The sequence below is a fragment of the Nymphaea colorata genome, chromosome 3, assembly GCF_008831285.2.
Source record: "Nymphaea colorata isolate Beijing-Zhang1983 chromosome 3, ASM883128v2, whole genome shotgun sequence".
Classification (NCBI taxonomy): domain Eukaryota; kingdom Viridiplantae; phylum Streptophyta; class Magnoliopsida; order Nymphaeales; family Nymphaeaceae; genus Nymphaea; species Nymphaea colorata.
Window position 1 is genome coordinate 15,874,107 of NC_045140.1, and position 72,089 is coordinate 15,946,195.

A 72,089-nucleotide genomic window follows, 5' to 3' on the forward strand; every position below is an offset into this window, starting at 1 on the left:
AAGCAAAGTCCGCTTACCACCCGAATCGGATTTATATTTAAATAAATAAAGTAAGCAAAGTCCATACATATTGAAAGTCTGTTGTTAACATATTGGTTTGGATTTGGATTGAGATTTAGCATAGGGTTCACATTACGAATGGAATTCAGATATGGTATGTACGTATATATATGAAAACCTTTTTTTTCCATTGCACTTGAATTAGAGCCTATTTTTAATTTAAATTATAAACCAAATATCTGAATCCCGTAAATGAGGTTGGGGAATAAGATTTGTTGACATCGCTACCAATAATTAGTTTGTTCGTTTTAACAAGGAGAGAATTCAATACCAAATAAATGCCCGTTCGTATCCAACTCATTTTGGCCACCCACCAAAATCGATCTATTATATGACAGATGGGATGCTTTAAGGTGATTCTTTTGTTTCCTTTGAGCTCTGAACTTTCTTTTCTGCATTCATCACCATGCTTCCTGTTGTTCTTGACTGTCTATCTTGTCTGGGGTTTTGGAATTTTGTGGTTCACACTTCAAGCTTAGCTGTGAACTCAGCGACTAGTAGGTCCGTCTAATTGCCTAGTTGTCGTAGGTGCTGGTGAACAGATTAATCTCAAGGTATCAGTTGGTTCGGCCCATCACCAGTGATAGGGACTAGTTTTTGACCAACTAGTTTCCAAAGTGCATTTTCTTGTAAAAGATATGTTTAGAACCATGAACCATCAGACATAAAAATTTAGGAAGTTTCTTCTTTTCCTTATAGTTTCCCTTTAGCCTACCCCCGAGGCTCCAACCCTTTCTTTAGTGCCCTATCAATATTATTTTAGTGAACCATCTTAGACTTGACTCAGATCAACTACCCCTGACGAGTCTTTTGAGGGCCTTGACCAACCTGACCAACCTGAGTTCGACTTCTGATCTTGATAACTAAGGTTCAAAATAGGATGGTCCCCTGGCCATCCAAAGCTTAGTCAAGCTATTGAAAGTATTATTAGTTTTTTTTTTCAAAGCAAATTTTATAATGTTTTTAATAAAGAAACCTTTATAATTAAAAAAAAAATATTTCATAACAATTTATTCATGTGGTCTTGCGCGTTGTCTTGAGTTCCTAATGTAATCGATATGTTGCTTTTTGCTTGCAGGGAAGCATTGTTGGACCCTCTACTATCTAAGTATTCAGTTGTCATTGTTGATGAAGCTCATGAGAGGACAGTCCACACAGATGTGGTATTAGGCATTTTGAAAGGTGTTCAAAAATCAAGGTCACAGCAAGTCATGAACAAGGACAATGTCAAGAAAATCGATAATATAGACTCCAATGAAGACACATCAATTGGAAGTGGAAGTGGTTGGAAGGGCCAAGCATCTCCCTCAGGTTGCCCTTTAAAGTTGATTGTCATGTCTGCTAGTCTTGATGCAAGGGGATTCTCTGAGTGCCTTGGTGGTGCAAAAGCTGTCCATATCCAAGGACGGAAATACCCTGTGGACATCCTGTATACTTACACTCCTCAGCAGGACTACATAGATGCAGCCTTGATTACCCTATTTCAGGTACTTATGGATTGAAATTTATTTGTACTTATTTTTTTATTTCTTTTGTTTGAAATTCAAGGAATTTTTTTTTGAAGGCGTTTATAGTACAACCTCTTATGAAGTCTTCTTCCATAACTAAATTCTGTTTCCTGTCTGCGGCAAAACAAAGTGGTATCAGTATAATATACACAAAAAGTATTCTTTCCAATGGACAAGTCTTACCTCCCGTTGAAGTAAATTACATTCACATTTGGGTCCATTTTTACAGAGAAGCGGTTTTCCATTTGTATGGTTCAGCTTCAAATTTTCCTCTAATGGGATTCCAGCCATCAATTTTGTTTCTTCAGGAAATGGACACAAACTGAAGACTGCAAGAGAAGCAAAAACAAATTTTAGTTGAAAATCGTCTTGCTACTTTCTTGCAAATGCTTTTGTTGATATTTTGTGGGTGTAAGAAGTTGGCATAATGGGTTTATACTCCCTGAGTTTCTAATTGGGAAGTGTGAACCACAAAATTTTTCAACAACGAAATGGTGTTTTTCTAAGAATTTGATGTCTGTAGTGCAAAAGGTGCACGGTAAGTTGGCAACATGCTTCATAAAGCTGAGCCTTTCTTGAAGCCTTCGTATACGTTATTTCTTCCTGCTTATGTGATTACACCCTTTTCTTTACTCAAAACTCAAAAGGCAGCTTTCTGTGCCTGCATAAACTAAGGGATGGGATCCAGTAATGTGAGACTTGTCGTTTTGAAGGCTGACATAGTAAGCATATTTCAGCAACAAGAGATTTTTTTTTTTTTTTGGTTTTGGTAGTAATTCTTTTATATGTTGTGCAGTATGGTTGTGTCCTGTGTCTTTCGACATTTTCTCCTTTTGAAAACTAGGTTTTGATAAAATTGGGTTTTTCTTTTTCTCAAACTCATTTTTTAATGTCACCTGAAAACTATAAGAACTCCACTTTGAAAAGAGTGCTAATCGAAACACGTTGTTAGGGGTGGGCAGATTTCTTTTAGGTGTATTGTTGCCATCAAAGTACTCTCGTCTCATTTGAGTAGAAACAATCACTTTAAAAGGGAGCGATAAGATCATGCACAACCAAACAAAAGAGAGAGAGAGAGAGAGAGAGAGAGAGAGAGAGAGAGAGAGAGAGAGCAACATGAGTTTGAGATTACCTTCATCCAGATTGGATAGTACACCTGACCTGCACTTGATGACATCTTCACCACCATCAGCATGAGCAGCACTTGATCACAACTTCACCACCACCAGCACTACCACTCTTGCTCTATCCACTGCATCAATTGCAGGGAAGCGTCTTCTAAAAACATGAGCAATGGTTACAGGGGCATTATAAAAGTTTGTAGTCATTATAAAAATATATAAAAAATCATGTAAAACAAAAACAATTGCTATCATGTTTAGAAAAAATAATGCAAAAAATAAACTCAAGATAATGGTAGCTTTAAACAGGCTGAAATAATTGCCAAAAGGTCTATGAAAGACAAAAATTTTACAAGTTGAAACCATACTTCCAAAATTTTCAAAAATTGTAAAATGTGTTAAGCTCATTAAATCCTATTATTTTACTTGTAAAATGTTAGAGTTTACAAAAACTTGTGAAAGTTGTAAATTTTGTAAATTAAAAACAATTTGCAATGTATGAGCTTTGTAAACTAGAAAAACTGATGATGAACTTGAAGGTCGCCTTACCAAAATTGTTCATCTGAATGATGAAACAAATGTCGAAGAACTCATCAAAGTGTTCATAATGATCCTCATGAGACAACCCATCAAATGATGGTAACATTTGAATCAAATGGGGTTCAACCTCAAAGTTGTATGTTGCAATCTTAGGTCTTCTGATTGCAGAAATTTGTTGCAGGATGCATGAACAAAATATTCTATGACAGGATGGATCTAGGGTCCTGGATTTTGTGTGAATCTCAACGTCACATTGTTCCCATTATTAGCAACACCTTCTTCACTTTAAATTGGAAGGCCTTTTGAGTGTCCTTGTCTTATCAGGACACTTTTTGCTTCCGATTCAAATTGATGAAGAATCGTTCCTAAAGTTTTTTGCCATAGCGTACATTACGAATACCCTTGGTGAATGAACCAGTTCCTACTTATGGCTTCTAGCCTAGCCTACCTCCTGTGAAAGGACAAGCCATAGTCCTAAGTCCTAACTCAGCGGGTTCACAACAAAATAACTTTTGCTAGGCATGAACAGTGCAAACAATACTACAAACAAAAAATGCACCAAAAGCAAGCAAACAAGAAATAAACAGAGTAAATATTTTCACCCTTGGCCACCCTGCACTTTCATGAGGTACATACAATTCATGACAAGTTCTGTAATGCAAAAAAATTACAAAGATACAGACGTCCAAATATCCACCATTAATATGAAATAAAAGATAATTCTCCTAAAGAAAACAATAGAATAAAAAAACCAACAGAAAATTAAAAATCAAGGAATTTGATTTAGAAAACAGGGAAAACATAATTCTGTTTTCACAGAGAAGAAACATGGATTTTGCCAGAAATTCAATCTCTCTCTTTCTGCAACTCCAAAATTTCCGAACTTTTTGGCACACTTCCCAGAAGTATTTAGAAAGTTACTGACCAAAAATGAGCCCAGAGTGCTAACTTCAACCTTCTAAACTGTGTTCAAAAAGCCTCTATTCTGTTACATCGACAAGCTTTCTTTGTTTTTGATAGTTTGAAATCAACATGTTAAAATGGGGATTCTTCTGAAAATATTTTACTTAAGTAGCCTTTGGTCTTTCTTTTAAACACATAAGATATGCCCAAACCAAAAATTAGAAATTTTCAACCAGATTCAATATTTTTAAATGAATTTAAATTTCAAACAACCTTCTGTTGAAGAATAAAACATGTAGGTTGGAAACCAGAGCTTTTCTTTTCTGTTTTTTATGGCTAGAAAGATGCACAAGGTACTCTAAAACATGCAAGCACTCAGGAACAACAAAAAACATACAAATAAACTTTAACAAAATGAAAGCTCAAAAAATTTAAAACAGAACTAGCACTTACCTGTCCACTCGCCCATTTTCATGCAATCACCATAACAACTTAAGAAAAGTGAGCCTAGAAACGTAATGCATATGAATCTACATGTAACTGACTATATTCAAAACCTATATGTAACTAACTAACTAATCTAACCTTAGAAAGCAATAAAAATATCAATAAAGTCATTCTAATACTTGGAAGTCCAAATACAACAAGCTTCATATATGATCAAAACAGCTTTAAAAAAAAATCAGATCCAAACAACTTCACAACAATCAATATTGAGGCATCAACAAATTCAAAACCCTATAGACAGGGACCAGACAACTTCATATATGGTCTGAGATTCTGAATGTTTCCACAAAAAAAAAAGATTGAACACTTCACCTTCCAACAACATGATCTTCTACAACACTTACGATCAGACCCACAATAGATCTCCCTCTCCACACACACAATCAGACACACTTTTGATTTCTATTCCACCACGAATGCTCTGATCCCCATCTGATTTTTCCAACAGCAATGCATCAGATATGTGCCCATATACACGATGTCCACAAGTTTTAGATTTACCTGGGCAATCAAGAGAAAGAGGCATTGCTGCATTGCGGTTGCAACTGATCAGATCCAAGATCACCAGATCTCCTAGATTATCGGTAGATTTTGGTGATTAACACATCCAGGAAGGAGACTACGACAATTAAGAAAACACCCACAATCGAGATATGTTAGATCACATCTGGAGATGGTGTCAGATGGCCTTCGATTCAAGCTACAGTTGATTCCATGTTGACAATGAAGGAGGAGAATCAGAAAAAATGTCCTTTATTAACTCTAAGACTATTAGTTCATTCTAATCTGGTTCCACATCAAGAAGTAGCATACTCCTCGTCCAGCTTGAGGCACGAACCATGTGCCTCATATGCAATCAAATTAAAATTTGAATAACTTAAAAAACAGTCACTTTAAAATAGAACTTTGGGGATGAAAAAAATAAAAATGGATGAGAACCAACATAATTTAGAGACAAAGCAATTCAACTTCTAGACATTCGATAGAAAAATCATACAAAAAAAGCCATCACCTTATAACAATCAAAGCCACTGCAGATACGAAACCCAAGCACGAATTCAGTGAACGAACGCATACACACTCAAAAGGGGTAAAAGGAAACCTTAGGAGAGTGTGGTTTTCAGCAACATTCAACTAACATTTTATGTCATTCATGGAAAAGCTCTCAACATAATAACATAATAGAGGAAGACTATGAACATAACATTGGATGAAAGTTGTGAAACAAATGAGAAATACACGACAAACAAAGGAAATCAAATACAAATCAGCCAAGCGAATCATCGATTTGTGGGTTCACGGAAGGAACTTAACAGAGCACAAAAGGCTATACTGCAACTACAGAGAATCGAGCAAAATGATGCATCCGCAGGAAAAATTTTACTCTGATGAGACGAAAGAAAAAGGTTCAAGAGAAAAAATGGCAAACAACATGAATAAGATGGAAATGTGAGAGAGAAAAAGAGAGTAGTTCATTTAATGGGCAGTGGTTTGGGTATGAAGGAAAGAAGGAAGAAACAAACGATACCTCAAAACCAGACCCTCCGATGGCTGCCAAGGAGGGGAGTAGGCGGCGAAGGGGTTCATTTGAGAAGGTTTAGGGCTGCCGATCAGCCGATCTTCGACGGCCTTTGCCGGCTGCGAGCGATTCAAAATTAGGTTCGTCGGATTCGCAAACCCAAGGAACCTGAGAAAAGGGTCGCCGAAGCCGGAAAAGCTCGTTGCATTCAACCGGCTCTACCTCTGCTTGAAACCACAAGCCCCACCCACGACAACGACCAGTGCGGGCTCTCTCTCTCTCTCTCCCTCTCTCTGCATTATCTCCCTCTCCCACACTATCGGCTTTCAAGAAAGAGATCTTCTGCTCTCCCTTTCCCGCAGCATTGGCTTTCAAGAAAGAGGCCTTCTGCGCTCTCTCTCCCGCGGCATTGGCTTTCAATAAAGCGGTCTTCTGCTCTCTCTCTCCCGCGGCAATGGCTTTACCCGCGAAACATTCAAGATGGCCGTTAAACTTCGAAGTCGGTAAATAAAATAAAAGGATAACATTACAGCTGTCCGTCTAAAAAAGGGAACTTCCTAAGTAGCGGAACGGAAAGGCGGTTAAGTCCAAACTAGCCTGCTCTAAAGAATATAAAAATGGAACCGAAATAACTCGCTTTCCATCCATTGGCACAAAGATCAAAGTGCATCTTGCAAGTGTCCTAATTAACAACAAAATATACTCGCACATACCACCATCTTCAATCTCATTGATAAATTAAGACGGCCACATTAAAAAATGAAGGACTCTGGTCGTGTATCGTCCCCATGTACTTGGAAGAAAAAAGATTGAAGTTTCTCAATTTATGAGGACAAAAAGAATTCACTTATTTTTTTTTAGATTTCGTATGTGCGGTGCGCCTCTTGTAAGCTGCAAATTAAAGTATCAAAATAAGCTTAGCAAAGGAAGCCTCTTGGAGCTGCACTATGAATCTTTGCCTCTTAAATGCCGTTTGAGTGTGTCAATAAAGATCAGCTGGGAGCAATTTCTTATTATCGCCAATGATGCCAACAAATCTAATTTAGATCTGATCTCCAGGCAACCAAGCGGCTTCAAATACATCATATATGGGAGACAAGAAAACAAATTGAAATTCGAATAAGAAATCTGATCAAATTCAGATTGGATTAGGGTTCAAATTCATATTTAAATAATGCCTGGCTGGATTCAAACTTGGATACACATCAAATTTAGTTTTAGATAAATATCATATATTGATGTCAACTGGATTGGGCAAATCTCCCCATTTCCCATGTAAGTGAAAATCCTCAAAGTGGTAAGCAAGTTTTGCCTATTTGGCTCTTGATATTAGCATAAAGAAAATGACATTCTTATTGTCATTTGTTTATAACTTAACAAAGACTACATTTAAACTTAGATGACTATGATGAAGTAGAAGCTCTTTCAAGATACCATCATTCAAACTGGAGAGTTCTTTTAGTCCCATCATCTCTTGAAATTATGGCCAAAAGTTAGCCCCTTACATGATACTTCCTTTTTATCTTTTCTTTAATTTGACAAGTTAACTTCAGTATATCAGTAGTAAGATTGTGCCAAGGGATTCACTGTTTTTATCGGGCGATTGAAGGAGACGTTCAAACTGAATCGCACGACGGATGGTTCATGGACAACTGAGATGTACGTTTCTTGTCGCAAAGGGTACTCGACGAGGGTCCGAACTCGGAAGCAGAATTCGGTTAGCATTTTGCATTTGAGGTTGGATTGTAAATCAGTGTTTCTATCGTCTCATCAAAAACTTTGGGTTGGAGAACGGAGAAGGTACTCCGTCTGATCAGGTTTTTATGCAATTAGATTGAAAGAATCATGATTTTGGGATTACTTGGGTGTAAAGATTTGTGTTCTTCTTGTTCGGAATCGTTCCGATTAGGCTAGGGTTTAGGTATTGCCAGGAAGATGGGCGGCCAGGGTCAGAGGCTTAACGTCGTTCCGAATGCTCGGGGTCATGAAGGCCCGCCTAATCGGTGCCATGAGGGGCCACGCCCTACTCAAAATGAAGAGCGACGCCCTGACCGTTCAGGTCCGGCAGATCCTGAAGAAGATCGTCTCGGCCAAGGAGTCGATGGGCGACATCGTGAAGACATCCGCTTTCGACCTCACGGAGGCCAAGTATGTCGCCGGCGATAATGTCAAGCACGTCGTCCTCGAGAACGTCCGATCTGCGACGCTGAAGGTTCGTTCCCGTCAGGAGAACGTCGCCGGCGTCAAGCTCCCGCGGTTCGAGTATTTCAGCGACGGTGAGACCAAGAATGATCTGACCGGGCTAGCGAGGAGCGGGCAGCAGATCCAGCTCTGCCGCGCAGCCTACATCAAGGCCATCGAGGTCGTATCGAGCTCGCTTCTCTGCAGACGTCGTTCCTGACGCTCGATGAGGCGATAAAAACGACGAATCGGAGGGTCAACGCTCCCGAGAACGTGGTGAAGCCGAGGCTCGGGAACACAATCAATTACATCAAGGGTGAGCTCGATGAGCTAGAGGGGGAGGATTTCTTTCGGCTTAAGAAGATTCAGGGGTACAAGAAGAGGGAAATCGAGCGGCAAATGCTAGAGGCCAAGCAGTGCGCGGAGGAGCAGGAGGCGGAGAAGATTTCTCTCAAGAAGGGGATCTCAATCAATGCCGCGCACCATCTGCTGGCAGTGGAGAAGGATGAAGACATTATCTTCTAAGAGGTTCTGTTTGATCCTGTGCTATATTTCTTTCCAGGATATTGTTTTCGAGTAATGTTGGAATCAGTAGCTTTCCTGGGCTGGAAACGAGGCCTTCCTTTTTCTACTTGAAGGGTGTTCATTTTGGTTCTTCCAGCACGTGATGAAAATAAATTAAACTTTGAGTTAGCATAATGTAGCATATGAGAGATTTCGATGTGTTGTATTAGAGCGTATCTTATGGAATAAGCTATAGTTTTGAAGATGATATCTTGCCCGATGCAAAATCTTTCTTCCTAATTTTCTTGGCCAATTTCCCCGTTTTCCCTTTTCAGGTGAACTTGTTCATTCTTCGTTTTGCTTTTCGATGTTTACTTTTCTCAGTCCAGCTGTTCTCCTTGCTGTGCTTTGGATTATTTTATAGCCTAAAGCATTGCTCTACAAATTTGTCATTTAATCTATATAGATCGGTCTGAAATCTGATTTAAATATAATGTAGTACCTACAACTCTGTATCAAATCTAGCAACAAAGACTTGGTAATTCTACTTCCAATCACGGTTCATTATTGTCGACTCCTTGTGTAGCTGCAGTTCCTTCATGGCACTTGTTCTGAAGGTGTTTAATATTAAAAAATTTTCTAATCCAGCTATTTCTGAAGTGATGGGGCAAAGGCATCTAGTGAATGAATCGCGACAATAGGTGCAATTTGTTTGACAAGCGAATGCAAAGCTAATATATAAGCAATTGATAAAATTTTTGTGGGCTGCTCGAATGTCAATTGATCTTGGTCACGAATTTTTAATTCTTTGGTCATTCATATGCCTTGCTGTCTTTACAATGATTGCATATTTTGAAATTGGGGAAGAGAGGAAGCGTCACATGAGAAACTTGTGCCTTCTACTATGAAGGCACAGCAAATGAACTGTTGCAAACAAATTCAGGTATTATTTAGCAATGGTCTTTGAACAAAATTTTCCTGCTAAAAATAGCAGGTTGGCTTGAATTTGGGTCAGGTTTCTGTTGTATGTGATGTGTGTACTTGCTTGGCTTTAACTCTGCACCTTAGCTTTGAGTGTATGTATGTCATCTAAACATGCTTACCATGTTGGTTGCTGTCTTTTTGGTGCCACCTTAGTTGTAAAAATGCGCCTACGAGTGGCTATGCCCTACACTGCCACCTTCTCGACTAGGCTGGGTCACTTGGGCACTCAAGTGAAAAAGATATCTTAGAGTTCCTTTTCCCCCACTGTTCTTCTTCCAGTTTCACTTTTCTTTATTATTTTGCTTCATTTTATTTTTATTTTTTTCTCCTTCTTCCTTTTTTTTTTTTCATTTTCTGTTTTTGGCCTTCACCAAGGCTATCTTAGCACTTGTAACTACTAAGGATACCACATGCACATCTCATTAGGTCTATAGCATTGAAGGACTCGCATCCACAGGGAAGGAAGCTAGTCTTCTACCCAGATGTGTTATTGGGTCTATAGCATTGACTGACAGACATCCAGATGGAATGAACTTAGTTTTCACCCAGATGATATCTAGATGATCCCTGACTTCAGAAAATCTAGCAAGAAGCCGTGTCCTGTCTCCCAGTTATCCGTCCTTTCCAATACTTTCTGCGAGATGTAACAGAGATCCTGCTGCTGATTGAGCTCAATCCTCTGGCAGCTCCTCAATGAGTTCCTGGCCGTAACAGCTTGGTACCATCCTTCCAAATAATCCCCTTGAAAACTTGCCCAGTTGAATCAACTAACATCTTAGTTACAAACAAAGCCTTGGTCTGGATTCTTGCTGCGACATTGATTTGATGACACGCATGCCTCCTTCAGTGCTAGTGCTGCTAAGCCAAAATCCCACGTACACCCAAATCTTAACCTTCAATTGGAGCACATCATCCATCTTTTGTTTAAATAACAATTAACAATTTTACGGGATGTCTGATGTCACTCGTGATCTGTTAGAAAAGAAAACCAACAAGGTTTCAGAGAGAGGAAATTGAGGGAAGTCACAAGTTGAAGCCGCATTCCAACTTGTCTGAAAGACATCAAGTTACCAATATGTAGCAGCCTTTCCAAATGTTTGTAAGGATGTTATGAGATATTTAAGTGTTGAAGATTACTGGTACCTCAGATACAAGCTGGGGGCATAGCACCTATGCTATTTCTGTCAAGGTCGAGGTATCAGCTTCTTCAACCTATGTACCTTTTCTGAATATCTGCTGATTTAGATGAATTAAATTGCAGAGCTGTAACTGAATGAGAATGCCCTGGTTACTTGCACCCAGACAACCCTAGTGTTTAACCTTCTACAGGTAACATTTAACCTGAGCACTTTCTTCAGCTTCATGAAGACACCTGTTAATGGTCTTTTCCAGAAAATACCTGTTAATTGTGGTGTTTGAGATTGTTCAAGGGTAGTGCAATAAGTTTTGAATTTCGAGAGAAAGCTAATGCTGAAAGGTAATTTCTTGAGTGTCTAGATAAGAGCCTGCCTCAGTTATAGGGAACAACGACTAGGTTGTATTTTGTTCATCAGTTTCGCTGGAAGATTCAAGCGTTTTATGTATCACATTATTGCAAGATAAAGCAATCTGCACAGTGATGCACGTAAGAACCATTGGAACCAAGCAGCTGAGGCCGTTGACTTACATGTTTGTGATCTGCGAGTAGAGGAGGTCGAGAGCAGCAAAGGGACTGAACCGGCGAAAGTTAGTCATGCAGTGCTACACACCCTTTCGCACAAGGTTTCTAACTAAATCTAGAAGGCTGCCCTTTAGCTTGGTGGGGAAGATTCTAATGCAAAGAAATCCCACGTTCTCTCCTACGTCAAAGAAGATGTCTGTTTTGCAACCTGTGCCTGTTTAAATTTAAGCCTGTGCAAGTATGTATTTCAAGAACCATCAGAAAAGATAGGTAAAGAGTAATTTACTGGCAAATGGGGAACTATAGTTCAGCTAATGAAGCGAAACTGAAATTCATAGTCTATAGCGTACAAGAGCCAGTCAATTAGGCTGCAAGAACGATTGAATAAACTGCAGACAATAATAATAAAATAATCATCATCGTCAACATCAACTGCTGCTGCTGCTACTACTATATGGTTCTCAGTAGTTCTCGTCGTTGAGTTATTGAACAAAATCCAGAATTGAGGATGGCGTTGGAGAGCATCTGAGATCATGCCTCCAATGCTCCACATTTGATCATGATTCTTGATCCTGTGGTCCCTTTGTAACTCAAAAGCTCTGCTAAATTGCATGCCCATGATTCTAGCAGAACTCAGAAGGCATATTACTTTGATAAATTCCAGCTCATTTTAAGTGGTATTTGCAAAGCAAGAACAGGGAAGACTCAGACGAGACAAATAATTCCCATATCGACCGAAATTGCTCCCCTACATACAAGATATAACATTCCTTTTTAGAACCTTTTGAGACCATGAAAGACTACTTACACAAAGCTCGTTTGAGAAGCATGAGATAACAGGGTTCAAAGCTTATTGACAAACTCGCTTCGACTGGAGTTTTTCCTTCTTGGTGAAAGATGGCTTCTTTCACAACAGGGCAGCCCTTCCCGTGGCAAAATCATGGCAGCTTTTTCCTAAATTCTTGCTCCTGGACACAAGTCTGTTGCCGAGAACCCATATACGTGACACAGGTATGAAGGTAAAAGAACTTGAAATCCTTCTTAAAACAAAATGAACACATTTTAATTTCTTTTTGGCAGTAATTTGTCCCCACAGGCATTTGTTGTCCTGACTACTGCCTACGTGCTTTTACAAGTTTCCCGCTGCTTGCAAGTAATTTTTTAATAATTCGCCTCCTAGAATAGTCTTCATCATGGTGTGACCACACACCAAACACTTAATAGGATGATTCTACAACATTAAAAACAATAATGGAAAAGAAAAGCGAAACCAACAGAACCACCATGTAACCACTATCATCCTCTTGCCCAAAAAGCTGTAAAACCATCATTCTTTTGCCTTTCAAAGGGCTAAAGAATCACAACTTGTGCTTCATCAGCATATGGAGATCACGCATGTCATTGAGAATCACAAGTTTCAGTATCACAGTCTGTTTTTTCATATTCTGTGACGTCTGTGACATAATAACAACGGCCTGTCAAAGTTGAGGAATCTTCTTGGTTCTGTGAGATTTAACAAGAAATCAAGCACACAAATTACTGTCCAGGATAGCATTGCACACCTTGGCAGCCTCTGTCAAATCACAAACAGAAGGTGAGTCTTCTATGGTTCACATTCATTGAATTCTGAAATCAACTCACCCAAAAGAAAAAAGAAAAAGCAAACATGTGAAGTTTATAGAAAACAAAAACTGAGAGAGAACAAAAACATGCTCACAAGCATTCATAGGAATTGTCAACATATTTATTACCACATGAAATTTTGAAGTTAGGAAATATATAATCAATTTTGTTCTTTTAACTCCAATAGTAACGCTCTTTTACAACAGAAGTAGTTAAATGTCATAAAAAAAAAAGCAAGATCGAATATTCTGAATAAGTGAACAAACACAGAATTCATGTCGACGAACTTAAGCATTTCAGAAAGTTGAAACTGTCCAGACCGTAAAAAATTACATGAAAAGAAGGAGAAAAAGCATTTATTTGAAGCGTCAGTATAAAAAATGCAATAAAGAGGAAAAGATATGGAAAGAGAAGCAAGCCACAAAAAAAGAAAAAAAGCCTCCTTAGCAGTTGAAGTTGAAGTCTACCTGTCAATGACAGTCCCAACATTATTCCCTTGGTGTTATAGTGCTGTTACTGCTGTATAAACTGTGTAATTGGATAATAGTTCCAATCCACCAAGGAAAGAGAATGTTCAAAGTTCTTGATCAAGTTCTGTCTGCTTTCAGAAAACTTGACTGCATGTCGGGTTGCAAATACGATATGGTAAAAGAAAATTGATTAGTATATCTACACATCGTAAATACCATTAAACATAGTGTTACTAATCATGCGCAGCATGCTAAATGATTAAGACATACAAACAAAGTAAGACAGTCAAACAAATCCAGACATGTCTGCTAGAAGACTAAGAACTCCATTTTCAAACAGAAAGGTGATTACACAACTAGATACTGTACCTTTTCTTAAACCAAGCTGTTCCAGTGATCTTGCTTTAAGTAAAATAGCTTCAAGCAAGAGACTCACAGAATGCATAGACATTGTATTTTTTTTGCACCTTCTGGCTTTTAAATCGAGCTTTTTGACGCTGGACCTTATCAGCTATAGATTTAGTCATCTTGGGTATCAAACTCTGTATATCAATCCCACGGAACACCTGGAGAGGAGCAGCATAGTTACCTCTGGTACTCAGCCATCCCAATAAAGCACGCGCTTCCTGCACAGGAAAATGAGATTAACGAATATTAAAAACAACCATCTATAGAGCCGTCAAGAGGAAAATAGAACACCAAAAAGGGGAAGAAAAGCACGTGCTTCCTGCACAGAAAAATGAGATTAACGAATATTAAAAACAACCATCTATAGAGCCGTCAAGAGGAAAATAGAACACCAAAAACGGGAAGAAAGGCATCTCATCCATATGTGCAACTAGCTACTTTTATCAAATGACACTTACAATACATGAAGAAGATTTTACATTTTAGTATCCAAAATGTCTTTGCCTGCCTTCCCCTTGACGGAGTAGCTCAAGCACCCTTAATTTACATGGACGAATCGAGGCGAAGGGAGGATTTCAGGATTGATTAAAGTACGCAGAAGGGAAGAGAGCCAAGCCTAATAGATGGAACTAATAATTTAAAAATCTTACTCAATATAATTACTGGCTACTATCTTTAATCAACCTGCACGGTCTTTTTTTGCATTGTCAAGACACCAACTCGCGCAACCTCTCTGATCACTGATCCCACTCAAACCTATCCCAATAATTTATTATTAGTTTTCGTAAATTTTCAACAGAGCTGCTGCCCAACTGAAATAAATTTGATAGGTGCAATCTGATCTTATAAGTGTGATCTCATAATAGTTTGATAGGAATCTTCCTCAATCTAGACGTGTTTGTAAACAATCATATATTTTGAATTAGACACTTATGTGTCAGACAGATAAAAATAATCTCAAACCGGCTCTTGATTGAGACAAAAGCAAAAAGAAAAAGGACATTAAACTTGATCTGCAAGGGAACAAAAAATGCAGAAAAATGAACTAATCATGAAGGGTTTGCCATGTAAAATGTCATGATGCAGTTGAAACATGAAGTGAGTATTTTTCACCATTGCCTTTTCTTTCTTTTTTGCACTTTTGAAGATTTAAGATATTTCCTTGTTATAATGTATTATATATCTATATGGATGGTTCTATTGCCTTCCCCTTGACGAAGTAACTCAAGCACCCTTAATTTACATGGACGAATCGAGGCGAAGGGAGGATTTCAGGATTGATTAAAGTACGCAGAAGGGAAGAGAGTCAAGCCTAATAGATGGAACTAATAATTTAAAAATCGCTACTATTTTTAATCAACCTGCACGGTCTTTTTTTGCATTGTCAAGACACCAACTCGCGCAACCTCTCTTTCTCTTTTATCTCTTTAGATCAGCACTTGTTAGCTCAATAAACATATGGTTCAACTATGAATCATGATAAATATGCATACTTTAGCTTTATATCACGAATTCATAATTGCATGTGCTAGCTTAATTGCAATTGTTTGATTGATTAATTATAGTAATAACGATTTGAAAAATGAAATAGAACACATTTTATGTTATTGTGATAAATTTATGAATTTGTCTTCAAGCTTCCGCTTCATTCCACCTCGACAAGCTCATCGCTTTGCTTCGCCTCATCACATTTCACAACACTGATGGGCTTCATCACTAGCGATTACTAGCTAGCGAGCAACAATAAGGGAGCAAAGAAAATTCTTAAAATGGATACAGAGGCACTTAAGTGTTGGATCCACACACAAGTCTGAACTTGAATATCACCTAAAAGATTTAAGTGAAACCAGGAATGATCCACGATTATTCATTGAATAACATGGGAGAGAGAAAAACTTTACCCTGCACGATTATTCACTGAATTCACTGTCTGGAACCAGGAATGATGGCGGCAACCTTGGATGTCAACTAAGTGAGCAAGGGTGTCCAACAGTTGCATTTTTCCTTGCCCACACTCTCTTTGTGTATTCTGTCTTTGTTTTCGAGAAAGCGTTCAAGTGATCTGCGCCCACTTGAACGAAACGAAGGCTTGCGGCTTACTGGCGAGAGCTTGACGCGCCGCGCAGTCCGGAGTAGTCGGGCCGTGACAGTGCAAGTCGCTTCATCAACATCCTAAAGTCACCCACACGTCTCACAAGACTACTTTCTCTTTTGTTGTATGGGGTTCATCGTATCTTATGCGCTCAAAATGAGACGATCACATATAATTCACATCACATGCCTTGAGCGCACTTGTCTAGTATTGCATGCTTTTTATGTATTTTCCTCTCGTCAAACGAGTAACCACCTAAAACTGACCATCATACCAATGCATCTAGTTGGCCATGCATTGGTCGTGTCAACTAGTCAGCCATTTATTTCAATTGCATCTAACTGACATTTTTGTTGCTTCATCAATATCCTAGAGGAATTCCTAGGTCTCACAGGACTGCTTTCCCTTTTGTTGTATGGGGTTCATTGTATCTTTTGCGCTCAAAATGAAACGATCACATATCATTCACATCACATCCCTTGAGCGAACTTGTATAGTATTGCATGCTTTTCATTGACTTCCTTTTGTCTAACGAGTAAACCTCGTAAAACTGACCATTATACCAATGCATCTAGTTGGTCATGCATTGGTCGTGTCAACCAGTCAACCATTTATTTCAGTTGCATCTAACTGACATTTTTAACTTGATGGTGTGCATGTTGCTTCATCAAGATCCTAGAGCAGTCCTCATGTCTCACAGGACTGCTTTCCCTTTTGTTGTAGGTTCATCGTATCTTTTTCCCTCAAAATGACACGATCACAGATCATTTACATAACATCCCTTGAGCGCACTGGTCATGTATTGCATGTTTTTCATTGACTTTCCTTGTGCCATACGCATAAGCTCCTGAAACTGACCATTATACCAATGCATCTAGTTGGTCATGCATTAGTCGTGTCAACCAGTCAGCCATTTATTTCAATTGCATCTAACCAACATTTTTAACTTGATGGTGCGCATGTTGCTTCATCAAGATCCTAGAACAGTTTCCACGTCTCACAGGACTGCTTTCCCTTTTGTTGTAAGGGGGTTCATCGTATCTTTTGCACTCAAAATGAGACGATCACATATCATTCACATCACATCCCTTTAATGCACTTGTCTAGTATTGCATGCTTTTCATTGAGTTTCCTTATGTCTAACGAGTAACCTCGTAAAATTGACCATTATACCAATCAATCTAGTTGGCCGTGCATTGGTCGTTTCAACCAGTCAGCCATTTATTTCAATTGCATCTAATTGACATTTTTAACTTGATGGTGCCCATGTTGCCTCATCAAGATCCTAGAGCAGTTACCAGGTATCACAGGACTGCTTTCCCTTTTGTTGTATGGGGTTCATTGTATCTTTTGCGCTCAAAATGAAACGATCACATATCATTCACATCACATCCCTTGAGCGAACTTGTATAGTATTGCATGCTTTTCATTGACTTCCTTTTGTCTAACGAGTAACCTCCTAAAACTGACCATTATACCAATGCATCTAGTTGGTCATGCATTGGTCGTGTCAACCAGTCAACCATTTATTTTTTTATTTTAATTGCATCTAACTGACATTTTTAACTTGATGGTGCGCATGTTGTTTCATCAAGATCCTATAGCAGTCCTCATGTCTCACAGGACTGCTTTCCCTTTTGTTGTAAGGGGGTTTCATCGTATCTTTTTCGCTCAAAATGACACGATCACATATCATTTACATAACATCTCTTGAGCGCACTTGTCAGGTATTGCATGCTTTTCGTTGACTTTCCTTGTGTCATACGCATAAGCTCCTGAAACTGACCATTATACCAATGCATCTAGTTGGCATGCATTAGTCGTGTCAACCAGTCAGCCATTTATTTCAATTGCATTTAACCAACATTTTTAACTTGATGGTGCGCATGTTGCTTCATCAAGATCCTAGAGCAGTTTCCACGTCTCATAGGACTGCTTTCCCTTTTGTTGTAAGGGGGTTAATCGTATCTTTTGCGCTCAAAATGAGACGATCACATATCATTCACATCACATCCCTTTAGTGCACTTGTCTACTATTGCATGCTTTCCATTGACTTTCCTTATGTCTAACGAGTAACCTCGTAAAACTGACCATTATATCAATGCATCTAGTTGGTCATGCATTGGTCGTCTTAACCAGTCAGCCATTTATTTCAATTGCATCTAACTCACATTTTTAACATGATGGTATGCATGTTGCTTCATCAAGATCCCATATCAGTCCTCATGTATCACAGGACTGCTTTCCCTTTTGTTGTAAGGGGGTTCATTGTATCTTTTTTCGCTCAAAATGACACGACTACATATCATTTACATAACATCCCTTGAGGGTCCTTGTCAAGTATTGCATGCTTTTCATTGACTTTCCTTTTGTCTAACAAGTAACCTCCTAAAACTGACCATTATACCAATGCATCTAGTTGGCCATGCATTGGTCATCTCAACCAGTCAGCCATTTATTTCAATAACATCTAACTGACATTTTTAACTTGATGGTGCACATGTTGCTTCATCAAGATCCTAGAGCAGTCCTCATGTCTCACAGAACTGCTTTCCCTTTTGTTGTAAGGGGGTTCATCGTATCTTTTTTCGCTCAAAATGACACGATCACATATCATTTACATAACATCCCTTGAGTGTCCTTGTCAAGTATTGCATGCTTTTCATTGACTTTCCTTTTGTCTAACAAGTAACCTCTTAAAACTGACCATTATACCAATGCATCTAGTTGGCCATGCATTAGTCGTATCAACGAGTCAGCCATTTATTTCAATTGCATCTAACCAACATTTTTAACTTGATGGTGCACATGTTGCTTTATCAAGATCCTAAAGCAGTTTCCACGTCTCACACGACTGCTTTCCCTTTTGTTGTAAGGGGGTTCATCGTATCTTTTGCGCTCAAAATAAGACGATCACATATCATTCACATCACATCCCTTTAGCGCACTTGTCTAGTATTGCTTGCTTTTCATTGACTTTCCTTATGTCCAACGAGTAACCTCGTAAAACTGACCATATTACCAATGCATCTAGTTGGTCGTGCATTGGTCGTGTCAACCAGTCAGCCTTTTATTTCAATTGCACCTAATTGACATTTTTAACTTGATGGTGCCCATGTTGCTTCATCGAGATCCTAGACCAGTTCTCAGGTCTCTTCCCTTTTGTTGTATGAGGTTCATCATATCTTTTGCGCTCAAAATGAAATGATCACATATCATTCACATCACAACCCTTGAGCGTGCATGCTTTTCATTGACTTCCTTTTGTCTAACGTGTAACCTCCTAAAACTGACCATCATACCAAAGCATCTAGTTGGTCATGCATTGGTCGTGTCAACCAGTCAGCGATTTATTTCATTTATTTCAGAGTTGCATCTAACTGACATTTTTAACTTGATGGTGCACATGTTGCTTCATCAAGATCCTAGAGCAGTCCTCATGCCTTTTGTTGTAAGAGGGTTGATCGTATCTTTTTCGCTCAAAATGACACGATCGCGTATCATTTACATAAGGTCCCTTGAGTGCACTTGTCAAGTATTCCATGCTTTTGATTGACTTTCCTTGTGCAATACGCATAAGCTCCTAAAAATGACCATTATACCAATGCATCTAGTTGGCCATGCATTAGTCGTGTCAACCAGTAAGCCATTTATTTCAATTGCATCTAACCAATATTTTTAACTTGATGGTGCGCATGTTGCTTCATCAAAATCCTAGAGCAGTTTCCACGTCTCACAGGACTGCTTTCCAACAAGGGGTTAATCGTATCTTTTGCGCTCAAAATGAGACGATCACATCACATCGCCAATGCATCTAGTTGGCCACGCATTGATCGTGTCAACCAGTCAGCCATTTATTTCAATTGCATCTAATTGACATTTTTAGCTTGATGGTGCGCAACAAGATCCTAGAGCAATTCCCAGGTCTCACAAGACTGCTTTCCTTTTTGTTGTACCGGGTTCATCGTATGTTTTGCACTCAAAATGAGACGATCACATATCATTCACATCACATATTTGGGAAGAATGAAAAAGATCACAAAGCTAGTAAAACTTTCAAAACAATTTATAAGTGTCTAAAAATTTCAAATTAGTAAGTACGAGAGAACAGTTTGAAACCATTTGCAATTGTAAAAAGAAAGCCAAAAAAATCATCAAATCGTAAAACTGATAAGAGCCGTATGCCTTGGAAATTTTGAATGTTTCTTACAAAGTAATTAGAGATTTTCAGAATATTTGTACCACACCATTGATTCATCCTTTACAGACATATATGTTCCACAAGTTTCCTTCGTCAAAAAGCTCATGTCTAGTCAAGGGAGCATAAATGATATTTCCCAAGGCCAATTCTAATCTTCCTCCCTGACAGCTGATCATGTACAATACAATCTGCAGGAGAAAATGTGTATATAATTTTATATGTAATTTGACCAATGAAAACTAGATTTACGACAAGAGAGGGAACATGGTAACAGCACTATAACACCAAGATCCTAGATCCTAGAACAGTTACCACGTCTCACAGGACTGCTTTCCCTTTTGTTGTAAGGGGTTCATCGTATCTTTTGCGCTCAAAATGAGACGAGCACATATCATTCACATCACATCCCTTTAATGCACTTGTCTAGTATTGCATGCTTTTCATTGAGTTTCCTTATGTCTAACGAGTAACCTCGTAAAATTGACCATTATACCAATCAATCTAGTTGGCCGTGCATTGGTCGTTTCAACCAGTCAGCCATTTATTTCAATTGCATCTAATTGACATTTTTAACTTGATGGTGCCCATATTGCTTCATCAAGATCCTAGAGCAGTTACCAGGTCTCACAGGACTGCTTTCCCTTTTGTTGTATGGGGTTCATTGTAACTTTTGCGCTCAAAATGAAACGATCACATATCATTCACATCACATCCCTTGAGCGCACTTGTATAGTATTGCATGCTTTTCATTGACTTCCTTTTGTCTAACGAGTAACCTCCTAAAACTGACCATTATACCAATGCATCTAGTTGGTCATGCATTGGTCGTGTCAACCAGTCAACCATTTATTTTTTTATTTTAATTGCATCTAACTGACATTTTTAACTTGATGGTGCGCATGTTGCTTCATCAAGATCCTAGAGCAGTCCTCATGTCTCACAGGACTGCTTTCCCTTTTGTTGTAAGGGGGTTTCATCGTATCTTTTTCGCTCAAAATGACACGATCACATATCATTTACATAACATCTCTTGAGCGCACTTATCAGGTATTGCATGCTTTTCGTTGACTTTCCTTGTGTCATACGCATAAGCTCCTGAAACTGACCATTATACCAATGCATCTAGTTGGCATGCATTAGTCGTGTCAACCAGTCAGCCATTTATTTCAATTGCATTTAACCAACATTTTTAACTTGATGGTGCGCATGTTGCTTCATCAAGATCCTAGAGCAGTTTCCACGTCTCATAGGACTGCTTTACCTTTTGTTGTAAGGGGGTTCATCGTATCTTTTGCGCTCAAAATGAAACGATCACATATCATTCACATCACATCCCTTTAGTGCACTTGTCTACTATTGCATGCTTTCCATTGACTTTCCTTATGTCTAACGAGTAACCTCGTAAAACTGACCATTATATCAATGCATCTAGTTGGATGTCTAACGAGTAACCTCGTAAAACTGACCATTATATCAATGCATCTAGTTGGCCATGCATTGGTGGTCTTAACCAGTCAGCCATTTATTTCAGTTGCATCTAACTCACATTTTTAACATGATGGTACGCATGTTGCTTCATCAAGATCCCATATCAGTCCTCATGTATCACAGGACTGCTTTCCCTTTTGTTGTAAGGGGGTTCATCGTATCTTTTTTCGCTCAAAATGACACAACCACATATCATTTACATAACATCCCTTGAGGGTCCTTGTCAAGTATTGCATGCTTTTCATTGACTTTCCTTTTGTCTAACAAGTAACCTCCTAAAACTGACCATTATACCAATGCATCTAGTTGGCCATGCATTGGTCATCTCAACCAGTCAGCCATTTATTTCAATAGCATTTAACTGACATTTTTAACTTGATGGTGCACATGTTGCTTCATCAAGATCCTAGAGCAGTCCTCATGTCTCACAGAACTGCTTTCCCTTTTGTTGTAAGGGGGTTCATCGTATCTTTTTTCGCTCAAAATGACACGATCACATATCATTTACATAACATCCCTTGAGTGCCCTTGTCAAGTATTGCATGCTTTTCATTGACTTTCCTTTTGTCTAACAAGTAACCTCTTAAAACTGACCATTATACCAATGCATCTAGTTGGCCATGCATTAGTCGTGTCAATGGCCAACTAGATGCATTTATTTCAATTGCATCTAACCAACATTTTTAACTTGATGGTGCGCATGTTGCTTCATCAAGATCCTAAAGCAGTTTCCACGTCTCACACGACTGCTTTCCTTTTGTTGTAAGGGGGTTCATCGTATCTTTTGCGCTCAAAATGAGACGATCACATATCATTCACATCACATCCCTTTAGCGCACTTGTCTAGTATTGCATGCTTTTCATTTTGGTTCTTCCAGCACGTGATGAAAATAAATTAAACTTTGAGTTAGCATAATGTAGCATATGAGAGATTTCGATGTGTTGTATTAGAGCGTATCTTATGGAATAAGCTATAGTTTTGAAGATGATATCTTGCCCGATGCAAAATCTTTCTTCCTAATTTTCTTGGCCAATTTCCCCGTTTTCCCTTTTCAGGTGAACTTGTTCATTCTTCGTTTTGCTTTTCGATGTTTACTTTTCTCAGTCCAGCTGTTCTCCTTGCTGTGCTTTGGATTATTTTATAGCCTAAAGCATTGCTCTACAAATTTGTCATTTAATCTATATAGATCGGTCTGAAATCTGATTTAAATATAATGTAGTACCTACAACTCTGTATCAAATCTAGCAACAAAGACTTGGTAATTCTACTTCCAATCACGGTTCATTATTGTCGACTCCTTGTGTAGCTGCAGTTCCTTCATGGCACTTGTTCTGAAGGTGTTTAATATTAAAAAATTTTCTAATCCAGCTATTTCTGAAGTGATGGGGCAAAGGCATCTAGTGAATGAATCGCGACAATAGGTGCAATTTGTTTGACAAGCGAATGCAAAGCTAATATATAAGCAATTGATAAAATTTTTGTGGGCTGCTCGAATGTCAATTGATCTTGGTCACGAATTTTTAATTCTTTGGTCATTCATATGCCTTGCTGTCTTTACAATGATTGCATATTTTGAAATTGGGGAAGAGAGGAAGCGTCACATGAGAAACTTGTGCCTTCTACTATGAAGGCACAGCAAATGAACTGTTGCAAACAAATTCAGGTATTATTTAGCAATGGTCTTTGAACAAAATTTTCCTGCTAAAAATAGCAGGTTGGCTTGAATTTGGGTCAGGTTTCTGTTGTATGTGATGTGTGTACTTGCTTGGCTTTAACTCTGCACCTTAGCTTTGAGTGTATGTATGTCATCTAAACATGCTTACCATGTTGGTTGCTGTCTTTTCTGGTGCCACCTTAGTTGTAAAAATGCGCCTACGAGTGGCTATGCCCTACACTGCCACCTTCTCGACTAGGCTGGGTCACTTGGGCACTCAAGTGAAAAAGATATCTTAGAGTTCCTTTTCCCCCACTGTTCTTCTTCCAGTTTCACTTTTCTTTATTATTTTGCTTCATTTTATTTTTATTTTTTTCTCCTTCTTCCTTTTTTTTTTTTCATTTTCTGTTTTTGGCCTTCACCAAGGCTATCTTAGCACTTGTAACTACTAAGGATACCACATGCACATCTCATTAGGTCTATAGCATTGAAGGACTCGCATCCACAGGGAAGGAAGCTAGTCTTCTACCCAGATGTGTTATTGGGTCTATAGCATTGACTGACAGACATCCAGATGGAATGAACTTAGTTTTCACCCAGATGATATCTAGATGATCCCTGACTTCAGAAAATCTAGCAAGAAGCCGTGTCCTGTCTCCCAGTTATCCGTCCTTTCCAATACTTTCTGCGAGATGTAACAGAGATCCTGCTGCTGATTGAGCTCAATCCTCTGGCAGCTCCTCAATGAGTTCCTGGCCGTAACAGCTTGGTACCATCCTTCCAAATAATCCCCTTGAAAACTTGCCCAGTTGAATCAACTAACATCTTAGTTACAAACAAAGCCTTGGTCTGGATTCTTGCTGCGACATTGATTTGATGACACGCATGCCTCCTTCAGTGCTAGTGCTGCTAAGCCAAAATCCCACGTACACCCAAATCTTAACCTTCAATTGGAGCACATCATCCATCTTTTGTTTAAATAACAATTAACAATTTTACGGGATGTCTGATGTCACTCGTGATCTGTTAGAAAAGAAAACCAACAAGGTTTCAGAGAGAGGAAATTGAGGGAAGTCACAAGTTGAAGCCGCATTCCAACTTGTCTGAAAGACATCAAGTTACCAATATGTAGCAGCCTTTCCAAATGTTTGTAAGGATGTTATGAGATATTTAAGTGTTGAAGATTACTGGTACCTCAGATACAAGCTGGGGGCATAGCACCTATGCTATTTCTGTCAAGGTCGAGGTATCAGCTTCTTCAACCTATGTACCTTTTCTGAATATCTGCTGATTTAGATGAATTAAATTGCAGAGCTGTAACTGAATGAGAATGCCCTGGTTACTTGCACCCAGACAACCCTAGTGTTTAACCTTCTACAGGTAACATTTAACCTGAGCACTTTCTTCAGCTTCATGAAGACACCTGTTAATGGTCTTTTCCAGAAAATACCTGTTAATTGTGGTGTTTGAGATTGTTCAAGGGTAGTGCAATAAGTTTTGAATTTCGAGAGAAAGCTAATGCTGAAAGGTAATTTCTTGAGTGTCTAGATAAGAGCCTGCCTCAGTTATAGGGAACAACGACTAGGTTGTATTTTGTTCATCAGTTTCGCTGGAAGATTCAAGCGTTTTATGTATCACATTATTGCAAGATAAAGCAATCTGCACAGTGATGCACGTAAGAACCATTGGAACCAAGCAGCTGAGGCCGTTGACTTACATGTTTGTGATCTGCGAGTAGAGGAGGTCGAGAGCAGCAAAGGGACTGAACCGGCGAAAGTTAGTCATGCAGTGCTACACACCCTTTCGCACAAGGTTTCTAACTAAATCTAGAAGGCTGCCCTTTAGCTTGGTGGGGAAGATTCTAATGCAAAGAAATCCCACGTTCTCTCCTACGTCAAAGAAGATGTCTGTTTTGCAACCTGTGCCTGTTTAAATTTAAGCCTGTGCAAGTATGTATTTCAAGAACCATCAGAAAAGATAGGTAAAGAGTAATTTACTGGCAAATGGGGAACTATAGTTCAGCTAATGAAGCGAAACTGAAATTCATAGTCTATAGCGTACAAGAGCCAGTCAATTAGGCTGCAAGAACGATTGAATAAACTGCAGACAATAATAATAAAATAATCATCATCGTCAACATCAACTGCTGCTGCTGCTACTACTATATGGTTCTCAGTAGTTCTCGTCGTTGAGTTATTGAACAAAATCCAGAATTGAGGATGGCGTTGGAGAGCATCTGAGATCATGCCTCCAATGCTCCACATTTGATCATGATTCTTGATCCTGTGGTCCCTTTGTAACTCAAAAGCTCTGCTAAATTGCATGCCCATGATTCTAGCAGAACTCAGAAGGCATATTACTTTGATAAATTCCAGCTCATTTTAAGTGGTATTTGCAAAGCAAGAACAGGGAAGACTCAGACGAGACAAATAATTCCCATATCGACCGAAATTGCTCCCCTACATACAAGATATAACATTCCTTTTTAGAACCTTTTGAGACCATGAAAGACTACTTACACAAAGCTCGTTTGAGAAGCATGAGATAACAGGGTTCAAAGCTTATTGACAAACTCGCTTCGACTGGAGTTTTTCCTTCTTGGTGAAAGATGGCTTCTTTCACAACAGGGCAGCCCTTCCCGTGGCAAAATCATGGCAGCTTTTTCCTAAATTCTTGCTCCTGGACACAAGTCTGTTGCCGAGAACCCATATACGTGACACAGGTATGAAGGTAAAAGAACTTGAAATCCTTCTTAAAACAAAATGAACACATTTTAATTTCTTTTTGGCAGTAATTTGTCCCCACAGGCATTTGTTGTCCTGACTACTGCCTACGTGCTTTTACAAGTTTCCCGCTGCTTGCAAGTAATTTTTTAATAATTCGCCTCCTAGAATAGTCTTCATCATGGTGTGACCACACACCAAACACTTAATAGGATGATTCTACAACATTAAAAACAATAATGGAAAAGAAAAGCGAAACCAACAGAACCACCATGTAACCACTATCATCCTCTTGCCCAAAAAGCTGTAAAACCATCATTCTTTTGCCTTTCAAAGGGCTAAAGAATCACAACTTGTGCTTCATCAGCATATGGAGATCACGCATGTCATTGAGAATCACAAGTTTCAGTATCACAGTCTGTTTTTTCATATTCTGTGACGTCTGTGACATAATAACAACGGCCTGTCAAAGTTGAGGAATCTTCTTGGTTCTGTGAGATTTAACAAGAAATCAAGCACACAAATTACTGTCCAGGATAGCATTGCACACCTTGGCAGCCTCTGTCAAATCACAAACAGAAGGTGAGTCTTCTATGGTTCACATTCATTGAATTCTGAAATCAACTCACCCAAAAGAAAAAAGAAAAAGCAAACATGTGAAGTTTATAGAAAACAAAAACTGAGAGAGAACAAAAACATGCTCACAAGCATTCATAGGAATTGTCAACATATTTATTACCACATGAAATTTTGAAGTTAGGAAATATATAATCAATTTTGTTCTTTTAACTCCAATAGTAACGCTCTTTTACAACAGAAGTAGTTAAATGTCATAAAAAAAAAAAGCAAGATCGAATATTCTGAATAAGTGAACAAACACAGAATTCATGTCGACGAACTTAAGCATTTCAGAAAGTTGAAACTGTCCAGACCGTAAAAAATTACATGAAAAGAAGGAGAAAAAGCATTTATTTGAAGCGTCAGTATAAAAAATGCAATAAAGAGGAAAAGATATGGAAAGAGAAGCAAGCCACAAAAAAAGAAAAAAAGCCTCCTTAGCAGTTGAAGTTGAAGTCTACCTGTCAATGACAGTCCCAACATTATTCCCTTGGTGTTATAGTGCTGTTACTGCTGTATAAACTGTGTAATTGGATAATAGTTCCAATCCACCAAGGAAAGAGAATGTTCAAAGTTCTTGATCAAGTTCTGTCTGCTTTCAGAAAACTTGACTGCATGTCGGGTTGCAAATACGATATGGTAAAAGAAAATTGATTAGTATATCTACACATCGTAAATACCATTAAACATAGTGTTACTAATCATGCGCAGCATGCTAAATGATTAAGACATACAAACAAAGTAAGACAGTCAAACAAATCCAGACATGTCTGCTAGAAGACTAAGAACTCCATTTTCAAACAGAAAGGTGATTACACAACTAGATACTGTACCTTTTCTTAAACCAAGCTGTTCCAGTGATCTTGCTTTAAGTAAAATAGCTTCAAGCAAGAGACTCACAGAATGCATAGACATTGTATTTTTTTTGCACCTTCTGGCTTTTAAATCGAGCTTTTTGACGCTGGACCTTATCAGCTATAGATTTAGTCATCTTGGGTATCAAACTCTGTATATCAATCCCACGGAACACCTGGAGAGGAGCAGCATAGTTACCTCTGGTACTCAGCCATCCCAATAAAGCACGCGCTTCCTGCACAGGAAAATGAGATTAACGAATATTAAAAACAACCATCTATAGAGCCGTCAAGAGGAAAATAGAACACCAAAAAGGGGAAGAAAAGCACGTGCTTCCTGCACAGAAAAATGAGATTAACGAATATTAAAAACAACCATCTATAGAGCCGTCAAGAGGAAAATAGAACACCAAAAACGGGAAGAAAGGCATCTCATCCATATGTGCAACTAGCTACTTTTATCAAATGACACTTACAATACATGAAGAAGATTTTACATTTTAGTATCCAAAATGTCTTTGCCTGCCTTCCCCTTGACGGAGTAGCTCAAGCACCCTTAATTTACATGGACGAATCGAGGCGAAGGGAGGATTTCAGGATTGATTAAAGTACGCAGAAGGGAAGAGAGCCAAGCCTAATAGATGGAACTAATAATTTAAAAATCTTACTCAATATAATTACTGGCTACTATCTTTAATCAACCTGCACGGTCTTTTTTTGCATTGTCAAGACACCAACTCGCGCAACCTCTCTGATCACTGATCCCACTCAAACCTATCCCAATAATTTATTATTAGTTTTCGTAAATTTTCAACAGAGCTGCTGCCCAACTGAAATAAATTTGATAGGTGCAATCTGATCTTATAAGTGTGATCTCATAATAGTTTGATAGGAATCTTCCTCAATCTAGACGTGTTTGTAAACAATCATATATTTTGAATTAGACACTTATGTGTCAGACAGATAAAAATAATCTCAAACCGGCTCTTGATTGAGACAAAAGCAAAAAGAAAAAGGACATTAAACTTGATCTGCAAGGGAACAAAAAATGCAGAAAAATGAACTAATCATGAAGGGTTTGCCATGTAAAATGTCATGATGCAGTTGAAACATGAAGTGAGTATTTTTCACCATTGCCTTTTCTTTCTTTTTTGCACTTTTGAAGATTTAAGATATTTCCTTGTTATAATGTATTATATATCTATATGGATGGTTCTATTGCCTTCCCCTTGACGAAGTAACTCAAGCACCCTTAATTTACATGGACGAATCGAGGCGAAGGGAGGATTTCAGGATTGATTAAAGTACGCAGAAGGGAAGAGAGTCAAGCCTAATAGATGGAACTAATAATTTAAAAATCGCTACTATTTTTAATCAACCTGCACGGTCTTTTTTTGCATTGTCAAGACACCAACTCGCGCAACCTCTCTTTCTCTTTTATCTCTTTAGATCAGCACTTGTTAGCTCAATAAACATATGGTTCAACTATGAATCATGATAAATATGCATACTTTAGCTTTATATCACGAATTCATAATTGCATGTGCTAGCTTAATTGCAATTGTTTGATTGATTAATTATAGTAATAACGATTTGAAAAATGAAATAGAACACATTTTATGTTATTGTGATAAATTTATGAATTTGTCTTCAAGCTTCCGCTTCATTCCACCTCGACAAGCTCATCGCTTTGCTTCGCCTCATCACATTTCACAACACTGATGGGCTTCATCACTAGCGATTACTAGCTAGCGAGCAACAATAAGGGAGCAAAGAAAATTCTTAAAATGGATACAGAGGCACTTAAGTGTTGGATCCACACACAAGTCTGAACTTGAATATCACCTAAAAGATTTAAGTGAAACCAGGAATGATCCACGATTATTCATTGAATAACATGGGAGAGAGAAAAACTTTACCCTGCACGATTATTCACTGAATTCACTGTCTGGAACCAGGAATGATGGCGGCAACCTTGGATGTCAACTAAGTGAGCAAGGGTGTCCAACAGTTGCATTTTTCCTTGCCCACACTCTCTTTGTGTATTCTGTCTTTGTTTTCGAGAAAGCGTTCAAGTGATCTGCGCCCACTTGAACGAAACGAAGGCTTGCGGCTTACTGGCGAGAGCTTGACGCGCCGCGCAGTCCGGAGTAGTCGGGCCGTGACAGTGCAAGTCGCTTCATCAACATCCTAAAGTCACCCACACGTCTCACAAGACTACTTTCTCTTTTGTTGTATGGGGTTCATCGTATCTTATGCGCTCAAAATGAGACGATCACATATAATTCACATCACATGCCTTGAGCGCACTTGTCTAGTATTGCATGCTTTTTATGTATTTTCCTCTCGTCAAACGAGTAACCACCTAAAACTGACCATCATACCAATGCATCTAGTTGGCCATGCATTGGTCGTGTCAACTAGTCAGCCATTTATTTCAATTGCATCTAACTGACATTTTTGTTGCTTCATCAATATCCTAGAGGAATTCCTAGGTCTCACAGGACTGCTTTCCCTTTTGTTGTATGGGGTTCATTGTATCTTTTGCGCTCAAAATGAAACGATCACATATCATTCACATCACATCCCTTGAGCGAACTTGTATAGTATTGCATGCTTTTCATTGACTTCCTTTTGTCTAACGAGTAAACCTCGTAAAACTGACCATTATACCAATGCATCTAGTTGGTCATGCATTGGTCGTGTCAACCAGTCAACCATTTATTTCAGTTGCATCTAACTGACATTTTTAACTTGATGGTGTGCATGTTGCTTCATCAAGATCCTAGAGCAGTCCTCATGTCTCACAGGACTGCTTTCCCTTTTGTTGTAGGTTCATCGTATCTTTTTCCCTCAAAATGACACGATCACAGATCATTTACATAACATCCCTTGAGCGCACTGGTCATGTATTGCATGTTTTTCATTGACTTTCCTTGTGCCATACGCATAAGCTCCTGAAACTGACCATTATACCAATGCATCTAGTTGGTCATGCATTAGTCGTGTCAACCAGTCAGCCATTTATTTCAATTGCATCTAACCAACATTTTTAACTTGATGGTGCGCATGTTGCTTCATCAAGATCCTAGAACAGTTTCCACGTCTCACAGGACTGCTTTCCCTTTTGTTGTAAGGGGGTTCATCGTATCTTTTGCACTCAAAATGAGACGATCACATATCATTCACATCACATCCCTTTAATGCACTTGTCTAGTATTGCATGCTTTTCATTGAGTTTCCTTATGTCTAACGAGTAACCTCGTAAAATTGACCATTATACCAATCAATCTAGTTGGCCGTGCATTGGTCGTTTCAACCAGTCAGCCATTTATTTCAATTGCATCTAATTGACATTTTTAACTTGATGGTGCCCATGTTGCCTCATCAAGATCCTAGAGCAGTTACCAGGTATCACAGGACTGCTTTCCCTTTTGTTGTATGGGGTTCATTGTATCTTTTGCGCTCAAAATGAAACGATCACATATCATTCACATCACATCCCTTGAGCGAACTTGTATAGTATTGCATGCTTTTCATTGACTTCCTTTTGTCTAACGAGTAACCTCCTAAAACTGACCATTATACCAATGCATCTAGTTGGTCATGCATTGGTCGTGTCAACCAGTCAACCATTTATTTTTTTATTTTAATTGCATCTAACTGACATTTTTAACTTGATGGTGCGCATGTTGTTTCATCAAGATCCTATAGCAGTCCTCATGTCTCACAGGACTGCTTTCCCTTTTGTTGTAAGGGGGTTTCATCGTATCTTTTTCGCTCAAAATGACACGATCACATATCATTTACATAACATCTCTTGAGCGCACTTGTCAGGTATTGCATGCTTTTCGTTGACTTTCCTTGTGTCATACGCATAAGCTCCTGAAACTGACCATTATACCAATGCATCTAGTTGGCATGCATTAGTCGTGTCAACCAGTCAGCCATTTATTTCAATTGCATTTAACCAACATTTTTAACTTGATGGTGCGCATGTTGCTTCATCAAGATCCTAGAGCAGTTTCCACGTCTCATAGGACTGCTTTCCCTTTTGTTGTAAGGGGGTTAATCGTATCTTTTGCGCTCAAAATGAGACGATCACATATCATTCACATCACATCCCTTTAGTGCACTTGTCTACTATTGCATGCTTTCCATTGACTTTCCTTATGTCTAACGAGTAACCTCGTAAAACTGACCATTATATCAATGCATCTAGTTGGTCATGCATTGGTCGTCTTAACCAGTCAGCCATTTATTTCAATTGCATCTAACTCACATTTTTAACATGATGGTATGCATGTTGCTTCATCAAGATCCCATATCAGTCCTCATGTATCACAGGACTGCTTTCCCTTTTGTTGTAAGGGGGTTCATTGTATCTTTTTTCGCTCAAAATGACACGACTACATATCATTTACATAACATCCCTTGAGGGTCATTGTCAAGTATTGCATGCTTTTCATTGACTTTCCTTTTGTCTAACAAGTAACCTCCTAAAACTGACCATTATACCAATGCATCTAGTTGGCCATGCATTGGTCATCTCAACCAGTCAGCCATTTATTTCAATAACATCTAACTGACATTTTTAACTTGATGGTGCACATGTTGCTTCATCAAGATCCTAGAGCAGTCCTCATGTCTCACAGAACTGCTTTCCCTTTTGTTGTAAGGGGGTTCATCGTATCTTTTTTCGCTCAAAATGACACGATCACATATCATTTACATAACATCCCTTGAGTGTCCTTGTCAAGTATTGCATGCTTTTCATTGACTTTCCTTTTGTCTAACAAGTAACCTCTTAAAACTGACCATTATACCAATGCATCTAGTTGGCCATGCATTAGTCGTATCAACGAGTCAGCCATTTATTTCAATTGCATCTAACCAACATTTTTAACTTGATGGTGCACATGTTGCTTTATCAAGATCCTAAAGCAGTTTCCACGTCTCACACGACTGCTTTCCCTTTTGTTGTAAGGGGGTTCATCGTATCTTTTGCGCTCAAAATAAGACGATCACATATCATTCACATCACATCCCTTTAGCGCACTTGTCTAGTATTGCTTGCTTTTCATTGACTTTCCTTATGTCCAACGAGTAACCTCGTAAAACTGACCATATTACCAATGCATCTAGTTGGTCGTGCATTGGTCGTGTCAACCAGTCAGCCTTTTATTTCAATTGCACCTAATTGACATTTTTAACTTGATGGTGCCCATGTTGCTTCATCGAGATCCTAGACCAGTTCTCAGCTCTCTTCCCTTTTGTTGTATGAGGTTCATCATATCTTTTGCGCTCAAAATGAAATGATCACATATCATTCACATCACAACCCTTGAGCGCGCATGCTTTTCATTGACTTCCTTTTGTCTAACGTGTAACCTCCTAAAACTGACCATCATACCAAAGCATCTAGTTGGTCATGCATTGGTCGTGTCAACCAGTCAGCGATTTATTTCATTTATTTCAGAGTTGCATCTAACTGACATTTTTAACTTGATGGTGCACATGTTGCTTCATCAAGATCCTAGAGCAGTCCTCATGCCTTTTGTTGTAAGAGGGTTGATCGTATCTTTTTCGCTCAAAATGACACGATCGCGTATCATTTACATAAGGTCCCTTGAGTGCACTTGTCAAGTATTCCATGCTTTTGATTGACTTTCCTTGTGCAATACGCATAAGCTCCTAAAAATGACCATTATACCAATGCATCTAGTTGGCCATGCATTAGTCGTGTCAACCAGTAAGCCATTTATTTCAATTGCATCTAACCAATATTTTTAACTTGATGGTGCGCATGTTGCTTCATCAAAATCCTAGAGCAGTTTCCACGTCTCACAGGACTGCTTTCCAACAAGGGGGTTAATCGTATCTTTTGCGCTCAAAATGAGACGATCACATCACATCGCCAATGCATCTAGTTGGCCACGCATTGATCGTGTCAACCAGTCAGCCATTTATTTCAATTGCATCTAATTGACATTTTTAGCTTGATGGTGCGCAACAAGATCCTAGAGCAATTCCCAGGTCTCACAAGACTGCTTTCCTTTTTGTTGTACCGGGTTCATCGTATGTTTTGCACTCAAAATGAGACGATCACATATCATTCACATCACATATTTGGGAAGAATGAAAAAGATCACAAAGCTAGTAAAACTTTCAAAACAATTTATAAGTGTCTAAAAATTTCAAATTAGTAAGTACGAGAGAACAGTTTGAAACCATTTGCAATTGTAAAAAGAAAGCCAAAAAAATCATCAAATCGTAAAACTGATAAGAGCCGTATGCCTTGGAAATTTTGAATGTTTCTTACAAAGTAATTAGAGATTTTCAGAATATTTGTACCACACCATTGATTCATCCTTTACAGACATATATGTTCCACAAGTTTCCTTCGTCAAAAAGCTCATGTCTAGTCAAGGGAGCATAAATGATATTTCCCAAGGCCAATTCTAATCTTCCTCCCTGACAGCTGATCATGTACAATACAATCTGCAGGAGAAAATGTGTATATAATTTTATATGTAATTTGACCAATGAAAACTAGATTTACGACAAGAGAGGGAACATGGTAACAGCACTATAACACCAAGATCCTAGATCCTAGAACAGTTACCACGTCTCACAGGACTGCTTTCCCTTTTGTTGTAAGGGGTTCATCGTATCTTTTGCGCTCAAAATGAGACGAGCACATATCATTCACATCACATCCCTTTAATGCACTTGTCTAGTATTGCATGCTTTTCATTGAGTTTCCTTATGTCTAACGAGTAACCTCGTAAAATTGACCATTATACCAATCAATCTAGTTGGCCGTGCATTGGTCGTTTCAACCAGTCAGCCATTTATTTCAATTGCATCTAATTGACATTTTTAACTTGATGGTGCCCATATTGCTTCATCAAGATCCTAGAGCAGTTACCAGGTCTCACAGGACTGCTTTCCCTTTTGTTGTATGGGGTTCATTGTAACTTTTGCGCTCAAAATGAAACGATCACATATCATTCACATCACATCCCTTGAGCGCACTTGTATAGTATTGCATGCTTTTCATTGACTTCCTTTTGTCTAACGAGTAACCTCCTAAAACTGACCATTATACCAATGCATCTAGTTGGTCATGCATTGGTCGTGTCAACCAGTCAACCATTTATTTTTTTATTTTAATTGCATCTAACTGACATTTTTAACTTGATGGTGCGCATGTTGCTTCATCAAGATCCTAGAGCAGTCCTCATGTCTCACAGGACTGCTTTCCCTTTTGTTGTAAGGGGGTTTCATCGTATCTTTTTCGCTCAAAATGACACGATCACATATCATTTACATAACATCTCTTGAGCGCACTTATCAGGTATTGCATGCTTTTCGTTGACTTTCCTTGTGTCATACGCATAAGCTCCTGAAACTGACCATTATACCAATGCATCTAGTTGGCATGCATTAGTCGTGTCAACCAGTCAGCCATTTATTTCAATTGCATTTAACCAACATTTTTAACTTGATGGTGCGCATGTTGCTTCATCAAGATCCTAGAGCAGTTTCCACGTCTCATAGGACTGCTTTACCTTTTGTTGTAAGGGGGTTCATCGTATCTTTTGCGCTCAAAATGAAACGATCACATATCATTCACATCACATCCCTTTAGTGCACTTGTCTACTATTGCATGCTTTCCATTGACTTTCCTTATGTCTAACGAGTAACCTCGTAAAACTGACCATTATATCAATGCATCTAGTTGGATGTCTAACGAGTAACCTCGTAAAACTGACCATTATATCAATGCATCTAGTTGGCCATGCATTGGTGGTCTTAACCAGTCAGCCATTTATTTCAGTTGCATCTAACTCACATTTTTAACATGATGGTACGCATGTTGCTTCATCAAGATCCCATATCAGTCCTCATGTATCACAGGACTGCTTTCCCTTTTGTTGTAAGGGGGTTCATCGTATCTTTTTTCGCTCAAAATGACACAACCACATATCATTTACATAACATCCCTTGAGGGTCCTTGTCAAGTATTGCATGCTTTTCATTGACTTTCCTTTTGTCTAACAAGTAACCTCCTAAAACTGACCATTATACCAATGCATCTAGTTGGCCATGCATTGGTCATCTCAACCAGTCAGCCATTTATTTCAATAGCATTTAACTGACATTTTTAACTTGATGGTGCACATGTTGCTTCATCAAGATCCTAGAGCAGTCCTCATGTCTCACAGAACTGCTTTCCCTTTTGTTGTAAGGGGGTTCATCGTATCTTTTTTCGCTCAAAATGACACGATCACATATCATTTACATAACATCCCTTGAGTGCCCTTGTCAAGTATTGCATGCTTTTCATTGACTTTCCTTTTGTCTAACAAGTAACCTCTTAAAACTGACCATTATACCAATGCATCTAGTTGGCCATGCATTAGTCGTGTCAACGAGTCAGCCATTTATTTCAATTGCATCTAACCAACATTTTTAACTTGATGGTGCGCATGTTGCTTCATCAAGATCCTAAAGCAGTTTCCACGTCTCACACGACTGCTTTCCTTTTGTTGTAAGGGGGTTCATCGTATCTTTTGCGCTCAAAATGAGACGATCACATATCATTCACATCACATCCCTTTAGCGCACTTGTCTAGTATTGCATGCTTTTCATTGACTTTCCTTATGTCCAACGAGTAACCTCGTAAAACTGACCATATTACCAATGCATCTAGTTGGTCGTGCATTGGTCGTGTCAACCAGTCAGCCTTTTATTTCAATTGCACCTAATTGACATTTTTAACTTGATGGTGCCCATGTTGCTTCATCGAGATCCTAGACCAGTTCTCAGCTCTCTTCCCTTTTGTTGTATGAGGTTCATCATATCTTTTGCGCTCAAAATGAAATGATCACATATCATTCACATCACAACCCTTGAGCGATTGCATGCTTTTCATTGACTTCCTTTTGTCTAACGTGTAACCTCCTAAAACTGACCTTCATACCAAAGCATCTAGTTGGTCATGCATTGGTCGTGTCAACCAGTCAGCGATTTATTTCAGTTGCATCTAACTGACATTTTTAACTTGATGGGGCGCATGTTGCTTCATCAAGATCCTAGAGCAGCCTCATGTCACACAGGACTGCTTTCCCTTTTGTTGTAAGAGGGTTGATCGTATCTTTTTCGCTCAAAATGACACGATCGCGTATCATTTACATAAGATCCCTTGAGTGCACTTGTCAAGTATTCCATGCTTTTGATTGACTTTCCTTGTGCAATACGCATAAGCTCCTAAAACTGACCATTATACCAATGCATCTAGTTGGCCATGCATTAGTCGTGTCAACCAGTAAGCCATTTATTTCAATTGCATCTAACCAACATTTTTAACTTGATGGTGCGCATGTTGCTTCATCAAGATCCTAGAGCAGTTTCCACGTCTCACAGGACTGCTTTCCCTTTTGTTGTAAGGGGGTAAATCGTATCTTTTGCGCTCAAAATGAGACGATCACATCACATCGCTTTAGCGCACTTGTCCAGTATTGCATGCTTTTCATTGACTTTCCTTATGTCTAACGAGTAACCTCATAAAATTGACCATTATACCAATCAATCTAGTTGGCCGTGCATTGGTCGTTTCAACCAGTCAGCAATTTATTTCAATTGCATCTAATTGACATTTTTAACTTGATGGTGCCCATGTTGCTTCATCAAGATCCTAGAGCAGTTACCACTTATACCAATGCATCTAGTTGGCCGTGCATTGATCGTGCCAACCAGTCAGCAATTTATTTCTATTGCATCTAACTGACATTTTTAACTTAATGGTGCGCATGTTGCTTCATCAAGATCCTAGAGGAATTCCAAGGTCTCACAGAACTGCTTTCCCTTTTGTTGTACGGGGTTCATCGTATCTTTTTCGCTCAAAAAGAAACGATCACATATCATTTACATCACATCCCTTGAGCGTACTAGTCTAGTATTGCATGCTTTTCATTGACTTTCTTTTTGTCTAACGAGTAACCTCCTAAAACTGACCGTTATACCAATGCATCTAGTTGGCAATGCATTGGAAGTGTCAACCAGTCAGCCATTTATTTCAATTGCATCTAACTCACACTTTTAACCTGATCGTGCACATGTTGCTTCATCAAGATCTAGAGCAGTTCCCAGGTCTCATAGGACTGCTTCCCCTTTTGTTGTACGGGGTTCATCATATGATTTGCGCTCAAAATGAGATGATCACATATCATTCACAACACATCCCTTAAGCGCACTTGTCTAGTATTGCAAGCTTTTCATTGAGTTTCTTTTTGTCTAACGAGTAACCTCCTAAAACTGACCATTATACCAATGCATCTAGTTGGCCGCGCATTGATCGTGTCAACCAGTCAGCCATTTATTTCAATTGCATCTAATTGACATTTTTAGCTTGATGGTGCGCATGTTGCTTCATCAAGATCCTAGAGCAATTCTCAGGTCTCACAAGACTGCTTTCCTTTTTGTTGTACGGGGTTCATCGTATGTTTTGCGCTCAAAATGAGACGATTACATATCATTCACATCACATATTTGGGAAGAATGAAAAAGATCACAAAGCTAGTAAAACTTTCAAAACAATTTATAAGTGTCTAAAAATTTCAAATTAGTAAGTACGAGAAATATTTAACATTTTTGTAGAAAAGGTAAAGAGTCATTATCTTTAGAAAACAATATAGTTTTTTCAAAAGATGTGAAAAAGTGCAGCAATTTTGTAAAATTAGAAAAAAATGTCATTAAGTATCACAAAATTTTATGTAGCACTTTTACCCAAAAAAAACCAAAAAGAAAAGTGCTAGATTTTAAACTTTTTAATCATTCAAAAATTTTAAAAGTTTCAAAATAATGTTTGAAATTTTTTAAAAAGATTTAAAGGTGTTTGCAATTGTAAAAGGAAAGCTAAGCTTAATATAAGGTTTTAAAACTTGTAAGATTAGTAAATTTTGTAAATTACTCGTGCCACTTTCAAAGTAATTAGAAATATGGATTACTTTCAAAGTAATTAAAAATTCCCCAAAAACTCAAGACTATGCTTATAAACTATTTAGGACTTTTCAGAATTGAAATCAGATGTTAAATTTGGTAAAGTGTAAAGACTTTTGAAAGGTTTATAAGCATTTATAAACTTCAGAATTAATTAATGTATGAAAATTTTGACATTTTGTAGGAAACGTGAAGAGTTATAATTTTTTAGAGTAATAGTCTTTGCAAAACGCCTGAAAAAGTGCAAGAATTGCGTAAAAATAGAAAAGATTTTATGAATAGCGAAATTTCAAACTAAGCATATACCTCACCAAAATCTATAAAAAAGGGCAGAGTTTTAGAAACCGGAATAAAACATTCGTAATATTTCCAAACAGTTCGAAACCATTATCAATTGCAAAAAAAAAGGCAAAAGTTTCATCATGTTGTAGAACTTCTACGAGTTATGAAATTTTTGAATGTTTGTGCAACCAAATTTCAAAATTGTGTTTCGTTAGCAGCGAAAGCATTTGTTGTCACATATTTGAAAAGTTAAAAAATTTCAGAAAGTTTGTAAAAGATTACAAAGCTGGTAAAACTTTCAAACAGTTTATAAATGTTTAAAATTTTTTTAAATTAGTAAATACGTGAAATCTAACATTTTTTGTAGAAAACGTAAAGAGCCGCAATCTTTAGAAACATATGAAAAAGTGCAGCAATTTTGTTAAACCAGAAAAGCTTTTATTAACTTTTGCAAAATTTCAAATAGCACATGAATTTCACAAAAGCCTACAAAAACGTGTTTTATTATAAAAGTCGAAACAACATCAAAATGTTCCAATCCTTCAAAACTTTATGAGTTTGAAACAATGTTTCCAACTTTGCAAAATTACAAAATGGTTTAAAAGAAAAACTAGGTCTAATATGAAGTTTTAAAACTTCTAAGATAGTAAATTATGTAAATCAGAGTGCTACTTTTCAAGTAATTAGGAATTTACAATTCACCAATTCACCAAAATTTACAGAAAGTGCTAACTTTCTAAAACGTTTTCAAAATTTCGAACAGTTTGAAACCATTTGCAATTGTAAAAAGAAAAGCCAAAAAATCATCAAATCGTAAAACTGATAAGAGCCGTATGCCTTGGAAATTTTGAATGTTTCTTACGAAGTAATTAGAGATTTTCAGAATATTTGATCAATAAGACTTTTCAACCCATCAATTAGTTCCAAAATCCGCTTCTCCATAGATGCAAAAACATGTCTCAATCTTTGTTACCACACCATTGATTCATCCTTTACAGACATATATGTTCCACAAGTTTCCTTGTCAAAAAAATCATGTCTAAACAGTCAAGGGAGCATAAATGATATTTCCCAAGGCCAATTCTAATCTACCTCCCTGACAGCTGATCATGTACAATACAATCTGCAGGAGAAAATGTGTATATAATTTTATATGTAATTTGACCAATGAAAACTAGATTTATGACAAGAGAGGGAACATGGTAAACATAATCAATACGTCACCTACCACCAAGACAAGAGTTGGAAGTAATCTAACCATATTTAGTTATGTACATAGAAGAACAATTTGCCGTTTTAAAAAATCCAATACAAGAATAGCAATTAGTTAAGATAGTCTTATTTGCAGTCTATGTAACACGGGTACTGCTCCAAAGTACCAGCACCCTACCGGTATGACACCGATACGGGTGCGGCGTTGACCATGTCGAGTATGATCAACATACCCGCGGTCGAATCCGACCATTTTCGAACTCGATCAAAGTTGACCGAGTCCAAAATGGTCCATCGCATGTTTTTAAAAAACCATTTTTTCCCTCTCTCGCACGATGTCTTCGCCCTCTCGCCTCCCCCTGTCCTCGCCGCTCTCGTCCCTTGCCCATTCGCCCCTCTTGTCCTGTGTGTGTGTGGTTGTACCCCCACACCCAAGTTTTTGGAAAATGGTTCGTATCCATACCCGCACTGGCACCCGTACATGTACCTACCTATGTGACATAGTTTGCAGTCATATGAAAAGAGGCACCAGGAGAATGGAAGCTACCAAAGTACTATGACCAAAAAGCTTTTGAATGCTTTAAAGGATGTTACCACAAAACTGATTGTCTCCAGTTGAGGAGATTTCTTTTACTTGCACTCATGTTAGGTGTCTTCCATCTCATTTTCATCCCCACAAGAGCTAGCAACATACATTCCTTTTATTTTTCTTTAGCACTAAGCAATTGAATTTCATGTGTCACAGTTCTTTAATTACAATAGTTGCACCGAATATCGTTCATCCCTTCTCATTTCAAATGACTTCCCACTAGGGGTGGGTATCGGGCCGGGCCAGGCGGGTACCGGGCCTCGCCACCAAAAATTAGGCCCGGCCCGCCGACCGCCCTCCTCCAGCCGCAGACCGACCTCCTCCTGCCCGCCGACCTCCCTCCTCGCTCGTCGTTCTCCTTCCTGCAGAGACCGTAAGGCGTTTCCCCCTCCCAAAGCCCTAAACCCTCTTCCTTCTGCGCCTTGTCGACGTTGTTGTGCAAATCCTTCACACCGTGGTCGCCTGACTCCGGAGATGAAGTCGGATACTTCGTGTGAAGTCGGTTACAACAAGGGCGTCGTGTGAAGAACAAAGATGGAGTGCAGGCTGAGCGGAGGCAATGGAATGGGGGGAAGATGGGCTGCCCAGTTAAGGTTTTGGTGAATCAGAAAACGAGAAAGAGAGAGACGATCGAGGTGCAGGTGGGTTGGGGCCTTCGAAAATGGGGACAGTGATAATCTGGGTTCCAATTAAAGCCGGAGGAGGGTGGTGATGTTTCAAATGGCAGCGATTGAAGGAATGACCTAAAATCGATGTCGATAGGAAGGGGAGTCGATCATCCGAATGAAATTGGTGGCGATGAAGACATCTGACGACTTGTGCTGCTAGTAAGAGCTCGAGCAGGTGGCGATGCTATTGAAGTAGAACAAAGATCAGCAAGTAGGTGCAATTGACGAGCTTTGATGATCCGCGGATGGCCAAACCAGAGGGTGAAGCATGTTGGAGCTGGGTTGCTGTGCGGGTCGCCGGGAAGGGGAACTGGGAAGGGGAAGGAGAGACGAGAAGGGGGAGGGAGACGGGAAGGGGGAAGGAGAGACGGGAAGGGGGACAGGAAGGGGGGAAGCAGGAAAGGGGGAGGGAGACGAGCCGGCCCGGGTCGGGATTTTCTCGGCCCATACCGGGGCGCGGCCCGGCCCGACGCCCACCCTTATTTCCCACTACCTCATCTTCTACCAAATGATTTAGACAGCGCAAGCGCAGAGTCTTCTACACAATTTCCTCCCAATGACTTATTTTTAACGTATTCTGCCATAAGTTTGGAAACAATTTGAACTAAAGAACACAAGCTTTTGGCAACGAATTCAGATCCGAAGGCCATCAAAAATTCTATGACATATTCTTGTTCCCTTGCTTCTATTTCCATCTTTTTACACTCAGGATACTCGTTAGTCCTTACATCTTGTGCATCTCAAAGGAGTGGATAGATTAATTTCCTTAACTTAAACCTCTCAAATCTTGAGCTAGTTGGTATCGTCTTGTCCAATTTGACTGAGCATACATTAATCTTAGATACTCTAAAATGCCTTCAGCACTTTTAAATTTAACTATACTTAGCTATATTTGGTTCATAGCTCGAAGCAACCAACTTCACCTTAGAGTTATTTTTATCCCATTCCCCGAAGGAAGTTACAAAAACTACATCATCTTGCCCAGGTTCTCCCTTAGAACTGTCAACATATTGTCAATATCCAAGAAGCCCCTTTAAGACAGCCTTCATGTCAGTTCTAGACCATAATTGTATGTCTCAACAAGCAACACACAACATTCTTAACTTAGCTTAATAATAAAAAGTTAAGACTTACAAGAACTGACATAAATAGAGTGCATTAACAAACCAAGCAGCTTCAACAATAACAAGCCACAAACCATAAGCATACAGCTTTCCAATGGTAGACTATTCTGCAGCATTTCCAATGTAAGATAGTACAATCTCCACAATGTCATAGTCTGTGACTTATGTCTGTCATATAACTACCATACCAGCAGTTCAAAAGGTTATCTCAGCATCAAAGATTGCTAGTGGAAACAATCATTCACCAGTAAAGCCAATCATGCTTTACAAGAGTGCAAAAGTATCAGCCTACTGTACAACAAGAAGTGCCTTAAGCAGAACGATGTTGTTGTGACTATTGTGTCTCAACAACACAACTATGATTGATACATAAATGACCTTCACTATCCCATGATAACATGCAGCAACACTTAGAAAGCAAGATTAAGTCATTAAACCCTTAAACAAACTTCAACAACAACATATTTCTTTCAAAACAAACCTGAACAAAGACGTCCAACCAAACAACACAGCCACTGAAAGAGTACAAACAGTCTTATTTAGGAAAAACACTGTGATCGACCCCCTCCTACGTCAACAAAAGGTTCAATAGTGTTTCAACCATAAAAGAAGAGCTATGCCTAATATAAAGTTCAAAATCCACGAGTAGTAAATTTTACAAACTTTGAATGCTATTTTCAAAGTAATTAGAAACTTTCCATAGACTTAGTCTAACCAGATGTTAAATTTTGTAAAAATTTTGTGAAGTCCATAAAAGGTCAAAATAAAGAGGGATCTACTAACCGCACCCTTGCATGTAGGTCTGCCCAATCTGATGTTGTATTGCAGATTCTAGATGGCTAGAGTATCAACAAAACGAATTCTCTTCTCATGGTTTATGTTCATGCTGCAATCAATGGTTGTCTGTCAATATATGCAAAGCTTCACTAAATAATGACACAATATGCTTATATAGATGTTTTACCAGCCTGATTATAAAAGGCATAGTTAGGGATGTGGCCGCTATTCCAGGTTGTTGAGATCTGATAGAGACCCTGATTATATTCTTGACATAGCCCACTACACTTGACATAGACAAGATAGGCTCAATAGTATTAGCCAATGATTTCACTTGTAACATATTAATTATAGAAAATTATTAACATTGATGAGTGTATAGGACATTAAGCACTTATATGGGTCGGACTGCTGCTGCTAGAAACAATGAAAAATGAGAGCTTTTCAAATACTTACCGCACAATACGCCAAATAATAAAACTATTGAAAAAAGATTAAATCAAATGATTTACCATGCACCCAATGAACTACCCTTATTTTTTTAATACGCCAAATAATAAAACTATTGAAAAAAGATTAAATCAAATGATTTACCATGCACCCAATGAACTACCCTTATTTTTTTCCTTCCTTGATATACAGAAACATAGAATTTTAGAACAAGGAATTTTCTTTTTCTTGCTTCCTTTGCAAACAGGAAGAGTGCATCATTGTGGGTGTCCAACTGTGAACATGCATGTGAGTGAGCAAGCAATCAAGACAAGGGAGGGAGAGAGAGAGAGATAGAGAGAGTAAGGGTAGGTATGGGGCGTTATGTTGGGATACCTTAAGTAATGAATATTGTGGTGACCATTTGAGCTGTAGCCCTCACATAATCACGAAGAACTTCCAAAACAGCATATGGCTTTTGAGATGTAGCTGCATTGTCTAAACACGCCAAGCTGGAACCATTTACCTCATATAAAATTTATGTAGTCAGTCTCAAATCCAAAATGAGAAATCAAGCCTCCACCATGTAGAGGCCTCTTGGAAATAAAAGACAACCAAAAGACAATTCAGGATCATGTCCAGTCACATGTAAATTAAAATAAAGGGACCACCCAAGCTAGAGGAATAAAAAAAATTCAAGCCCTAGATTGATGACATAAAAATGCATGGATACGAACATGGGTGGAGCGAGAAATTAGTAAGGTGGGGAAAGAGGGAGGGGGCACAAACCAAAGGGCTGAATGCCTCAACTGATCCTTTTATTAAAGAGCTATAACTACATAAAAGATTTTAACAGCAGCTAGAATGAAACAAAGGATAAAGATCAAACAGATGAAATTTATACAACTCACAAAAACAAGATTAGGTGGACATATACCACTATGCAACTTCGATAGAACTTTTGAAAAATATCACCTAGAGTCAGCTTAATCACTTGTCCCACCAAAGACAAAAGGAAAAGATGGATAATTCATCATGCTCAGCATGGTTGAAGTAGGTTTGAGGGGTTTCATCTATTTCACAGAAGGACTAACAATTTGGTAACGAAATGGTCAAACATTTTCAAGACTAAAGGGGATTGGTTAGTTATTGCTATGCCTAGGAATCCTGGAAACATACAAGAGACGTCAAGTTTTTACATTGAATTTTGAAATAGTTCAAAAATAATCAATTCAACTCATAAACTTGAGTGCTCGTGTTATGAAAATAATATAACCTTCATGTACCGTTAGTACCATACAAGCATTTGGTTTTATTTCGCATCAATGTTGTCGAATCTTAAAAAGGAATGTCCTTCAATTTCCAGAATATGAACAGAAAGGAACCATCCTCGACATCTTAGATAATCAAAACAAGGAGCAGATATTGACCCCAAAATCGTACATCCACGAAAGATTGTCGCATTCAATTCTTGCGAGTTCAGCCTTCATGTCTTTCATCTCTTGGCAGACACCTTTTGTTTTTTTCTTGTTTTTTCTTCATTTTTTTTCTTTTGCATTCAGCTTTTTGCCTTTCAATTTTTTTTCTTGTGCTTTTCTTTTTTTTTTTTTTGGGCCGACCTTCACCTTTGAGGGAATACCTCACCACCCCAAAGGCTACTACGAAGCTCCACCACTTTGGTAGTTATGTGTAGCTTTGTCACGTGTCCAACCCGCTTCACCTTACGGGTTTTCAACGAGTCAAAAGTTCATAAATCATTATCTTCGCGAAATAGACATAAATCACCTTTATGCCTACCCGGTACTCTCGATTACTAACTCAGAGGAACGACTACACAAGCTCCGAGCCCATCTCTCAACTCTCATTTTACTACCTGCCATGATCTTATAGAGCATTTTGGCTTCTCCCTCAATATATTTTCCTGCTAAATCCTTGCAAATGCTTAATCGCCAGAGTCAATAGCATTTCCTAGTCTTGACTTTCTCAACTTCATAGGATTTTTCTTCACTGCTCATATCCAGGATTTTTTCGATTTTCCTCTTCCATTGATGGACAACAAGAATTTGAAATTTCCACCTTCCACTTGGAAAGGTACTAAGAATAAAGCAAGGCACATCATTGTGTGAGAAAACACTTTAAAAATGTTTTTAAGCAAAACTGAAAAGTTCCTCTTTTACAAAAGTTCTTGACATCAAATGGTATATCACCAGGAGAAAGGAACTGTACTCCCTAAATAGATGGGTGAATGTAAAACTTGGCTGGTTAAAAGAACGAACTTCACCAAATCTCCCATAAAAGTAGGGTCTTCTATACAAAAGATTGGTTTAAGGGTGAGGAGTTCCCAGAAAAGTTGGGTATTCAACTGATTAAAAGTTTCACAAATGGTTTGGGTTAGGTTCTTCTATCAAAAAACACTAAAAATTCAAAAAGAAGGATAAAACTTTAGTACGTAAAAAAAGAGGCATCGTCAGCTAAGGTCTCATTTTTATGATACAAAAATCCAATGCCGTAAACAACCCCAAGCATCATAACGTTGTTGTTTACGACCAGTTATGAACTTAAATCAAATTAGACATTGACCCACTAATCAGCTTACATGTGAATAACCAAAGCTAATGCTTCTACAATCAACTCATTTTTTAGCATTGAAAAAGGGAAGAAGGAAACATCTCCAAGTCAAACTAATTATGTAGCTTTAAGTCCTGAACACTAGAAAACCAATTACACATGCAAATACATGAACAAAAACAAGGGTACTTACACAGATGTTTTTTGTTAATTTTACTATACTCTTTAGTATGCTTTCTTCAATGAGAGAAGAAACTACAACTATACCAGCAATTGATGCCAGCATGACATCAAGATCCAAATCAAGGCCAAACATGAGCAAATATAAAAGCATGAAACGTATGGCAGAAGCATAGAGATGCTAGGGCTTTTTAAACGATATCCAAGTTTAATAGGAGCAGCACAGAAACATGGAACAAGTGATGACAGAACATATTCATAGAAATTTTGAGTTGGACATGCCTGGACTCGAGAAACATTTGTGGAGTTAGAAGTGCCTCCAAAAGAGTCCACATTGTCATCAGGACGGGGTCCACAAAATTGTGTGACATTGAACTGGTTGGCACTTGAACACAAAGGATTCCTTGTAGCCTGAGCAATTCAAACAAATGCAATCCAATAAGACATATTGTATGCTAAATGTGAAATTTATCTAAATGAAGAACAAGAAAACTGATCCCGTAAATTGAAAAGTAAACACACTGTAATCAGCGCATTGTTGAATACACCAATTAGCTAGGCATTTAAACATGGTTTCAAATAATTCACTTGTAAAAGTAAAGTTGCATTTTTGGTTAGTATTAATTTTAATCAATCATCCTTTGTTACATGCGATAAAAAGCTAGTAACTTTCTAATACTTTCCGCATAGTTAACGACATCACAATTCTTATGGCATAGTTAGCAAGAAACGTGAAAGTTTATATTTTAGTTATTGTCATTTTAACGATAAAAAAAACGAATTTTAATGCTTCCTTCCAAGTAATTAACAAATTTTTAGAAATTATAAGAATTTTTGAAATTATGTTTCACTGGCAAAATGTATTTGACATTAAATATTTGAAAAGTATAAAAACTCTGGGAAGTACGAAAAAGATCACAAAGCTAGTAAAACTTTCAAAACAGTTTATAAGTGTCTAAAAAAGTTCAAATTAGTAAATATGAGAAATATTTAACATTTAGAAAAGGTAAAGAGTCATAATCGAAACAATATAGTCTTTCCAAAAGATGTGAAAAAGTGCAGCAATTTTGTAAAATTCGAAAAAAATGAGCAATGGTTACAGGGGCATTATAAACGTTTGTAGTCATTATAAAAATATGTAAAAAATCTTGTAAAACAAAAACAATTGCTATCATGTTTAGAAAAAATAATGCAAAAAACAAACTCAAGAGAACGGTAGCTTTAAACAGGCTGAAATAATTGCCAAAAGGTCCATGAAATTGACATAAATAGAGTGCATTAACAAACCAAGCAGCTTCAACAATAACAAGCCACAAACAATAAGCATACAGCTTTCCAATGGTAGACTATTCTGCAGCATTTCCAATGTAAGATAGTACAATCTCCACAATGTCATAGTCTGTGACTTATGTCTGTCATATAACTACCATACCAGCAGTTCAAAAGGTTTTCTCAGCATCAAAGATTGCTAGTGGAAATAATCATTCACCAGTAAAGCCAATCATGCTTTACAAGAGTGCAAAAGTATCAGCCTACTGTACAACAAGAAGTGCCTTAAGCAGAACGCTGTTGTTGTGACTTGTGTCTCAACAACACAACTATGATTGATACATAAATGACCTTAACTATCCCATGATAACATGCAGCAACACTTAGAAAGCAAGATTAAGTCATTAAACCCTTAAACAAACTTCAACAACAACATATTTCTTTCAAAACAAACCTGAACAAAGACGTCCAACCAAACAACACAGCCACTGAAAGAGTACAAACAGTCTTATTTAGGAAAAACACTGTGATCGACCCCCTCCTACGTCAACAAAAGGTTCAATAGTGTTTCAACCATAAAAGAAGAGCTATGCCTAATATAAAGTTCAAAATCCACAAGAGTAGTAAATTTTACAAACTTTGAATGCTATTTTCAAAGTAATTAGAAACTTTCCATAGACTTAGTCTAACCAGACGTTAAATTTTGTAAAAATTTTGTGAAGTCCATAAAAGGTCAAAAACCAAGTAAAACATTTAACATGTTTATAAGTGTACATAAACGTTACAACTAGTTTTTGACATTTTGCAGAAAACGTGAAGAGTCATAAATTTTCGAGAAGTAATAGTGTTCACAAAACATGTGCAAAAGAGCAAGAATTTTGTAAAACTAGAAAAAAATTGATAAAGTTTACCAATACTTCAAATTACGCACATATTTCACCAAAATGCATAAAAAAGGGTTAACTTTTAGAAATCCAAAAAAAAGTCCAAAACCATTAGCAACTGTAAAAAAAAAGGCAAAAGTTTCATCACGTCCAAAAACTTGCAAGAGTTGACAATTAAGAAAAACACCAATACTTACAAATTTTATCAGTTCAAAACAATACTTACAAATTTAAAAGATTTGTAAAATTTGCAAAAAGCTATATAAAACTTCTAAACAATTTATAAGAGATCAATACTGCTTTTGCAAATTTAAAGAGACATAAACTTAACAAAACAATAGTCATTCCAACATATGAAAAAGTGCAACCATTTTGCAAAACCAGAACAGCTTTTGATTAAGTTTTGCAAAATTTCAAATAGCACATGAATTTGACAAAAACCATAAAAATGTCATCTTTCCAAAACCAAAACAATGTAAAGCTTTCTCAAACATTCAAAAATTTTATGGGATCAAAGCAACATTTGCAAAAGATTAAAAGAGTTCAAAAGTGCTTCAACCGTAAAAGAAAAGATATGCCAAATATAAAGTTTTAAAACCCATAAAAGTAGTAAATTAACAAAGTTTGAATGATACTTTTAAAGTAATTAGAAACTTTCCATAGATTTAGTGTAGCAAGATGTTAAATTTTGGAAAAGTTCAAAAATTTTGTGAAGTTCATTAAACGTCAAAAACCAAGCAAAACCATTAAAAAGTTTATAAGTACATCAACGATGGTCGTAGTCTTTGACATTTTGTAGAAAACGTGAAAAGTCATGGTTTTCAAGAAGTAAAAGTGTTTGCGAAACATGTGCAAAATAGCAATAATTTTGTAAAACTAGAAAAAAAATTGATAAGCAGCTAGAACTGAGGTCTCCTCTCTAAGGTCTAGATCAGAGCTCTCATCTAATCCGGTCTAGGATGTTGGATTGCGGATTTTGGAGGTCTCATTTTATCCGGTCTAGGACGTCGAATGAATATTTTTTTGAAAATGGATGTGAATTTTAAAAAATTAAACCCAAGTCTAGACCATGTTTAAAATCATTTTGAAAAATTATACAATCCAATGGTATTTAGAAACTTGAAACTTGAAAGTATGAAGGTGCATTTACAAGTTTGAGAATTTAGCACAGATTTAAGAAAAGTACGAAATCAAATCCAAAACAATTGAAGATCTCAAAATAAATTGAGAAAATTCACAAAAAAATGAATCATAAGAATTTGAATTCAATTTACAAAATTTTGAAAAACTTAGAGAGTGGTTTCAAAAATGTATATAGACAAAGTAAAACACTGGAAATGATTTCAAATACTCATAAGGGATTTGAATCTGTTCAATGATGTTTGATTTAGGATTTGGATGCAAGAAATAGATCAGAGGTCTAATCTCATCTGGTATGGGATTCATACCTACGGTTTGGATAAGAGGTCAGCTCTCATCTGGTCTAGGATGTTGTAGGTGGGAATTAGACCAAAGCACTAGAATAGATGTCCAAACTTATACCGTCTCAGAAGTTGGATTGGTAATTCGAAATTGGATTTCAAATTTAAAAAATCTGAACCCGAGAGTTCAGACCATGTTTAAAATCGTTTTACAAATTCGGACAACCTAGTGTAATTTAGAAACTCTAGAATAGAAAAGTGCAATTAAAAACTTGAGAATTTAACATGCATTTAGAAAATGTCGCACATCAAATACAAGAAATTTAAAGATACAACAAGAAATTGAGATGATTCTAAGAAAATGAAAAGAATTTGAAGCCAAATTGCACAACTCTGGAAGATTTGACAATGATTTCAAAGACTTATATACACAAACTAATATTCTTCAAGTGATTTCAAAAATTCCTAAAGGATGTGAAAAGAATTTGCAACAAATCAGAAAATCACTCATTTTTTTATGTGATCAAGTATATGATGTTGGATTTGGGATTTTGATCTTGGAAATAGATCATAGGTCTGATCTAGTCCCCTACGCGAAAATTGAAGTTGGTGATTCTACCCTAAGATTTCAATTATAAGTCTCATCTTATCCGACTTGGGATGTTGGATTTGGGATTTTGACCTAAGGTATGGATCAGAGGTCTCATCCAATCCGGTCTAGGATGTTGGATTGCGTTTTCAACAAGCATCTAGAACAGAGGTCTCGTCTCTAAGGTCCAGATCAGAGGTCACATCTAATCCGGTCTAGGATGTTGGATTGCGGGTTTTGAACTAGCAGTAAGAACGGAGGTCTCATTTTATCCGGTCTAGGACGTCGAATGAATATTTTTTTGAAAATGGATGTGAATTTTAAAACATTAAACCCAAGTCTAGACCATGTTTAAAATCATTTTGAAAAATTATACAATCCAATGGTATTTAGAAACTTGAAAGTATAAAGGTGCATTAACAAGTTTGAGAATTTAGCACAGATTTTAGAAAAGTACGAAATCAAATCCAAAAAATCTGAAGAACTCAAAAGAAATTGAGAAAATTCACAGAAAATGAATCATAAGAATTTGAATTCAAGTTACAAAATTTTGGAAAACTTAGAGAGTGGTTTCAAAGATGTATATAGACAAAGTAAAACACGGGAAATGATTCCAAATACTCAAAAGGGATTTGAATCTGTTCAATGATGTTTGATTTAGGATTTGGATGCAAGAAATAGATCAGAGGTCTGACCTGATCCGGTATGGGGTGTTGAAATAGGGATTCATAACTATGTTTTGGATCAAAGGTCAGCTCTGATCTGGTCTAGGATGTTGTATGCAGGAATCAAACCAAAGCTCTAGAGTAGAGGTCCAATCTTATACGGTCTCTTGGATTGGTAATTCGAAATTGGATTTCGAATTTTAAAATCTGAACCAGAGAGTTCAGACCATGTTTAAAATTGTTTTACAAATTTGAACAATCAAGTGTAATTTGAAAAACTCGAGAGTAAAAAGTGCAATTAAAAACTTGAGAATTTAACAAGCATTTAGGAAATGTCACACATCAAATACAAGAAATTTAAAGATACAACGAGAAATTGAGAAGATTCTACGAAAATGAAAAGAATTTGAAGCCAACTTGCACAATTTTGGAAGACTTGACAATGATTTCAAAGACTTATATAGACAAACTAATATTCTTCAAATGATTTCAAAAATTCCTAAAGGATTTGAAAAGAATTTGCAACAAATCAGAAAATCACTCATTTTTTTATGTGATCAAGTATATGATGTTGGATTAGGGATTTTGATCTAAGAAATAGATCATAGGTCTGATCTAGTCCCCTACGCGATCAAAGGTCTCATCTAATCGGGTCTAGGATGTTGGATTGCGGATTTTGAGCAAGCAAGTAGAACTGAGATGTCATTTTATCCGGTCTAGGACGCCGAATGCATACATGTTTTTGAATGCAGATGTGATTTTTAAAATATACAAAAGTCTAGACCATGTTTAAAATCATTTTGAAAATTTATAAAATCCAATGGACTTTAGAAACTTGAAAGTTTAAAGTTGCATTTACAACCTTGAGAATTTGACAAAGATTTAAGAAAAGTATGAAATCAAATCAAAAAATATCTGAAGACACTAGAAATTGAGAAAATTCAAAGAAAATCAATCATAAGGATGTGAAGTCAATTTACAAAAATTTGGAAAACTTAGAGAGTGGTATAAAAAATGTATATAGATGAAGTAAAATACTGGAAATGATTTCAAAATACATAAGGGATTTGAATTTGTTCTGTGATGTGTGATTTAGGATTAGGATCTATAAAATAGATCAGAGGTCATTCCTGATCCGATATGGGTGTTGAATTAGGGACTTAGACCTAAGGTTTGGATCAGAGGCATGGGTGTTGAATTGGTTTGGATCAGAACTCTGACATGGTCTAGGATGTTGTATGTGGGCTTTACATCAAAGCTCCAGATTAGAGGACTAAACAGTCTCAGAAATTGGATTGGTAAATTGAATGTGGACTTTGAATTTTAATATTAAAATTTGAACCTCTAGTTTAGACCATGTTAAAAATCGTTTTCAAAATTCATACATTTGAGAAATTAACATGCATTTTTAGGAAATGTAGCAAATCGAATACAAATCTGAGAAGATTCAAAGAAAATCAAAAGAATTTGAAGTCAAATTGCACAATTTTGGAAAACATGGACAAGCATCTACAATGGTGGTCTCTCTTATTTAGTGTCCTCTAGGATGTCAAATGCATATTTTGAATGTGGATGTGAATTTTAAAATATGAAGACCATGTTTAAAATAGTTTTAAAAATTCATACAATCCAATGGAATTTAGAAACTCGAATGTTGACAGGTGCATTTAAAAACTTGAAAATTTAACAAAGATTTACGAAAAATACGAAATCAAATCTCACAAGAAATTGAGAAAATTCAAAAAAAAAATCAAATCATAGGAATTTGAAGTCAATTTACAAAATTTTGGAAAACTTAGAAAATTGTTTCAAAGATTTATATAGACATAGTAACATTCTTGAAATGATTTCAAAGATTGATAAGGGTTTTGAAAAGAATTTACAATAAATTAGAAAACCTCTCATTTTATTGTGTATCTTGACTGTGTTTGGATCGAAGAAATAGACGAGAGCTCTAATCTGATTCCGTTCACAAAATTGGATTTGGGATTTCGTCCTAAGATTTGGATCAGTTGTCTAATCTGATCCGGTCTGCGATGTTGGATTTCAGATTTGGATTTATGATCTAGAACAGAGGTCAAATCTAACCCAATCTACAATGTTGAAACAAGTTTTACTAATTTTCTGCATAACTTCTCCACCCAAATGTATGCTTTATACAAGACTTATTAAACATGAAATATACATGTCCAGCAGACAATGACACCTACATCTATGTCCGGAGTCACAAAGGAAGCATTATATTACTCTGTGATTGTAAGTTGAAGTCAAATGCATCTGATATTCTAAACGAGAAAACAATACAAGGATGGATTCAAACCACAAACAGAAATACAGCATATAATCGTATGGAAAGGAAACTACATGCAGCAGATAAAACTTATCACTTTAGGATTAAAAGAAAACAGTGACCTGGTTGGCACTAGTAACATACAAATATAATGCAGTGAGACCACCAACAAACCAAACAAAAATGAACCAGTAAATCATAAGTATCAGGCATGTTGGAGAACGCCCGACAGCTTGAGTGCCCACCTTCCCCATCCATGAAAAAGCATTGTCATTGAAGAAGGAAACGTGAACCCAGTAAACAAATCATTATCAGAAGAGACCCAATTGCAATACCTGACAAAAACGCCCAATCTCCCCGGATGGCTGGTTGGAATTTGAACAGCTGCATAATGCGATGAATGCACAACAATAGTCACAGTAATGACCCAGCAACAAACCCAAAGACGATAAATGCGACCTAGCAGCAAACAGAAGCGGTAGTGGCGACTCAGTAGCAACATCAACTAAACGGCATGCCCAACCGACAGCGGTGAACCAAAAGGTAGACGTCAAGAGTGACGCAAGCGGCAGACCCAACAGCAACCTAAGGGATGACACAAGGCGGTCAGACCGACAACAACGACCTAAGCGGCGACCCACAACAGAACCAGCAGGGACCCAAGCGGCGTACTAGAAAGCGGCGATCCAAGTGGTGACCAAAGCATCCGACCCAATGGCGAACCAAATGTCAGAAACCAGCAACAACTTCAACGGAAGAAACCCAACCAAATGTCAGAAACCAGCAACAACTTCAACGGAAGAAACCCAAACAAAACTCCTAGCACAGAGCCGAAATGAAAGACCCCAGCCTGCAATGATAAACCTGACCGACTATAGAGGAACCCCAATAGGAAACCACACATGAACACAACTGAAGGGCGGAGAGGACTGCCAACACCCATCACACACCGGCGATGGCTGCCGGCCAAAGGAGGAAGTTAAGGGACGCCCTTAAAGAGAGAGAGAGAGAGACATGGATGTATCAACAACCTAAGAATTAGAGCAAACAAGAGCAGGGAGGAAGCGTATCTTGCCCGGGAGTGAGAATCGAGATAGCGGACAGGCCTTTGCCGCCCACACCGATGAAATGACTCCACTCCATCTTCTCATCGCTTGCTGCAACAGAAGCATTCAAAGGTGACATTTCTTTCCGGGTAATCGACGACGCAGAGGGCTTTTCCCTTTTAGGTGCCATGAAGGAAGAAACCGCCATAAATCAAGAAGAAAGTGGGAAGGAGAGGATGAAGCGTGGTGTCGCGGACACTTTCAGACCAAGAAATTTGGATCCGCTTACTGCTGCTTCTTCGCATCGCATGGGCATGGGCAGATCTCGCAGTCATGAAGATCTAAGATCTCCACTCTCACTAGTAATCCGGCCTTGCTTTCTTTACGGAGATCCACAGTGTTCTTCTTGTCATCACCACGTCACGGCCCTTCGCTTATGGTCGAACCTACCAACCTCGCTTAGATGAAAAAAAAGATGGGAGAGACTAAGACGATGGAAAAATTTTAAAAAGCGATGAAACCTTGCCCTTTTCAGTCGAGACGATCGAGAGAGAGAAAAAAAAAGACAGGGGGAAAAGTTTAAAAAACAAGGGACCGCGTGCCAACCGCGTCAATGGTTGCCGTGTCCAAACCACGTCAAGGGTTGCCGTGTCCAAACCGCATTGCATTAATTGACGACGAAGTGCTCGAATTACCGGTACCTGGCCGGGGCTGGAATGGCTATTGGCTAATCCAAGACGCAACCCTCGAAAACCTACCAGTAAAACCGTGGTTTCAGACTTTCAGTTTACCCTCCAGATTTGCAAATTTTGGAACTTGGAGCAAACCAGACACGGCCACGTTTTCTAATTCTTGATCCTGAGAGTTAATTTCATACTTGTCCCTTAATTAATTTTCCAGTAGAAGTTCTCCTATATGATAGGAGGCAGGAGGCAAATCTTCGCCTTTCAAGTCAGATTTTCCTCAATAAGAATCAGATTTAAATCCACACCCGCGAAATTGAAGTCAAATCTGACAGGAATAAGATTCAACTTCTACGCCTAATTGGATTAAGCCTAATTGGATTGCAAATTTATCGGCTCCGAGGTTCAAGTGTGGGTTTGAATACATGAAACACATCAAATCCAAGATTATAATCTAAATCTCTCTTGCCGTACGATCAAGGCATCGAACATAATTTTTGTCTCGCAATTGACGGACATAATTGGTTTACGATAGCCTATTTTGTTAACAAAGTCAGAACCTTATTGCAAACAACAATATTCAAGAATTGTGATCACTCCATGAGACTAAGTTAGATCAATGGTAAACTGTCAAGTCATGTATTCTTCCAACTCCGTCACAAGGCAACTATGGTACAAGAAATGCAACATAAAAGTTCACCAAACTCTATCCATCATCTAGAAAAATTAAATGGATAAATGCATACGTAATTTACCTTCCCCTTACCTATAATTCAAAAAATTGCAAAGCAAGAGATTTCTTAATGAACTAATAAATGCTAAGCAGACAATTCAATATACAAAAAAAAAACACTATTATAAACATAGATCATGAATTGAAAAAGTTAAAAAGAAATACGACTGAACAGACCGGATTCTAGTTCATGATAGTTGATGGAACTGTGGTTTGACAACAATCAACTAAACGTGGTTCATAATGAAGACACGCATACAATGGTGTAAAGATGCATGATGTGATCCATATTGGTAGGATTCAAGGTTACATACGTAATGTAAAAATAGATAATTTAATTTTTAAACATTAAGAATTCACCTAAAAATTTTAAAAACAAAAAACACATGGAAATAAGAAAAAGTTAAAACTACTAAAATTTTTCTCTCCATGGACATGAAATGCATAGACATAAAAATAACAAGTAAATGCTGCCTACGCTACCTACAAAATGCATTTTCCATAAGAAAAAGCAGAAATGACAGGTTAAATAATTCTCAACACTTTGAGACTCATTGAAACGAGCAAGTTTTCTTTCTATGTGACACACTCCTTGGAACCTTTAAATAACTTAGAATCTCTAGAAAATCTTTGACAACAATAGACTCTGGTATACCATGGATGTTCTGTGTTCATTTAGATGAGGTCAAGCTTAACATTCAACCTTCAGAAGTTTTAATAACATCAAGTGAAATTGCACCTCTATGTGGCTGGCGGACGATCATAGACCTCAACAAGACTATTATAAGGGTAACTGACAAATAGCTTTATAAGAAGGGCATCTGAATTGTTCTTGTTTTCCTACATGATCAAATATTCACATCCAAATCCACAATCTAAATTCATATCCCTATAAAGCCTGAAATACATCGAGTGCATGAGGTCCACTTTCCCATTTGCCTTTGCCCACTAAACAATGGTAACTTTATGTGTGAACAATGATAGATAAACAAAACAAGAAAGTAATAAATGGGGCTAATCCATAACCCTCCAAAGTCACAACTAATCAACAACTTGAGCATTGAACAGAGCGTTGTGTTAAGTACATGAAAAAAAGAAAATGAGTAGCAATAGTCTACTGCCCACGATGTTGAACTATATGAATGAACTTAAAAGCGCAAAGCTGCTTCAGTTTGAGGGTCACAAATTTGTCCATAATACACATAAAATGCATCTGAATAACTGAAAACAATAGAAAAATCTAAGAGCTTTGTGAGAAGTACAAATACATGCATGAATACAGGCAGTCACACTAACAATCATTTTGAAAAAACCTGAAAATTGAGAGTAGAGCTAGCATTGTAGGGCATGCAAAATCATACTGGGTTCAAAGAGGGATCTACTAACCGCACCCTTGCGTGTAGGTCTGCCCAATCTGATGTTGTATTGCAGATTCTAGATGGCTAGAGTATCAACAAAACGAATTCTCTTCTCATGGTTTATGTTCATGCTGCAATCAATGGTTGTCTGTCAATATATGCAAAGCTTCACTAAATAATGACACAATATGCTTATATAGATGCTTTACCAGCCTGATTATAAAAGGCATAGTTAGGGATGTGGCAGCTATTCCAGGTTGTTGAGATCTGATAGAGACCCTGATTATATTCTCGACATAGCCCACTACACTTGACATAGACAAGATAGGCTCAATAGTATTAGCCAATGATTTCACTTGTAACATATTAATTATAGAAAATTATTAACATTGATGAGTGTATAGGACAGTAAGCACTTATATGGGTCGGACTACTGCTGCTAGAAACAATGAAAAATGACAGGCAACACTAAGGCTCCAGGGTCTTTTCAAATACTTACCGCACAATACGCCAAATAATAAAACTATTGAAAAAAGATTAAATCAAATGATTTACCAGGCACCCAATGAACTACCCTTATTTTTTTAATAGGCCAAATAATAAAACTATTGGAAAAAGGTTAAATCAAATGATTTACCATGCACCCAATGAACTACCCTTATTTTTTTCCTTCCTTGATATACAGAAACATAGAATTTTAGAACAAGGAATTTTCTTTTTCTTGCTTCCTTTGCAAACAGGAAGAGTGCATCATTGTGGGTGTCCAACTGTGAACATGCATGTGAGTGAGCAAGCAATCAAGACAAGGGAGAGAGAGAGAGAGAGATAGAGAGAGTAAGGGTAGGTATGGGGCGTTATGTTGGGATACCTTAAGTAATGAATACTGTAGTGACCATTTGAGCTGTAGCCCTCACATAATCACGAAGAACTTCCAAAACAGCATATGGCTTTTGAGATGTAGCTGCATTGTCTAAACACACCAAGCTGGAACCATTTACCTCATATAAAATTTATGTAGTCAGTCTCAAATCCAAAATGAGAAATCAAGCCTCCACCATGTAGAGGCCTCTTGGAAATAAAAGACAACCAAAAGACAATTCAGGATCATGTCCAGTCACATGTAAATTAAAATAAAGGGACCACCCAAGCTAGAGGAATAAAAAAAATTCAAGCCTAGATTGATGACATAAAAATGCATGGATACGAACATGGGTGGAGCGAGAAATTAGTAAGGTGGGGAAAGAGGGAGGGGGCACAAACCAAAGGACTGAATGCCTCAACTGATCCTTTTATTAAAGAGCTATAACTACATAAAAGATTTTAACAGCAGCTACAATGAAACAAAGGATAAAGATCAAACAGATGAAATTTATACAACTCACAAAAACAAGATTAGGTGGACATATACCACTATGCAACTTCGATAGAACTTTTGAAAAATATCACCTAGAGTCAGCTTAATCACTTGTCCCACCAAAGACAAAAGGAAATGATGGATAATTCATCATGCTCAGCATGGTTGAAGTAGGTTTGAGGGGTTTCATCTATTTCACATAAGGACTAACAATTTGGTAACGAAATGGTCAAACATTTTCAAGACTAAAGGGGATTGGTTAGTTATTGCTATGCCTAGGAATCCTGGAAACATACAAGAGACGTCAAGTTTTTACATTGAATTTTGAAATAGTTCAAAAATAATTAATTCAACTCATAAACTTGAGTGCTCGTGTTGTGAAAATAATATAACCTTCATGTACCGTTAGTACCATACAAGCATTTGGTTTTATTTCGCATCAATGTTGTCGAATCTTTAAAAGGAATGTCCTTCAATTTCCAGAATATGAACAGAAAGGAACCATCCTCGACATCTTAGATAATCAAAACAAGGAGCAGATATTGACCCCAAAATCGTACATCCACGAAAGATTGTCGCATTCAATTCTTGCGAGTTCAGCCTTCATGTCTTTCATCTCTTGGCAGGCACCTTTTGCTTTTTTCTTGTTTTTTCTTCATTTTTTTTCTTTTGCATTCAGCTTTTTGCCTTTCAATTTTTTTTCTTGTGCTTTTTTTTTTTTTTTTTTTGGGCCGACCTTCACCTTTGAGGGAATACCTCACCACCCCAAAGGCTACTACGAAGCTCCACCACTTTGGTAGTTATGTGTAGCTTTGTCACGTGTCCAACCCGCTTCACCTTACGGGTTTTCAACGAGTCAAAAGTTCATAAATCATTATCTTCGCGAAATAGACATAAATCACCTTTATGCCTACCCGGTACTCTCGATTACTAACTCAGAGGAACGACTACACAAGCTCCGAGCCCATCTCTCAACTCTCATTTTACTACCTGCCAAGATCTTATAGAGCATTTTGGCTTCTCCCTCAATATATTTTCCTGCTAAATCCTTACAAATGCTTAATCGCCAGAGTCAATAGCATTTCCTAGTCTTGACTTTCTCAACTTCATAGGATTTTTCTTCACTGCTCATATCCAGGATTTTTTCGATTTGCCTCTTCCATTGATGGACAACAAGAATTTGAAATTTCCACCTTCCACTTGGAAAGGTACTAAGAATAAAGCAAGGCACATCATGGTGTGAGAAAACACTTTAAAAATGTTTTTAAGCAAAACTGAAAAGTTCCTCTTTTACAAAAGTTCTTGACATCAAATGGTATATCACCAGGAAAAAGGAACTGTACTCCCTAAATAGATGGGTGAATGTAAAACTTGGCTGGTTAAAAGAACGAATTTCACCAAATCTCCCATAAAAGTAGGGTCTTCTATACAAAAGATTGGTTTAAGGGTGAGGAGTTCCCATAAAAGTTGGGTATTCAACTGATTAAAAGTTTCACAAATGGTTTGGTTAGGTTCTTCTATCAAAAAACACTAAAAATTCAAAAAGAAGGATAAAACTTTAGTACGTAAAAAAAGAGGCATCGTCAGCTAAGGTCTCATTTTTATTATACAAAAATCCAATGCCGTAAACAACCCCAAGCATCATAACGTTGTTGTTTACGACCAGTTATGAACTTAAATCAAATTAGACATTGACCCACTAATCAGCTTACATGTGAATAACCAAAGCTAATGCTTCTACAATCAACTCATTTTTTAGCATTGAAAAAGGGAAGAAGGAAACATCTCCAAGTCAAACTAATTATGTAGCTTTAAGTCCTGAACACTAGAAAACCAATTACACATGCAAATACATGAACAAAAACAAGGGTACTTACACAGATGTTTTTTGTTAATTTTACTATACTCTTTAGTATGCTTTCTTCAATGAGAGAAGAAACTACAACTATACCAGCAATTGATGCCAGCATGACATCAAGATCCAAATCAAGGCCAAACATGAGCAAATATAAAAGCATGAAACGTATGGCAGAAGCATAGAGATGCTAGGGCTTTTTAAACGATATCCAAGTTTAATAGGAGCAGCACAGAAACATGGAACAAGTGATGACAGAACATATTCATAGAAATTTTGAGTTGGACATGCCTGGACTCGAGAAACATTTGTGGAGTTAGAAGTGCCTCCAAAAGAGTCCACATTGTCATCAGGACGGGGTCCACAAAATTGTGTGACATTGAACTGGTTGGCACTTGAACACAAAGGATTCCTTGTAGCCTGAGCAATTCAAACAAATGCAATCCAATAAGACATATTGTATGCTAAATGTGAAATTTATCTAAATGAAGAACAAGAAAACTGATCCCGTAAATTGAAAAGTAAACACACTGTAATCAGCGCATTGTTGAATACACCAATTAGCTAGGCATTTAAACATGGTTTCAAATAATTCACTTGTAAAAGTAAAGTTGCATTTTTGGTTAGTATTAATTTTAATCAATCATCCTTTGTTACATGCGATAAAAAGCTAGTAACTTTCTAATACTTTCCACATAGTTAACGACATCACAATTCTTATGGCATAGTTAGCAAGAAACGTGAAAGTTTATATTTTAGTTACTGTCATTTTAACGATAAAAAAAACGAATTTTAATGCTTCCTTCCAAGTAATTAACAAATTTTTAGAAATTATAAGAATTTTTGAAATTATGTTTCACTGGCAAAATGTATTTGACATTAAATATTTGAAAAGTATAAAAACTCTGGGAAGTACGAAAAAGATCACAAAGCTAGTAAAACTTTCAAAACAGTTTATAAGTGTCTAAAAAAGTTTCAAATTAGTAAATATGAGAAATATTTAACATTTAGAAAAGGTAAAGAGTCATAATCGAAACAATATAGTCTTTCCAAAAGATGTGAAAAAGTGCAGCAATTTTGTAAAATTAGAAAAAAATGTTATTAAATTTTGCAAAATTTTAAATAGCACTTTTACCTAAAAAAACCAAAAAGAAAGTGGTAGATTTTCAAACTTTTTAATCAATGTTAAGAGTTTCGAAACAATGTTTGTAAAGTTTTAAAAAGATTTAAAGGTGTGCAACAACACATATTCAAAGGAAATGTCTTAAGAACTATCACAACAAAATCAATGAACATCACAAAGTCATGAACATGGCCTCCATAGAGCAACAACTTCAGCATAAAAAGAGGGTTTTCCCTACAACGTGCCTCTAGTATTTTGATTACATCTCACCATGATTAGGTCTGAATACGAAATGAGTCCAAGGTGGGCCAGCTTGACCTCAGCTGAGCTAGGCTCAAGTGCTCAACTCACGAAACCTTGACCTCGAGCTCAGCCTGAACTCAAGTCAAGCTCAATTCAATAAACTAGTCAATTTTATGTCAACTTCAGCTTGACTCATTGAACTCATTTAAAGAAGATGCTCATTGTCCATTCAGCACAACAAAACCACTTGTTGCAGAAAGATCAACACAAAGATTATGTGAAGTCAGCGACACAAAAAACCATGCAATTTCAACAGAATTTTTTTTAAATGCCACCATTCAGAATCAACTGGTGCTTTTCGAAAGAAATACCCAAAGTCAGGGTTATGCAGGTTGAAGATACTCGATGAGATAACGCGCCAGGTTTAATCTTCTATCCCAAATGGTTCGTCCTATTTTGAGACAGAGGAAACCATGGAATTCACACTTAAACCCATCGACGGAGGATTCAACCAGGAATTGATTAAGTCATGACTCGCCATATTAATTTGGCGAATAAATTATAGGTACAATATGTGCGTTATATTGCTTATAATATATTATAACATTGATATGCTACATATAACATGTGTAATAATGTACGTGTGTGTATAAAAGGGAAACTTAAAATGAAAATTTTAGTAATATGTTCCCTACAATGACATTATTAGTATGTCTGGTTTTCTGTAATATAGTGAATTTTGGTAATGTACTAATGAGTGTATGTGTGTGTGTGACTTTGTAGACATTGTCATTACTTTGTATACATGAATGACTCCATTAAACTCTGGGACTAGGCTAACTTGGCCAAAACTATGCTGTCACGGCCAAAACTTGGATCACTCAGCCTGGTCATTCGAAGCCAAGTCTTCCCATTTCCTGATTCTTCCATTTTATTGACCAGATTGGAGACTAAGCTAACAGGTCTTAGACAACTCAGTTGGTTCGATCAAGCTATTAAACATGCATAAAAAAATCAAGACAAAGGTAAATGACTATCCTGCACAATTAAAACAAGACAAGGAAGAGATAACCTCATTCACTTGAACACAATTTGTGATGCGCTTAGCTCTACCAGTGAACTGCAAAGTCCCCTTTGCTTCATCAACATGAACCTATATATAGATAATTGATTGCATGTAACTATGAGGTTTAATGGAATTGATTGAAAGAAAATACCTAGAAAAACCAGATTTAAGTTTGACCTCTTCATGTGCAACAGTACAGATAATCATTGCCACCAAGAGCAGCATGAAGAATTGCGGTGAGCTTGCTATCACGGTAAGGAATATGTCCTCTGCAAAGATGATATACCAGTGAGAAATTAGAATCCTAATAATTATACTGCTAACAATAAAAATTTAAGAGGACAAACGGCTACCTATGCCAGACCTTTGCCTAACACCACTATCACTAATTCTGTTGATAACATTTCCAATGGGCTATTCAGCTTTTATTTATGTATTTCCCTTCCTTCAAACGTATGCCACCAGCACCAGTCTTGGATCAGAAATCATAACTTATGCATAATGGTTTTGACACAGATGATGCTGGTGGCAGCAAGAATGATCCGATAAACGAAGAGAACAAACAGTCCCCCCTCTATTATTCCCCAAACCGTGCACTTAAACTTGAAAATAAGAGTGCTAAGCAAGCATAAAATTTGTGTATTTTTATATCAACAAATGAGGTTCCAGGTTTTGTCATGTATACATATCTCATGAAAGTGACAAGTTCTCACAAAAAGCCAAACAGAAGAAAGGGGAAAGTGGAAGAGTAACATTGCAAAGAACAAGTGAAGCTCAATCATAGCATTAATATTTGCAGTTCCATTGACTTTATACATATGAGAGTTTGAGCCAAAGCCTCCAACACAAGATACCTAAAAATGGTCAGAATAACATATCTCATCTCTCTTGAATAATGAAGGTGAAATCATTGCCAAAAAACACATTATTCAAGTCTTCCAGGAACACAATAATAAAAAAAAAAACACTAGCAACTGGATGAAATACATCAGCAACCCTTTGAATTTTACTCATTCACTAACTTTTATATGAGATGATCCAGAAACTCCAAAGACACAACTCAGCAGGTCTCATCTTCCATATATCAAATAACAGCTTTTTACCTGTGACTTATTTGTGCAGTCTATAAATTTATGACTGATTAACAGTACAGCCTGCATAAATAGTTTGCCATCAAACAAATCTTAGCAGCTGGCATGCCGAAGGAAGTCCAACCTATTTTTATCTATGATAGTCATGCATACGCTGTTTAAAGTTTAAACATTAACCAGGTCTTCCTAGATACTGGATCAGGTTCTTATCTTGCAAACATAACAACTTTTTATCCACAGCTTGTGCGTACACTTTATAAATGGTTAACTAACTAATAATAAGGTACAGTGGTACACCACTCATTTTGCCGTTAAATAGTCTTAGCTGTACAATGTCATGAAGGACCGATCTCTTTTTTCATTCAAAAATGCTTTCTTACCTAAGTTGACCATAAATACCTTGTTTATTTAGCAATTGTGTCTTCCTAGAAACTAGCAATAAGATTCTGAAATTATATATAGCCTTTCTCAATACTCCATTTTCACCAGAAAGAACCATCAAATGTGGTATAAATAAATAGGCAGAAATTTTGAGAAAATACTTCCAAAAAGTAAACATTCTCAATAACAGTAAAAATTTCTTCAACCAAGGAAAGGAAGCAATGTTATCTTAAGTGACATCAATAAATGAATTTCAAATGAAGAATGATAAGTGTGGATTCACATACCACAGCAGTAACTCCATCAAAGGCATCCTTAAGTGAGTCGGGTACAAGCAGGTCTCCTGAGAAAAGGATATCATTATACTTGGACCATAGTTGAAAGTTTGAAACATAGAGGATATGTATTAATTACCAACCTTTACCTTTGAACCATGTCATATTGTCTGCCCACGCACCACGTACAGATGTCTTTCCAGTCCTAAAGATAAAAAGTAAAAGACAAATCAAGCAGATAGAAAGATGCTTTTACACTGCACTTGCCATTAACCAAATGCAACCAACCACTATATAGCAACTTTGTGTAAGATAATCCAAAACCTGGATTATATTGCAATAGAACATGGAATTTTTAGCATAATAGGTGATATTGCTAAAGCATATCCTAGCTCATGCAAAACATTATGGGAAAGGGCTAAGGAGAGAGCTTCATAGAACAAATATTGTCCAGTCACTAGAATCTAAATTCTAAATATCATCAAGGTCTCCATATTGTATCATATTGTGTACTTTTAAAACTCAACATGCAAGTTTAGAAACATCGAACTGCACCAATGGCCTCAGTAACCATATATGCCGACAGACGTATCATTGGCACATCCTTGGACCCGGCATTGGCTGGATATTGGCATCATTAGGATAAGAGAATATCCTAAATTGTCCAGTTAATATTCAACTGCCAATTAGGGCATCACTTAAAAGGGCAATGGAATAGGTCCCCAATCTTTTATTTGCCAAGAAAGGACTTCAATAAACTGTTGTCCTAGTTAAGCATACTTCAAAGTTTATCCTCCTAGATACTATGATTATGTGATCTATTAATAGGCTTGTGAATAATCGCTTTTACTTGCACATATGGAATTTGAAATTTACTTTAGGACCATTATGGGATTTCTCATATATTATTTTTTCTTCGATTTCTAAATATTTATGGATATATATATACATATATATGTGTGTGTGTGTGTGTGTGTGTGTGTGTGTGTCTATATGTGGGGGTGGGGGGGATTATGTGTGGGTGTGTATTTATTTAGATAATCGTGTACGTATTGGCAAGATTGCCACAAGAAGAATACAGAAAAATAACAAAATATCCTAGGGAAATTTTATAACAAAATATACTTGAACATATTATTCATATAGGTTTTGATTTTCACTAAGAGATATTCCACAGACGAATCTAAACCAGAACAAAAAGAGGGAGGTCTAGTTGAAGTACCCTTAATGACACCATGGCCTGGCAATCTAGCATAAATAGTTCTCTGGAAATAAGAATATTTAAGGACTTAGTGGTTTCAATATATGCGAATCTGAGAGTCTATGCACCTACATGTGTGTGTGTCCTATAATACATACAATAGTGAATAGACAATATATATGGCGTATACACTTGAATTTGTAATATTATTTTGTTAATATGTAAACAAATAGGGCAAAAAAAAAATGAGCACCACTCCTGGATAACTAGTGACTTAAACTAAACCAGCCAAATCTACCAAATTCTGTAAAAAAGAAAAAGGTTTGTATTTTAAACATCCAATGTACTCAAAAACAAAAAAGAAATACTAAAAACTATTATGATCCCATATGCCATCATAAGAAACATATAGAAGATAGTTTCCAGAAGTGGGCTAGATCAGAAACCAAAACAGAGACACGGACAACATCTTCAGTTGACCATATCACCAAATGCCGCAGATTCTTGCCCTGAGCTTTCTATAACCTAAATTGAATCTCAACATTAACCTCCATTAAGAAAAGCGTGGAAAGAGCTAATCATGAACCTCCACGTAACTATGAGCTAATCTCAACATTAACCTAGATTGTTGATTTTTTCATTATAAACCTCCACGTATGAAACCCGAATTCTAAACTCACCATCTGTTGTCTAGTTTCAGAAATACAAGCAAACATCAGAAGAGAGACACCAGTCTACCATTTTAAAGGTTGGTCTTCACAGCATTCTAGCAGTTATTCGTGTGAAAAAACAACATGACTACCAACTGAATATGCCGAAAGACTTTCTTGGACAGCCAGATGGATAACTCCTGGATTGTTTGAAGAACCTTACCTTGTGAAAGTTTTCCCATTGCTGGTCTGCCCATAAGCGAAAAGAGTTCCTGCAAGAATTGGGTACCACTTTTTAGAACAGTCAAACAACGAAGCTCTCAGGCATGAGACTTCCTAAATAACCAAAACTAGTGTCGTTTGCGCTCGCAGCAGTTCAAACAATGATTTAGATCACAACGATGTTACAAAGGAAACGCGGATGTGAACATGACCAAAATCGTCCAATCCTTGAAAATACTAAAAGAACAAAAACTAATTCAAGAGGTACCATTGAATCCCTTGACTGCCGGTTGGTTGACATCCTCAAGTTCGTGCAAGTCTCGTCGAACACGTGATCTGCACAGTCGGACCAAGAGCCCCGCTCAACGCTTTTTGCACTGTAAGAGGGAACCGCAGAGAAGAAAAGAACCTGCAGGACGGGAGGGCAAAAGGAGTTTACCGAAAGCGAAGGAGACGCCTGAAATGGGACCAGAACAGTGCGATCGTTAAACGTACTTGTAAGGTTCTGTACAATCTAAGAAAAAGATTGACCGATCGATCGATCACTAAGTGTTGAAATCGCGAACAATGAGGGACGGTGAACTCTCTCTGGAAACCTCCCTATTGCCCTCGATCTCCGAACGCTCTTCTGTTTGTCGGCTTTCGATGGATCGATAGATCGACGAGCGAGGGCCAAGGCCGATCGAACTCTTCTCGACTTCGTTCCTCTGTCTCTCGACCTTTTAGATGCCCCCTTCCCTTCCAAGCAGTGGACCTAGCGATCGAGCAGCATTGTTCTTGTGGGTCAAAAAATACCCTAATGAGAACAGAAAAAACAGAAAGAGCTAATGGAGAAGGGAGGAAACGTAGTCTTACTCTGCCACCAGAGGCAAGTGGAGAATCTGGTCCAGCGGGAGGATGATGGATAGGAGCTGCTGCTTGCAATTCCTAATGATGAACTGCGGCAACCCACGCCCGCAGTCTGCATCCTCCTTCCATCGTCGGCGCCATCGAGGATCCAGCCTCGCTGCCCGAGAGAGAGAGAGGGTGCTTTCCCTCCCTAGAACTCGGCGGGAAAAGGGAAAGCCTTTCTCGAAACATAACGGTTGAGAAGTTGCGTTTCTTGAATTTATAACTGAAGATTTAAAGGGTCGGCAAACACAAAATTCCCAAGCCGCAAATACAAAATGTTAAAAAAAAAAAAAAAAAAAATCATTGCCGCCTTATTTTTCATTCATCCATTAATGAGTCACCGATAATTAGTATCAAAATATCAACGGATCAGATTTGAAGATGATGTATCTTTACACACTTGTTTAAATTCCACTTCGAAATCAAACCTGAATGCATATATTATATTTGAGTCCAACTTTTAATTTCACAATTAAACCCGAGCTGGGATCCACTTTTAAATTCATAACCACATCTATTTAAAATGATGATATGCTCGGAGCTAGTTCCAAGTTATATTTAAAATTGAATCAAAAACCCATATTTTTCTGATCGAATGTATTTTTTTCTCTTATTCGGTAGATTTAAAGCAGTGTAGCCGGATATCAGATCCAAATTCAAATGTCGATCATAAGATTCGGGTCATTATTGTTTGGAATGACGCGTGAGCATATTCTAGTAATCCTTGTTGCTTAGATCATAATGTATGGGCTGATTCCCTCCATTTTTTATTTTTAAATCAATTTAAAATATTTTAAACTATTTTTTAATTTAAACAAGAAGTTAGCCCATCTCGATCTATATTGGATTCCCATATTCAGAAATAATTTGAGAAAATTAATATGTTTGAATGGTGTTAATGTTCCTATGAAAAATTAATTTTCTGACTAATTGATTTCCTAATGGACCCGCTTTTTTTACCTACATTTCACACTAAAAGCTAAAAACGACATGCAAATCAAGAATCTTTGTTCCGGAGAGTCGTAGTTTACTTTCTCAAACTTGCCAAAATGAGAGGAGTAATTTCTTTTTATAGGGATCGCATCTTTTCCCAACCATGGGTAATAAAAGTATGTTTTGTGGGTATGCCAAACTTTTAAAAAAATGGAATTGCATGTTATAATGCTCTATTCTGATTTTGTCTTATTATAGATCTCCTATAAATTAATCAGTATTACCTTGAAAATGTTTTGGTTGTGTAACAAAGTACACCAAAGTCCGAACTTGAACTCTAGAGCTCCATTTGTGTTTGAGGGAATGTTCGATTACCAACTATCTTAAAGTCACAAAAGATGGATCGTGGTGCATCAAGCTAAGGATCTGTTGGCTAAAAGTGATTATTTTATATTGGCATACTTAATGTAAGGTAGAAAAAGAAGAGTCTTATCTCAAATTCATTTATCTCACATCTAAATCATGGGGTTCCAATTAGATGTAAGTTTGATTTAACATGTTTCTGATTGGGGTTTCTTGAATAATCCTAGTTTAAAGTTGTGTGTCAATTTCCTGAGGTGGACTTGATTTTGTAAAATGATATTTATACGGCAGCTGCCTCCAGTTGTGTGTCATCTTATAAATTGTTGTTACATATATATTTGTGTGTGTTTGTGCGCGCTTGCTCATTTTTATAATCGAACAGCATAAGGAAGGTAAATCAAAAGAATTTTTGTTTTCATTCTTTGCTAGATGGATGGTCATTGATATGTGAACACTTGCTAGATTGTGAACTCTTTTTATTGCCAAATTGACAAGGTGATATAAGGCGTCATTTGCAGGACTGACTAAATGGGTAAGCTTGAAATGGAAGATAATTTCTATAAGTTGAACAATGTTTTCCGGTTTCTTTCCTTCTTTTCCCCATAGAAGAGTTGAGAAAGGTACAAAGCTTTATATTGTCACAAGAATTGGGTGCTTTTGTCAACTTCCCTCGCCGCCTATGTGACTCCACTTACTGCGGCTGATAACAAAAATCATTCGCGGTTAGATTAATGGCCCAAGTGTTGCAACTTGATATTGTTATTCGAGGGTGTATGGCAACAGTAAAACTATGTTTCATTGATTCAATGAACACATTAAAAAAGTATTTTACAAATTCTGCCTATTTTTTAGTGCAGGTGCGCACAGAATGATAATGTAAGAATAGTAATATAATGTCACTTTTTCCAAACAGCCTCCCAAGCGAGTAAACTTAGCTGCCAACCCAATAGACTTGATTAAAAGGTTACCATTTAACTTGAAAGAGGAAGATCGATAGGTCAATATCCAATGGCGCATCTTTTAGCATGACCATGGATCTATCGAGCAGCGAAACTGATGGGAAAGGAAAAAACCAAAGTGAAATTAAGATAACATCCAAGGTGATGTAAGGTTTTGGCATGATATGTTTTAAAACTTTAAACCTGTTATCGTTAACAAGAATGTCAGAGGACATCTATATGAAAGGTGTGCGGACTACCATGTGCTTTTGCTGTCGAGCAGAAATTAGACGACATGTCGGCCAAAAGAACGGCGTCCCCGGGTTTGCAAGACTGATATTGACTCATAACTAGACCCAAGTCTGACCACCGATCTATACTCACAACCAAATCCAAAGCCAACAATTTTTGAATCATCCTACAATTTTTGAATCATCCAACAATTTATGGCCCACAAAAAACCATCTCAAACTATTGGCCAACCAACAATGATCATTGATTGAGACTCACAACCAAATTCAAATCCAATAATTTTTGAATCAGTTAAGACCACTGGTCTAGGCTGACGAGTAGGTCCAAATCCAACAATTTCTGGCCCAGAAAAAACCACTGATCTTACCTACAACGAGATTATGTCAGACTGTTGACTGTTAAAGTCCAATAATTTTTAGATCAGATTAGACCACTGATCTATAGCCAAATCCAACAATTTTTGGATAAGATAAAATGTCTGATCTAAAATCCATGGCAAGATCCAAATTCAACGCAATGAAAGTCTGATATTTTTTGGATCAGATAAGATCACTAATCCAAACTCACAAACAAATCCAAATCGAACAATTTTTGGATCAGATAAGACCGTTGTTGTAAAGTCATGTCTAGATCCAAATCCAACAATATTTTGCTTAGAGAAGACCACTGATCCAAACCTTCAGCGAGATTATCAAGTTATTGGTCAACCTAGACCGATATTGATGTCCAATAATTTCTAGATCAGATACGACCACTGATTTGCAGCCACATCCAATAATTTTTGGATTAAATGGGACCACACATCTAAATCCATGGCTAGATCTAAATCCAACAAGATTGAAGTCCAATAATTTTTTAATCAGATAAAACCATTAATCTAGATTCACAACAAAAATCCAACAATTTTTATATGAGATAAGGCCGCTGATCTAAAATCATGAGTAGATCCAAATCCAATAATTTCTTGCTCAGGAAGATCACTCATGGAGACCTATAATGAGATTATATCCGACTATTGGCTGCCCTACAACGATACTGAAGTCCAAAAATTTCTAGATCAAATGAGACCACAGATCTATATCCAAATTCAACAATTTATTCACCAGATAAGACCACTTATCTATTCCCATGGCTAGATCCAAATCCAATGAGATTGAAGTCAAATATTTTTTGGTTAAGATAAGACTACTAATCTAGACTCACATCCAAATCCAAATCCAACAATCTTTGGATTAGGTAAGATCATTGATCTTAATCCATGGCTAGATCCGAATCCAACGTGATTGAAGTACAATATTTTCTGGATCAGATACGACCACGACCACTGATCCAGACTCACAACAAAATCCAACAATTTTTTGGATCAGATAAGACCACTGATCTAAACTCAAGACTAGATCCAAATCCAAAAATTTATAGCTCAGGAAAGAACACTTACCAGACTTACAACGAGGTTGAAGTCCAATATTTTTTTAATCAGATAAGACCATTGAAGTCCAATAATTTTTTAATCGGATAAGACCATTGATCCAGACTAACAATCAAATCCAAATCCAACAGCTTTTAGGTTAGATAAGACGACAGATTAAGCTCATGACTAGATCCAAATCGAACAATTTCTTGCTTGGAAAAGATCACTCATCTAGACCTACAATGAGATTATATGAGACAATCGGCTGGCCTATTTAAATCATCATATCCGACCAAACTGTTGTCTCATTAATTTATGTATGCAAGTGTCTCCAAGTATATGCATCCTATGTTGGTTTAATCTAAGATCTCAACTATTGTTGTCAAAAATCAATTTTAATCGGACGGTATTTCAATTGGATAAGACATTGAGGGCATTAGATTC

At 37.4% G+C, this 72,089-nt stretch overlaps 1 protein-coding gene, 3 long non-coding RNA genes and 1 pseudogene across 31 annotated transcripts; 1 reads left to right on the top strand and 4 right to left on the bottom strand.

Annotated features, from left to right (window-relative positions):
• Positions 1–1,201: 1,201 nt before the first annotated feature.
• LOC116249834 (uncharacterized) lies at positions 1,202–6,657 on the bottom strand. The gene is made up of 4 exons (XR_007572715.1): positions 6,168–6,657; positions 2,701–2,846; positions 1,752–1,897; positions 1,202–1,682 (listed from the first exon to the last, which is right to left on the bottom strand). It is a non-coding gene; the product is annotated as an uncharacterized LOC116249834 (long non-coding RNA).
• Positions 6,658–7,728: 1,071 nt separating this feature from the next.
• LOC116251492 (V-type proton ATPase subunit D-like) lies at positions 7,729–9,111 on the top strand (annotated as a pseudogene).
• Positions 9,112–10,945: 1,834 nt separating this feature from the next.
• On the bottom strand, positions 10,946–57,691 carry LOC116251197 (uncharacterized). 28 transcript variants are annotated; one of them, XR_007572846.1, is made up of 7 exons: positions 53,912–55,135; positions 44,107–46,869; positions 43,469–43,563; positions 43,293–43,390; positions 13,950–14,206; positions 13,578–13,727; positions 10,946–13,060 (listed from the first exon to the last, which is right to left on the bottom strand). XR_007572846.1 is itself a non-coding variant. In XM_031625313.2 (4 exons), exons 1-4 carry the CDS (start codon positions 54,828–54,830, stop codon positions 44,157–44,159), a joined length of 423 nt encoding a protein of 140 aa, XP_031481173.2. In that variant the 5' UTR covers positions 54,831–55,135; the 3' UTR covers positions 44,112–44,156. The 28 variants fall into 28 exon arrangements, 3 of the variants coding, with proteins under 3 accessions (XP_049932863.1, XP_049932862.1, XP_031481173.2); XR_007572850.1 differs by lacking the exons at positions 13,578–13,727; positions 13,950–14,206 and adding exons at positions 27,228–27,377; positions 27,600–27,856; XR_007572858.1 differs by lacking the exons at positions 10,946–13,060; positions 13,578–13,727; positions 13,950–14,206 and adding exons at positions 24,600–27,377; positions 27,600–27,856 and having other exon boundaries at positions 53,912–54,733; positions 54,912–55,135.
• Positions 57,692–63,817: 6,126 nt separating this feature from the next.
• On the bottom strand, positions 63,818–64,990 carry LOC116249724 (uncharacterized). The gene is made up of 3 exons (XR_004171240.1): positions 64,934–64,990; positions 64,797–64,852; positions 63,818–63,891 (listed from the first exon to the last, which is right to left on the bottom strand). It is a non-coding gene; the product is annotated as an uncharacterized LOC116249724 (long non-coding RNA).
• Positions 64,991–67,156: 2,166 nt separating this feature from the next.
• Positions 67,157–67,874, bottom strand: LOC116251513 (uncharacterized). The gene is made up of 3 exons (XR_004171690.2): positions 67,713–67,874; positions 67,353–67,633; positions 67,157–67,266 (listed from the first exon to the last, which is right to left on the bottom strand). It is a non-coding gene; the product is annotated as an uncharacterized LOC116251513 (long non-coding RNA).
• Positions 67,875–72,089: the final 4,215 nt, after the last annotated feature.

Excerpts from the sequence above, each read along its gene's own strand:
- LOC116251197 (XM_050076906.1), bottom strand. The coding sequence starts at position 54,830 with ATGGCGGTTTCTTCCTTCATGGCACCTAAAAGGGAAAAGCCCTCTGCG. Across the intron at positions 53,961-54,651 it reads ATCTCGATTCTCACTCCCGG|CTGTTCAAATTCCAACCAGC; the intron begins GCAAGATACGCT and ends CGCATTATGCAG. Across the intron at positions 14,207-53,911 it reads AGATTGGGCGTTTTTGTCAG|GAAGCGCGTGCTTTATTGGG; the intron begins GTATTGCAATTG and ends TTTCCTGTGCAG.